The sequence below is a fragment of the Erinaceus europaeus genome, chromosome 8 (assembly GCF_950295315.1).
Source record: "Erinaceus europaeus chromosome 8, mEriEur2.1, whole genome shotgun sequence".
NCBI lineage: Eukaryota > Metazoa > Chordata > Mammalia > Eulipotyphla > Erinaceidae > Erinaceus > Erinaceus europaeus.
In genome coordinates this window covers 116,206,072-116,278,160 of record NC_080169.1, presented here as the reverse complement: position 1 = coordinate 116,278,160, position 72,089 = coordinate 116,206,072, and the positions used below count along the sequence as shown (strand labels likewise).

Below are 72,089 nucleotides of genomic sequence, written 5' to 3'. Positions count from 1 at the left end.
TTGGTGAGTCTGGCTAGGGGTTTGTCAATTTTGTTTAATCTTTCAAGAACCAACATTTGGCTTCATTGATCTTTTGTATGGTTCTTTTATTTTCTATGTTGTTTATTTCTGCTCTAACTTTAATGATTTCTGTCCTTCTGGTTGCTTTAGGGTTCCTTTGTTCCTCTTCCTCTAAGTCCTTGAGGTGTGCAGTAAGGTCATTCATTGAGCATCTTGTTGGTGTTTAATATGTGATTGTATGGCTATAAGTTTCCCTCTCAGCAAACCATAACATAAGGACTTTTCAAAGTTAACCCAATTAACAAATAATGTGATGATAACATTAACTATTGATTGTCTTTTTGAACCCTAAGACAGCAGGAACCTCACATCTCCACTATAGAGCCCCTACTTCCCCCAGTCCTGGAACCATTGGATAGGGCCCACTTTCCTGTATGCCTCTCCCAATCCATATCAAATAATATTGCATCCGCCGACCACAACCTAACCAACGCAACGATGGCCACCTCAACATGTTTCACCTCAGACTGTGTCCAGAGACTACATGTGTGGAATGACAACCCTTCAGCTTCATTACTCGGGTGAGACCTTTCCTTTTATAGTACACTCTAATTCCATCTCAGGTGGTTCACTTTCTAACAAAGTCCCAAAACCTAGATATATACCAGTTTCTGTGAGAGAGAGTTTATGTTCACACGTATCCATAAACTACTGCAAAATATATACCTGAAAGCAGAAGTACACTAGAGTTTGCAGTGAGTACCTCCCTAACACTTCCTCTCCACTATTCCAAGCTTTAGGTCCATGATTGCTCAACAATTTGTTTGGCTTTGTATGTTAACTCTCTTTTCAATCACCAGGTTCCAGATGCCATCAGGATGCTGGCCAGGCTTCCCTGGATTGAAGTCCCCACCAATGTGTCCTGGAGCTCAGCTTCCCCAGAGACACACCCTACTAGGGAAAGAGAGAGGCAGACTGGGAGCATGGACTGACCAGTCAATGCCCATGTTCACCGGGGAAGCAATTACAGAAACCAGACCTTCTACCTTCTGCAACCCTCAATGACCCTGGGTCCATGCTCCCAGAGGGATAGAGAATGGGAAAGCTATCGGGGGAGGGAGTGGGATATGGAGAATGGGTGGTGGGAATTGTGTGGAGCTGTACCCCTCCTACCCTATGCTTTTGTTAATTAATCCTTTCTTAAATAAAAAAAAATTTAAAAAAGAAATAATGGCAAAGTGTTAACAAATTCATAGTAAAACTATCTTGTTTGTAAAAATTGTTTAAAACAACACACCCAAATCAACTGCTTTGTGAATCATAAAATGTTCTGCTCAGTGTCAGAAAATTCTGACAAAATTCAGATATTGGGAAGAAAACAATCTCCTGAACTATTCCTGTTAACTTAGAGGAGAAAGCTTCATGGAGGGAGGCAAAGTATCAAAAGGAGTATTGGAAACCACAACTACACATATTTCTATATTAATCTTACATTAATTAACAATGTATTTGCTGAACACATACTCTGTGCAGGAATATAAAATAATCTACCCATATGTAATAAAATATAAATAAGCACTGTATATATTAATGTCCAATATGATGTAACAAATAGCATAATATAGTGAAATGGAATATAATGTAATATAACCATGATAATATGAAATATAATCCGAGATAAAATAATCTTCACAGCTATCTGAACTTTAGCTTACTATATCTAGTTGACAGATGAAGACAAGAGCTGAAGTGACAGTGAAGTATGTCAGTAGTGAACAGGATTGACTGACATCCTTGGGCATGTCCTCTATGCAGTTTCCATATAGAACAAGACACTGGATATAGAGCATTGATAATCATTCAAATCCTGTGGTTTCATCAAACATCAAAATCCGGAAACATATTGAGAAAACTGACAAGAGTTCTTATGTTTCATCCCTGTCACTCCAGTCTTTCACTTACAAAACCACAAAAACCTTACATCTGTTTTTTCAAAATCATGTCCACATAAGCTTCATTTCTGTTCTTCAACCAGTTACAATAATCTGTTACTTAAAGAGGAACAAATGCACTGTCAACCCCAACTGGAAATGAACGTAAACCTGTATCTCTTTACATTGATCTCTAAGAATAGTTTTGAGAAGACACAGGAATGAACAAAGACTATAAAGCTAAGTGAAATGCATCAAAACCAGAAAGGAAAAAGGGGGCTATGACACATATTGGAGTTGGGACATAAATTAGAACTCTAGCTCTCTCTGATGAACCTGACTCTCCCAAACCTCAGCTCAGTATCTAGGTCCTCACTATTGTCATATCATTTTCTCTTCTTTCACTGAAATAGATAATGAGCATAAGACCAGACCCAAATACAATGGGAAGCCTAAACCAGTGTTTAATATGTGTAAAATCCTGAAGTTATTATTAGGAATACAAATCTTCTGGTGAATGAGAGAGAGATTTGGAGAAAGTCCTACCTAGATAACTAAGACATTTCATTTCCATTCTGAAAATTTTTCTCATTGAATGAATGCTTTATGAAAAAATGCATATTATCTTAAAGTCTTAGAAAATGGTGATGATTACATAAATTATCCCTCTCTCCTAGATGAATACACATAGCTATCAATCACATAATAACAATAAGGGAAATGATTTTTGTGAAGATACAAATGAAACTAAATTTTAAAAATAGAAAGAGTATTTTTAAATGACACAAACTCCTCATTACTTATTATAATTATTTATTAAAAAAAAAAAAAAGACATGGCCTCCAGGAACAGTGGATTCATGGTGCAGGCATTGAGCCCCAGCAATAATCCTGGAGGCAAAATAAATAAATAAATAAATAAATAAATAGACAGATAGATAGTGTGCCAGTGGTATTGGGAAATTGTGAAGATGCAGTCACATCCACCATGTTGTCCCCTCAGGGTATTGTCAATTCCTGTGAGAGTTGAAATTCTATTCCTGGAGTACCTTGTTCCACCAAGTTGTCCCCTCAGGGTATATTGTCAGTTCTCTCAAGAAACCCTTTTCCTGGAGTGCCTTGTTTCCTAGCCAATCCTGTCCTGACTTGTCACTTCTGTAATTTCTCCCATAAAATCCCTTCTGCTTCTGCCCCTCTCTCTTTTTGCCCGCTTTTCACCTTGGTGACCTGATGCAGGGAAGGGTTGTTGCGCATAGCAGGAGGCAGCCATTTTGCTAGCTCCACATGGCCCACACCGCTGCGCTCTCACCCAACTCTGAGGTGCCCGCATGAATAAAGATTTGTGTCCCTCTCTGCTCTGGATCTCCTCTCTCTCCTCCGCTTCGCAGCCCGACACAGTGGCTTGGTGAGAGTTGAAAACAATCAAGGTTTATTATATAGCGGTACAGCAGTATTGAATTGTGTATTTTAGGTACAGCAGAATAAGGGGTAAGAACAAGTCAGGACAATGAGGTAACTAATAAAATCATGGGCCCTTTAGAATATACCTAAAATAGACCTACTAGCTATTTCCAAAACGGAGACCCCAAATATTCTTCTGCAATATTCCAGCCTTTAGGTTTTGCTTTTTACTGGCTCTTGAAGTGAGGGTCAGGTGCCAGGTTTATGCTGATGTTGGTAGAAAAAAAAAATGACTCCCTCGAAGATCACCTCTTTGCTCCCCATGCATAATGTCTTTTGAAGCAACAATCTTTATTTTATTTATATATTTTTGGATAGAGACAAAAAGAAATTAAGAGGAGAGAGAGATGGAGACATAGAGAGAAAGAGACACCTGCAATACTGCTTCACTGCTCTTGAGGCTCCCCTCCCCACTGCAGGTGGGGACCATGGTATTGAATCCAAGTCCTTGTACATTGTACTATCATTTAGATTCATGATTAGTCAGCAATTTATATGGTTTTATATGTTAACTCTTTTTTCAACCACCAGGTTCCAGATGCTACTATGATGCCAACCGACTCCTCTGGGCAGACAACCACAGCAGTGTGTCCTGGAGCCCTGCTTCCCCAGAGCTCTGCCCCACTAGGGAAAGAGAGAGACAGGCTGGGAGTATGGATCAACCTGCCAACACCCATGGGGAAGCAATTACAGAAGCCAGACCTTCCACCTTCTGCCCCCATACTGACCCTGGGTCCATACTCCCAGAGTGATAAGGAATAGGATAGCTATCAGGGGAGGGAATGGGATATAGAGTTTTGGTGGTGGGAATTGTACCCCTCATATCCTATGGTCTTGTCAGTGTTTCCATTTTATAAATCAATCAATCAATTAATTCATTAAAAAAGAGATAAACTAAATTACCAAAGTTGGACTTCACTTTTACAAATCCTGGGAGGTCCGGCCATGGCAGGAAGACAAGGATGTAGGAAAGCAGGGAGCACGGAGAGTGGAGTGCAGGAACAAAGGCCAACTTCCACCTGGAGCATGCTAAAGTCCAGTCCTGGCAACAGCCTGACATCAGCCATATGCTAATTATGGACATCAGTTGTATACTGATAATGTTCTCACGTTCATTCGTATGCTAATCAACCCCCAGAGTCTTATTCATGGGCTGAGTCACAACAATAATCTAAGTATGAATAATAGGGTCTCAAAAAAAAGTACCTTGTATTTTGGGCCAATCTTAAATGGACAGATGTGGAACCTTACACTGGTCCCTGCGCTTTGCGCCACCTGTGCTTTACCCACTGCTACTGCCCAACTCCTGACTCTAGATTATAAGCCCTGGTCTCATAATCGTGTTTATTCTGAAAAATGTCCAACTCATCACTGGAAAATTGGAATATTGGCGGCATAAGGACCCCAGTTCGAGCCCCAGGCTCCCCACCTGCGGGGGAGTCTCTTCACAGGCGGTGAAGCAGGTCTGCAGGTGTCTATCTTTCTCTCCCCCTCTCTGTCTTCCCCTCCTCTCTCCAATTCTCTCTGTCCTATCCAACAACGATGAGAACAATAAAAAAAACAAGGACAACAAAAGGGAATTAATATTAAATATTTTTTAAAAGAAAGTTGGAATGTTGGAAGACAGCAAGGTTGGAAAAGCTGTGGAATTTAAAACAAATGGAAAAGGAGCAAGTAAAGTTCTCAAACTTTCTTGGTGAGATCTCAAGGGGCCAATTATACTTTATTTGTATTAACATGTGTCCCCTCCCCATATCTGGTCACTTCTTCATCCAACACCCTTAGCCTACATTCCAGCTTTGCAAATGAAAGTTCTTGTTTCTTGGTCCCATGAGCATGGGAAGAAACTTGCTAAACTTTAATTTCTCAAGGAAGTACATATGCATCTTCAGTAATAACACCTTCAAGGGAGTCGGGCAGTAACACAGCGAGTTAAGTGCAGGTGGGGCAAAGTGCAAGGACCAGCCTTAGGATCCTGGCTCAAGCCCCTGGCTCCCCAGCTGTACGGGAGTCGTTTCATCAGCGGTGGAGCAGGTCTGCAGGTGTCTGTCTTTCTCTCCTCCTGTCTTTCCCTCCTCTTTTCATTTCTGTCTGCCCTCCCCAACAAGGACGACATCAATAACAACAACAATAATAACTACAACAATAAAACAAGTGCAACAAAAGGGAATAAATAGCGGTGTTGGGCGGTAGCGCAGAGGGTTAAGCTCACGTCACACCAAGCACAAGAACCAGCTTAGGGATCCCTGTTTGAGTCCCCCTCCCCACCTGCAGGAGAGTCGCTTCATAGGCAGTGAAGCAGGTCTGCAGGTGTCTGTCTTTCTCTCCCCCTCTCTGTCTTCCCCTCCTCTCTCCATTTCTCTCTGTCCTATCTAACGACGACATCAATAACAACAACAATAATAACTCCAACAATAAAAAGGGCAACAAAAGGAAAATAAATAAATAAATAGAGAATAAGTAAATAAATATTTTAAAAAATAATAAAATAACACCTTGGATGGTGGGATTTGTCCATTATTTCTACTTTGTAAGCACGAAGATTTGACTAAATCTCAACATTCCCATTCCAGTTCACCTATTTCTAATAGATTCTTTTGCACAATCTGTTTCATACTCAGCACCTCAAAAGATATTTGGGAAAATTTTTGTTCCATAGTTGTATCTAATCTCAAGAAGAACAACATTTTCATACCAATACTTAGACATCTTCAGCTTATTGTTGGACAACAATAAGCAAAGCACTTCAATGTGGTGATACCCTAGCTTGAATTGAGGTTGCACACATGATAAATCAGGATAGTATAGAGCAAGCTATTTTTTGCTGCCACCCTTCCTTGCATTACCATGAAATATTTTACTATTTTCCCCTATTTGAATGTATCAATCTTTCTTTATGCCTGTAGAATGACTCAAATGAGCTATCTACTCAATACTTTTTTATCTTCTTCACCTAGAAATAGCCTGATTTGATAATCCACCATCTTCTACTAATTCCACAAGCCTGTTTGCCAGCTGAAGCTATGGATCATTGATCTAATAACAAAACTGAAAAAGTGAAAATCTTTATACCACATCTATAAGAAAATGGTCTAAGGATAGAGTCATTTACACCACTAACATAAATAATTGGGTATTGGCCAATATAAGGACACTTATAGGATGCATTGAATCGACCTTCTCGTGGTGCATCCCATGAACACCCATTTATTGGGGAAACTGACCATCCTTCCTAGCCGACTGAATCCACATGGATCCCAGTCACTTTCAAAGCCAGCAACAAGCAGACATCAGGCTCAACCTAATGCTGTTGACTGGCTACGGAAGAAGGGCAAACGCTAGAAGAAGAAGAAGGACACTTATTAATTATGTGAAAAAATTCTTTATTCCATGATGAGGATCTGAACATAATTGGCTTCTGAAATCTAAGTGTGGCAGACCCATCTAGTGTCATTATATCTCTTTTATGATTTTAATGATACATAGTAAAAACTACTTACAATCTTTTTTTTTTTTTGTCACAGCAAGCGTAAAATAAGGAGTCGGAGCAATTTTGGGTCCTGTGAAAATTAAGAAAGAATTGAAGATTTCCATGCAGAAATCTGGAGGAAAGAGACTGGAGTGATATTACATGAACAGAGAGAGATAGCAATAAGTCCTTCTACCAAGATGCAGTGTGTCCCTTAGTATAGGAGTCTTAGTATTTTACACCTGAATTGTGGAGGGAGGGAGGATCTGCTTAACTGTATGAGATGTAGATCACATGGTTGGTTAGCAAGAAAGTTTATATAAAGAAGAACAGCACTGTATGTACTCGCCCTTAATGCATACAGAAAACTTGGGTCAGGGAAGTACAATATTCAATGTTTATTCATACTGACTACAGTAGAAAGAATAGAAATAAAAAGCTGAGAATTTAACTAAAATATGCCTATTAGCTATCTACAAAATTGAGGGCCCCCCAACTCTTCATCTGCACTATCCCAGCCCTTAGGTCCATGATTGGTCAACAATTTGTTTGGCTTTGTATGTTAACTCTCTTTTCAACCACCAGGTTCCAGATACTAGCATGATGCCAACCAGACTTCCCTGGACAGACAACCCCACCAATGTGTCCTGGAGCTCTGCTTCCCTGGAGCCTTTCCCCACTAGGGAAAGAGAGAGACAGGCTGGGAGTATGGATCAACCTGCCAATGCCCATGTTCAGTGTGGAAGCAATTACAGAAGCCAGACCTTCCACATTCTGCATCCCACAATGACCTTGGGTCTAAACTCCCAGAAGGTTAGAGAACAGGAAAGCTATCAGGGGAGGGGATGAGATACAGAGTTCTGGTGGTGGGAATTGTGCTAAGTTGTGTCCCTTTTATCCTATGGTTTTGTCAGTGTTTCCTTTTTATAAATAAAAATAAAGAAGTAAGAAGCTGAGTTTTCACAGGCAGGAGTATTACTTGCCTAGTCAAAATGTTACCATCCATAGTCAAACTGTCTTTATGTGGTGTCTCTCTTTGTGGTTGGTGAATAGACTTCATCTATTCCATTCAATCATGTTTATCTGTACCTACCCTAAGATTTACCCTTTCTCTCTGATTTTCTCTAAAACTTTATGGAGGGCAGCGATAACTTCCTTATTCCTCAAGCTGTAAATCAAGGGGTTCAGCATGGGTGCTACCAGGGCATAAAACAAAGCAACCATTTTCTCCTGTTCTGATGAGGATGCTGACCTAGGTCCCAGGTAGGTGAAGATGGAAGCCCCAAAGCACATGCTAACCACAGTGAGGTGGGAGGCGCAGGTTCCAAAGGCTTTGCTACGGCCCTGAGTAGAACGAATGCTGAGGATGGCAACAACTATCTTTCCATAGGAGAACAGAACCAGTGAGCAGGGAAGCATGATGACTACAAACCCAGAGAAAGCCACCATGGCCTTATTGAAAGAGATGTCCACGCAGGCCAACCTCAGTACGGCAAGGGTCTCACAGGTAAAGTGGTTAATCACATGATGACACAGGGGAAGTCTGAAAGTGATGATTGTTTCCATCAGGGAATTGGTGAAGCCAGTTACCAAACAGCAGGCTGTCAAGCTTAGGCACAGCCCTGTGTGCATGATGACCATGTAATGCAGTGGGTGACACACAGCCACATAGCGGTCATAAGCCATGGCTCCCAGCAGAAAGAACTCAGACCCACCCATTGCCAGCGAGATGTAGAGCTGGAACACACAGCTGTAGAATGAGATGGACTTCCTGGTGGAGAGCAGATGGACCAGCATCTGTGGAGCAATACTGGTTGAGTAGCAAAGGTCTACAAAGGATAAGACACTGAGGAAAAAGTACATGGGAGTATGAAGTCTGCTGTCTAGTCTGATTAGGAGGATAATGAGGACATTTCCTACAACAGTCACCAAGTACATGGACAAAATCAGGACAAAGAGGAAGATCTGAGTTCCCCAGACACTGGACAATCCCAGAAGAATGAAGTCACTCATCCAAGTCTGTGTTTTATTTCCCTGATTCATGAGTTTTTCAGGATCAAGCTAATGCTTCAAGTTCAAAAGAGTGATTTAAACCTTATTGAGAGTCGATTGCCATCTGAATTTAAAGTTCTATAATATCTCAGACAAGTCATTGTCCAGGCTGCTTTTAAATATTTCTAGATGAAAACTCAGTGAGATTTCACAGTTCAGCTGAAAAATCAAGGAGAAAAAAAGTTACATTCTGAGAATTCAATTCACTCAGAGAATTCAATTCAATCATTATTCTTACAAACATCTTCTCTTAATCATGAGATGAACAAGAAGTAGTTGGACAAAATGACAATTTAGTAGTTGTTATGGGAATTAATTCCAATCTTTCTAGTGAGCAAGTTTTTGGTTCACATGTAAATATTTTTCTAAATTATGAGTGAATGTAGTATCATTAATTAAAGTCCGTTTGTTCGGTGATATAGTCAAGTGAGTGCATTTTCAAGGGGTCAATTGCTTGTGTAAGATATGCCAATTATTTTTAAATACAATGTATTGCATATTAAAATGGTTTTTTCAACCACATGATAGAAATGAAGGGGAATATGCTGAGTGAAATAAGCTAGAAGGAGAAAGACAAATACCTGATAAGCTTACTAGTAGGTGAGATTTAAGAAACAAAGCAGGGGAAACAACAAGGTAAAACATTAATAAACCTTTGATCAGTTTCACTGGATCTGAGGATAATAAAGGGTGAAGAAGGGGAAGACTAAACAGAGTTAGGAAATCTTGTGTCCTCTGCTGGAGAGATATGGCCCTTAATGTTGGGCCATGTATGCTGACCCCTATTTTGGGGAGGTGTGAAAACCCCTGAGACAATGATCTTGTGAAGCAACATTTCCTCAATAAAAATTAATATTAAATAAAGTGATGTGTTAAATTCAAAGTAAAACTAGTTTTAATTGTATGATTGTTTCATGTAACTTACCCAAGTCAATTGTCTTGGGAATCACTGAGTGGTCAACATGAGCATTAGAAAAACCTTCTCAGTCTTGACTAGTATTTTGGTGGTGAATCAACTCTTGTTGCTTACTTAGAGGACAAAGATTCACCAAGGTGGGAAAAGGTTTGGCTAAGAGAAGAATTAGAATACATAACTGCACAAGCCTCTATACCAGCTTGCTACAAGCTACCAATTTATTTGCTGAACACATATACTATGCAAACAATAAACAATGTAATGTATGTATTTATCAATATGAACTATAATGGAACAAACTAACATGTTACAATGTCATAGAAAATATGATATAGCAAAATATAACATGTAGTAAAATTCAATTTAATGTAGCATAACGTCATGTAACATCAGAAAATCTTCAAAACAGAGTGTACTTTGGCTGATTATCCCAGTTCTGTAGATGGACAGCACAGTCAGTCTAGGGGTCAGTAGGCACAGGAGGATTGCTTGACATCACAATGCAACTCTTATGTAGAACAGCACAACAGTTATAGTCTTCAAAATCCCTGGATTCATCTGAGATTGAAATCAGGAAGCAGAGCAAAAGAACTTCCAAAGGTCTTAGATTTGATCTCATTTACTTCCATCTGAAAAACATGAAACCTCCAGGGATATCATAGGGGCTTGGTGCCAGCATAGAATCCACTGCTTCTAGAGGGCATTTTAGCCGTTTTGTTGGATAGGACAGAGAGAAATTGAGAGAGGAGGGGAGATAGAGAGAGGGAGAAAGACTTGTAGATCTGCTTTGCAGCTTGTGAAGCATTCCTGCTGTACCTGGGGAGCCACGGGCTCAACTGGGTGTGCCACAGCCCGGAACCCAAACCGACATGCTCAGTGTGTGAGATACTTCACCATTTCATGGTTCATATTCTGTTGGGTTACTTTCATCTGATTTTTAAAAAAAATCTTTGCTAATTGGTGATATAGATTGATTCATGATCTTCTGAAAATAAAGTTTGTCAAAGTTTGACTAAGTATGAAAAGTTAGAGTCATGGAAAAATAGGTAAATGAAAAGTGTTTTGAGTTACAAATAAAAATATGTTTAAAAGACCCCCTATGTGAGCAAATGTGTGTGTGTGTGTGTGTGTGTGTGTGTGTGTGTGTGTGTGTGTGTGTGTGAAAGAACTAAAAAATCAGAAAATAATAAAAAACTTAGGCTAATGCAAAGAATACCAGTCAGGTCTAATAAGAAAGATGGAAAAATGACAATTGCTTTAGAAGTATTTAAAACATATTTACAGATATAATTTTCTTGATATTAAACAATTAAAATTGGGGTGGAAATGTTGTGGTATAGGTACACAGTGGAATACTACTCAGGTATTAAAAATGGTGAATTCACTTTCTTCACCTCATCTTGGATGGAGCTTGAAGGAATCAAGTTAAATAAAATAAGTCAGAAAGAGAAGGTTGAATATGGGATGATTTCACTCATAAAAGAAGTTGAAAAATAGTACCATGACACCAACCTGACTTCCCTGGAAAGACAACATCACCACTGTGTCCTGGAAAACACCTCCCCACAGCCCCACCCCACTGGGGGAAGTTAGAGACAGACTGAGGGTATCGATCTACCTGTTGGCGCCCATGTCCAGTGGAGAAGCAATTGCAGAGACTGTTGACTATAAGCCACGAATTCCCCCAATAAAGAACATTTTAAAAAAATGGAAAAAATACCTAATATTTTTCCATCAAAACTTCTAATAGTTTAGTTTAGTATTATGCTCTAAAGATTTATGGTAGAGTCTTTGAAGTGAAATGTTCTAAAATTGTGCTCTATGATGTTGAAAACAGGGTTTACCAGAAAAAGGGAAGAACTCAAAATTTCTGACAATGAAAACTTCCAGTAAAATGCCCTACACTCCCTCTCTCTAGGACACATTTTTCTTCAGTCTCATAACTTTTTAAAATTAATTTATTTATTCCCTTTTGTTGCCCTTGTTGCCTTATTGTTGTAATTATTATTGTTGTTGTCATTATTGGATAGGACAGAGAGGATTGGAGAGAGGAAGGGGAGACAGACAGGGAGAGAGAAAGATAGATACCTGCAGATTTGCTTCACGGCTTGTAAAGCGAAGCCCCAGCAGGTGGGGAACCGGGATCCTTATGCCAATCCTTGCGCTTTGTGCCACGTGTGCTTAACCTGCTGTGCTACCGCCTGACTCCCCATAACTTTTTTTTTAAGAGCCAATATTTTAAATATAAATATGAAATTTCTAAATTATGTCTACCCAAGTATCCTTTCTTTTCCTCAGCCACTTATCATAATCTGCTACTTAAAGAAGATTCAAGACTCAAGCAGAATCATCTCTGCACTGCCAAAGCTCAGCAGAGATAATTATGAGGCCTTATCCCTCTATTTTTATTTTTAAGAAAGAAGAGAGACTAAGTAAAGTGCATGGAGACTGACCTGACCGGAAATGGGGTCAGAGGCAAGGATTAGAGCGGAAGTATAAATTAGGACTCCAGAGTCAGTCTACCTCCTATAGAACTGTGTTTCCCCAAATTCTGCTCATCAACTTAATTTTTTAAATTTGTTTATAAGAATTTTTTTATTATTTTATTTCTCCCCTTTTGTTGCCATTGTTGTTTATCATTGTTATTATTGTTGTCGTCATTGTTACATAGGACAGAGAGAAATGGAGAGAGGAGGGGAAGACAGAGAGAGGGAGAGAAAGACCTGCAGACCTGCTTCACCTCTTGTGAAGCCACCCCCCCAGCAGGTGGGGAGCCAGGGCTCCAACCGGGATCCTTATGTCGGTGGTCTTTGCACTTCACACCATGTGTGCTTAACCTGCTGCACTACCGCCTGGCCCCCCTTATCAACTTTCTAGACCCATGTTATCATTGGGTATTTTTTTCTGTACCCATAACAGCAAAATAAATAAATAAATAAATAAATAAATAAATAAATGTGTAAAGCTAGAACCAAATGCATTGGATAGCCCAGGCAAATGACATTATATGTAGAAAAACTTCATTTTAATTACCAATATTGATCTGTATATTCAGATCATTTACATGTTAGTATGCCATTTTTTTCTTTAAATATCTATTTAGTTGAGAGAGAGAGAGAAAAAGAGAGAGAGAGAGAAACACTGCTCTAGTTGCATATGTGGTATATTCCAGTCCTGCACTCTAATGCTACACCACCTCACACAAACATTTTATTTTCATTTTGAAAATCTTTCCCACAGTTGACCTGTCAGTGCCCATGCTCAGCAGAGAAGCAGCTATAGAAGCCAGAACTCCTACCTTCTGCTCCCCATAAACAACCTTGATCCAGACTCCTAGCAGGGGAGAAGTGATAGGATGAAGATAAGAGGACTCTGCACTCCAGCTCCATCAGCACTCAGAGAGGGAGAAGGGAAAGGAGAGGGACATATGGAAGTAGTTATGATGTCATGAACGGCTTGGAGGGAAAGAGAAGGATTGAGTCAGGAAAAGAAGGGGCAACTATGTATAAATGTGGACAGATGGTTGTAGAGAAGATGGTTGGTCCATGTCTAAAACTTTAAGGAAACACTGGTGGATTGCAGTGGGGAGAGTGAAGATTTAGAATTCTGGTGGGAATAGTGTGGATTCAAACCCCCGTCGACATGAAAAATTTTTCCCACAGTACCACTCCTTATGGAAGAAAAATCTGTTATCCAAAAATCTCAAAATGTCATTTTTCACATCTATAAAATATAGATAATGACAACTTATCCCTCTTCCAGAGGAATATACACAGTGATATATATATATATATATATATATATATATATATGAAAAGCACTTTATTAATGATAATAAAAGTAAACTTGAAAATGTAGACCAGGTAGAGATCTTAATGAATTAAATGTTGAATTCTCAAGCATGAGGTCCTGAGTTCAGTCCTTAGCATTTCATGCTTCAGAGGCATAATCTGGTTCTTAGCCTCTCTCCCCTTCTCTTTATCATCAATAAATGTGTAAATACAGCCTTTTTAAAGATAAAATAAAAATGTACATAAAATAATTTTCAACTGGCACAATAGCTCATTTGGATAGTAGCCTGGTCTGCCAGTAAGAAACTCAGGTTCAAGTCCAGTCTCCACTGTACTGAAGGAAGCTTCAGTGCTGTGGTAACTTTACTTTTCTGTGTGTCTCTGCCTTGTTCTCTGTATCTAAAATGTTGATCTGGAGCAGTTAAGCTCTGTTGCATGAAGGTAAAAAAGAAAGAAAGAAAGAAAGGAAGAAAGAAAGAAAGAAAGAAAGAAAAGAAGGAAGAAAGAAAGAAAGAAAGAAAGAAGGAAGGAAGGAAAGGAAGGAAGAAAAGGAGGGAGAGAGGAAGGAAGGAAGAAAAAGAAGAAAAAAGAAAGAAGGAGACACACACACACACACAGAGGTAAATGTAAAGTCTTCTTAAAACACATGTTCTTCACATCTGTGTAAACAGAGGGATTTGGAGAATCTGCTTTGTATTTTTGAGCAGCCCTCATTGAAAAGATGCAAGAAGTGTTTGTTAAACATATGTTCATTTTTTAAACTTGTCTCTCCAAATGCTTCTGCATAAAGAGAAAAGAGCTGGTCTCTTGAGAGAGTCCATTTTCTACCAGTATCAGCACAAGCTTGGCACCTACCTGGCCACTCATTTCAGGAATCAATAAAAGCTGGAGTCTAGATTGAAAAGCAGGTGCAGATTCATGTCTTCAGATGAATAGATGAGTCATCTGCAAAATGCTGGTTTCCTAACTTGAATAGCCAGAACATACTCTGGTAGGAAAAGTTCCTGTTAGAAGACAATTCCATCAAGAAAAAAGCAATGGACTGCAGAATCTTGGTCTCATTAACATTATTCAGTATGAAAATACTTACCCCACCTTTGAAGAGTGTATTTGTGTATTGGAAGACAGTCGGTCTGGAAAATATGTGGAATTTGAAACAAGTGCAGTAGGATCAGACAACTTTCTCTAACTTTTCTGATGAAACCACAAGGGGCCAATTATACTTTGTTTATTCAGACTCTTTGACTTTCTCCCTCTCTGGTCAGTTCTGAAGCTAATACCACATCCTACATTTCAACTTTGCAAATGAAAAGTTTTTCTTTTCTTTTTTTTTTTCTTTGTTCTTTGTCACAGGAGCATGGAAAGAAGTTCCCGCAACTGTAATTTCTCAAGGGACTATGTGTGCATCTTCAGTGACACTGCCTTTTTGAATGATTGGATAATTTTATTATTTCCACTTTATAAGCATCAAGATATGACTATATCTCAGCTTACCCATTCCAATACACCTATATCTAGTACATTCCTTTGGGTAATATGCCCCAAACTTGATACCTCAGGGGACCATTGGGAAAAGTTATGGTTTATCTTTTATTCGAGTTCAAACATGGAGCATCAGTTAAAAAACAATATATTTAATTTTTTCTTAAATATGTTATCTTGGGAACTGTGTTTTATTTGCTGTGATTTACTGATTGTAAACAAAAAATAGAATTGTGGGCCAAGTATGTAATTAGCATATGGTTGATGTCATCAATATACAACAGACACATAGCATAGAACATCAACTTGTAAAGAATTGAGGGAACAAAATTTACTTAAGGGTGCATCTGGCAAATCTACAGCCTTATTCACTTTTCACCTCTTCTTTGCCCTTCTTCACCTTTTGACCTTTTGTTCTTGTCACTCTATTTGTACCAAGACCCACAAGTGAGGAAACTGCTTGCTGGTGAACAATGTTAAGGGACTATTGCCCATGCCACATGACTAACTGGTCTTTCCCTCTTTGCTTATTCTGTTACTAATATTGTTAAGTAATTAATAAATCTTCCACTTTTAGAAACCAATACAAAAGTACCTCTTCATTTTGCAATAATATTAAACATTGAATGACAACTATATTTTTTCACCTTCAGTATCACTTACTGAGGGAATGTTGATTTGTAATATTCTTGCTCTCACTGTATGTTTTCATTGTCTCTAAAGATAGATGTCAGTTTATTTCTCCCTCCTCTAAACCATCATAGGCAGGGAATTTTCTATGCTAGTCTCTAGACAGCTTTTGTTTATTATTAGAAATCTTTCTGTACTTAACATTCTACTACCATATCCGTAACTTCTTAGAATTTACACTTCTCCTTTTACTTTAAGAAAGACAACCTTCTAGGTACTGTTTTCAGCTTAGGAATTGCATACATTCAGATGCTTTAGTAAAAATAACCAATAAGTTTGAACACAAAAGCTCCTGTGAGAATGCTGAGCATGGTGTAATGAAACCTGTTAAAGCTAATGGTGCTTCTCTCCTGTATTCCAAAAGAGAGGGAATAGAGAGTTTCACCTATGTTTCCTGTTAAGAACAAGTGACCAGGTTGTTTTCATTCTCTGCATAGCTACCTGGCATGCCGAAGAAAGTAATTTATAATCTCTTCTCCTTTGACTATTCTGGGAGCTGAAAATAAGAGCTATATGTAATTTTCAATCTACTTTCTTGGTACTTTACACAATCTACCTGCAGAGAGGTAGATACATGAATGCTGGAAGTGGAAGTTGAAATATAATAGAGCAGAATTAACTCTGTGTCTTAGAAGATATATAGGAAATGAGGGGTACTTGATTCTAACTTTCAAACTATCTTGTCTATTTCTTAGGAATACCTATATATTACTGTTATACTTGGTTAGTTATTTCATTTAATCACTTTTACCATTCTTTAGCAATGGTAAGTCCAGAGTGAACAAAACTCAGTGATAAAATGCCTTTCCTTACCTTAGATATTAGGATTTAGTTTTCATTGTATGTACAGATGTCATATATTTTTTTCTTGATAGTATTTTGTTCCAGCACTGTTGAGTAGTATACCTTTGTCTAAACTGATTTTAAACCACACATTTACGATATAGTAACTGCTATGGACATTCATAATTTTTTTCTTGCCTCCAGGGCTGTTTCTGGGGCTTAACGTCTGCAGTAGGAACCCACTGCTCCTGGTGGCCATCTTTTTTCCATTATTGTTGTTGTTATTGTTGTTGCTGTTGTTGTTGGATAGGACAGAGAAATTGAGAGAGAAGAGGAAGACAAAGATAGGGATAGAAAGATAGAAACCTGCAGCTCTGCTTCATCGCATGGTTCTTGTGCTTTGCATTATGTAAGCTTAACCTGGGTCCTACCCCTGGGCCTCCAACATCCTTAATTTTAAGTTGTATTTTTATTTAGATGCATGATGTCTTTTTCTATACTAATATGAAAGAATTAGCTGTAAGTACTTTATAATATGCCTTGCTATATACTAGAGCAGTAAATTTCATTTTGTTATACTTCTTTTGCAGAGATGTGATAAAAGTTAAATGCCTTAATTAAAATTCCCATTTAAGAACTGAAGGACTTTGCTCATCCTCTTTGTAGTAATGTGGTAACACACAATCTGAATGTAAACTAATATGGAAAATAGGTCTCTGAAAATCTGTTCTATATTGTCAGTCAATCTCGAGAGGAGGACATAACTATCATTTCCTTTTGGCTCAGAATGGTTTACTTTGCACACTAGTGGGAAAGGAAAAGTTCATTCAATATTTAATTTTCTTCACTAAACTTTCCCAAAACTCTTCTTAGAGCACTCATCACCTCTTTGTTTCTCAAACTATAGATTAAGGGATTTAGCATGGGGGTCACCACAGCATAGAACAAGGCTACCATTTTTTCCTGTTCAGTTGAAGAGCCAGCATCAGGTCTCAGGTAGGTGAAGATGGCAGCCCCAAAGCACATGGAAACCACTGTGAGGTGGGAGGCACAGGTCCCAAATGCTTTGTGGCGTCCCTGGGCTGAACTGATACGTAAAATGGCAGCAACAATCTGGCCATATGAAAAGAGGACCATGAAACAGGGAAGCATGAGTACCAGAAATCCTGAGATGGCCACCATGGCCATGTTGAAGGAGATGTCTACACAAGCCAGCCTTAACACAGCCAGCATTTCACAGGCGAAATGATCAATAACATTCCTACACAGAGGCAGCTGGAAGATGAGGATTGTTTGCATCAGGGAATTTGTGAAACCAGCCACCAAGCAGCCAACAGCCAGCCCCAGGCACAGCCCTCCGTGCATGATGACCATGTAGTGCAGTGGGTAGCACACGGCCACATAGCGGTCATAAGCCATGGCTCCCAACAGGAAGAACTCTGTGCTGCCCATTGCCAAGGAGATGAACATCTGGAACACACAGCTATGGAATGGGATGGACTTCCATGCAGACAGGAAGTGAATGAGCATCTGTGGGACAGTGCTGTTGGTATAACAGATGTCCACAAAGGACAGGACACTAAGGAAAAAGTACATGGGGGTATGCAACCTATTGTCCAGTCTGATGAGGAGGATAATGAGGCAGTTCCCCACCACAGTCACCAGATACATGACCAGGAAAAGGATGAAGAGAGACACCTGAGTGTCCCAGTCACTGGACAGTCCCAGCAGAATGAATTCATTCATCCATGTCTGGTTATCCCAGACCATCATCTTCTGAGGACCCGACCCACATTGTAAGTCAATACATATCAGGTATCTAAGGTGGCTGATGACCTAATAAGATCATCTAGACCATACATCTAAGATAAAGTGATCCGTTTTTCCAGAGTCTGTCTACTAAATGTTTTAAGGTTACAGCAGAAGTCAACGATGTGATACAGATACAAAGAAAAAATTAGTCTTCTTTACTCCTATGTAAGTAGGCTAAGTTTGACTAAGATTCTTGGACTTTAGTGCTGTAACTGTTAACTGGCTAATATGATTCCCTTCTTTGGAGCGAATTCCAAACTGTGATGCTTGCTTCTTTTGTTTGTTTGGTTTTTTTTTTAGAATTTATTTATTTATTCGTGAGAAAGATAGAAGAAGAGGATGAACCAGACATCACTCTAGTACACGTGCTGCTGGGAATCTCAGGACCTCATGGTTGAGAATCCAATGCTTTATCCACTGTGTCACCTCTCGGACCACGATGCTTGCTTCTTATAGAATATTTCCCCGCTGTACAATTGCAGAATTCCTAGTGAATAGAAACTTATAGTTATAAGCAGGTCATTAAAATTAAATGTTACTCCTAACTTCTCTATGAAAATGTCATGCTCAAATTTCATCCTTCTGAAAACAGAAAATTTGGATTATATGTAGTCAAAGACATAAAGACAGAAAGGATTTTTAAGTAGCAAAAAAAAAAGGTAAGAAATTTGCATTTCCAAGAAAATGTAGTAAAAACAAGTAAATAGACAATTGAGTTTATTTTAGAGCCTTAGGCATAGAAATCTTGTTGCCTAACCATTATGCTGTCTCCTGAACTGTGGGAGCCAGTTCTCTTCTGTACATCAGCTGGCAACCGTCCCTTGGAGGGGGGTGTGGGAAACGGGCCACCCCGGGGGTCCTGTGGACACTTCTGATGAGGGAGAGTGTGCAGAAAGGAATCATGACCTCCTCCAGGAAAGGCTTCAGAGAGGCAAATTGTTTATTTCTCCAAATATACAAGCAGGCAGATATACTCAAGGGTTAGAAAAAAGGCCAAGGTAATCATTAATCCATACACAATGCAGGGTTAAATCTTGACCTATCAGGTGTTTGTTCATTACTGGGAAGTTACCCAGTAATGGGGTCTGGTCATGAGCTCACCATAGGCAGGCTTCTCTCTAAAGGTGAATCACGAGCACCTTAGGGCAGGGGGAAGGGGGCAGTTAGGCAAAACCAGGGTATTTGTGGTGGGTTTCAGTTGGCTATATACAGTAATTCATGACCTTTGTTCAGAAGGGAATGAGGAAGCATGTGCAAGAAAGTCCCTGGCCTAGAAAAGTCCATCATTTTAAGGTCATGAGGTCGAGTGAGGACCTACCTACCACCTCTCCTGTGAGGAGGGGGCTTAGGGTCAACCCTCTCAGACTCTCATAGAGATTATTGCCTGGATTTCCCAGACAATGTGCCTTTCTCCACACCCAACCGTCTCCTACCTTCTTGTTCTATTCTACTACCTACTTTTCTTCCTCAAATGAACCAGAACAAAATTGAATGTACACTCCCTTTAGAACAGACTGATGGAAGTAATGAGACATCAAAACAAGTTTATTGGCAAAACAATAAACAATTCTTTCACTCCTGTGGGACTATGTGAAAGCTTGTTAGAGCTTAGGGGAGCTCTCCCATCCTTGGATGGAGGTCTGGAAAGACACCGTACTTGTTAGCCTCTCTCCTTATAGAGATGAGCCAAGAGGGAAAAGTATCCCAGACTCAGTTTCTCCTTGTTAGTCTCTCAAGCTCACAGAAAGCCTACAAGCCTCTCACACTTAGTTCTCCCCTGTTAGCAGCAGGCCAAATGGCTGCCTGCTTGAGGGTTCACTCAAAGTTCACACATCCATTTCACCTTTTGATCATAAAAGAGAACACACTCTATCATACACCCCCAACACCAGACAGTGAAAAGCCCCAAATCCTATATCCTCGTGCCCTTCAATATCTGTGATTTATATCAAGCTTTGTTTTCCTTCTTCTCTACCTCACCTTACTGGTTTAACCCTTATGCTTCTCTCAAATGCCTTTGGATAATTAACTTGCCTGCATCATGGAGCCTAATTGTCTTGACCTTCATGTATCTCATCAATTCTTGTCATACCAGCCCCCTACTATAGGGGCAAGCTGACCTTTAAGAAACCTGTAATTTCTGACATATGTGAAAAATGTTCTTTGTTTATAAGCCCATACCTATCTCCAAATAAATGAAAGTTTGTACCAGAATACTCCCCTATACTTCCTTTCTGTATCACGAAGTCACTAGAACTGGTGAGGGAGGATCGTGGAGACTTACTCCCTGGCTGGAGCCACTGCACTGTGGTGCCAGCACATTTCTATGGAGAGAAATGAAGATATTTTTAAAAATGGACTCAATGTCCCAGTTCCCAGGTCACATGTTCAATACCCCACAGATCACCCTGAGTCAGAACTGAGTAGAACACTGGTAGAAAAAAAGTGAAGCTGGAGCCAGGTGGGGCACACCTGGGTAAGCACACACATTACAGTGTATAAGGACCCAGGCTCAAGCCCCTATGGGGGAAAGCATCATGAGTGGTGAAGCAGGTCTGCAGATATCTCTCTGTTTCTTTCTCTCCCTGTCTCCCCTTCCCATTTCAATTTTTCTCTTTGTCTCAATTCAATAATAAATAAAGAAATAAAAGATTAAAAAAGATAAAGCAAAATGACAATAAAAGAATATAGTGGCAGAAATATTGTATCTTAATCAATGAAAGAGTTAACAAGAAAAATAAAAAATTTTGAGTATTTTTACAATTGCTTCATGTAAGTAAAAGTCAAAAGCAGATTTTGCAAGTAAGTGCAGGCTCAGAAGATGGCACAGTGGATAGAGCATTGGACTCTCAAACAGGAAGTCCTGAGTTCAGTCCCCAGCATCATATGTGCCGTAGTAATGCTCCGGTTCACTCTCTAATAAATAATTTAAAGTAAGTGGATGAATTACAATTGACATTAATAGTAGAGATAACAATAGCGAAACCTCCTACACCTTTTTTTCTTTCTTTCTGGAATTCTGATTAAGTGTCCTAAGAATACAAACTGCTTCTAAAACTTGTGTTAACTACTATGGTTACCTCTGGGAAGTGGGAGGTTAGGACAGAAAACTTTGGTGATGGTTGCAGTGTGGAACTGTATGATAGTCTTACAGTCTTGTAATCCACTATGAATGATAAATTTAAAAATGGGGGAAAATTATTAAGTGGCTAAAAGTGAAGCATCATATCCTAGTTCACAGCACAGTATCTATATATTATCAAGTTATATTAAAGGGTCCCACACTGATTTTTCTCATTAGGGTTCATTTGCTTTTCTCTTTTCTACCTTAGGTCTTTCACAGTGATGATTCCACATATATTCCAAAATTGTTTATTTATTTCTTTAAACCAGAAATAGAAAGAAGTTCCTAAATGAAACATCCTCTTTTTAAAGGTAACTACTTGAAAAAGTTTGGAAAATCCCATTAGTTAAGCTCTTCTCCCCCACTGCCTTCTCTTCCCTTAAACCAACCTAAATTACTGGATCCACAACAAATTTAAAATCATTTATTCAGATGGAATTACCTCTGAAGGGTGGAGATAAATAGCATCATGGTTATGCAAAGAGACTCTCAGGCCTGAAGCTCCAAAGTCCCAAGTTCAATCCCTACTATTATCATAAACCAGACCTGAGCAGTGATATAGTAAAAAGTAAAAAAGACAACATCTTTAGCCAACCTGCGTGTTAGCTGTTAGGCTCTGGCAAAAATTAGTAAAGTCATGGGCCCCTTGGAATATACCTAAAATAGACCTGCTAGCTTTTTCCAAAATGAAGACCCCAAATCTCATCTGCTATAGTCTTACCTTTAGATTCCTGATTATTAATTTGTTCTGCTTTATATCTTAATTCTTTTTTAGACAACAAGTCGTACATGCTACCGTGACTCCAACCTGACTTCTCTGGACAGACAACCTCACCAATGTATCCTGGAACCCCACCTCTCCAGAGCCCTGCCCCACTATGGAAAGATAGAAACAGGCTGGGAGTATGGATTGACCTGCCAATACCCATGTACAGTGGAGAAGCAATTACAGAAGCCAGACCTTCCATCTTCTGCACCCCATAATGACCCTGGGTCCATGCTCCCAGAGGGATAAAAAATAGGAAAGCTTCCAATGGAGGGCACCCCTCTCATCTTATGGTCTTGTTGATCATGATTAAACCAATTTTTTAAAAAGTAAAAAAGAAATTACCTCTGAATATCACCATTTAAAAATGAATCCCTCAGCACAAACTTGTCCTCTGGTCCAGATTTCCGGGGATGGGTGGGGGTGGAGACTGAAATTGTTGCAATATGGAACCTGAAGTGATTTCTCAGAATGTGTTCAAACACTAATAAAATTGACTTCATTTCTCAGAAGAATCTACTGGAACTATCTCCTCAGTTTCATGACCCAATAGGTGTATTGTTGTTTTAATCAACTGCCAAAATGGGATGTTGATCTCTCCCAAAAGCAAATTCAATCCAAGTGCCACAAGAACTGGGGCCAAACCTGTGTTTAGAACACCTTCACTTCTGAGTCATAAACCTACGAACCCACTGGAGAGCTCTGAGCATGACTTACCCTCCCCCAGCTGAGGAGACCAGCATTGTCCCAGGAATAACAGGCTGGGCAAGAAGTAGGACATAGGAAAAGTAACTTTCTTTTCCCTTAGAGAAAAAATCCCTACAGACTAATTATGTTGTGTTTCTTAAGCTTTGGTTACTTCTGCTTCTTTTTGGTGATTTGCTCACATGAAACTCTGGCCTGCATCTGGAAAAATTTTACAAATGAGAATTTAGATTTTCCTGGCCCAGAAATATGAGAAGAAAGCCCCAGATCCCTGTTTCCCTAGAGGTAGTCTCCTGGGTCTTTGTTAAAGTTTCACTTCAAGAAGTTATAACTGCCCCTGAGTCAAAGTCCATGTACCCATTACCAACCCTATTTGACCCCAGTTTCCCAGTTATTCCGGGAACAATCATGGGGTTTTAAATGATACTGTTGAAGGGATTTTGGGAGGAAAGAGGCCCCTCTGGGTTTGACATATCTTCTCTTGAAACGAATTTCAAAGGACATGAGTGTCAGGTGTGCAGTTTCTAAATCTGTTCTTTATTTAGTTGTGCAAAAGGAAAGTTAGAATAAAAAGGCTCAGGGGTACATTCCTCAAGGGTTTCTGGACCTCATCTAATATGCCATAAGCCCAAAAAGATGGAGGCCGAAAGACCCCTCTTTGTATAAGCCCCTCCCCTTTATAATCCTTACTTCACACCAGGCCCAGTTTTCATTGGTCTGATGGACTAAGCTCCTCCCCCTTCATATAGTACACTAAGACCTTCACCAATGTGCATTTCAGTGAAAACAAAAATGTGCTAATATGCATCCCAGTTCCATGTCTGCAAACCCAGGACCCCTTGTGTCCTGTATTTGTCCCTCAACAGTATGTCCTATGACACAATTATCACATTGTGCATAAACTATGATCAAACACTGTTTCCATAACAGATTTAATTAATCTGTGGGACTTTACCCTGTTTTGTCTTACTTTTGAAAGTTCCCCTTTAGCTGAGCATTCACACATTATTTCACTATTTTTGTAGCTAGTTACCTACCCTCATGTAGTTGAAGTACTACCTCAAATTATATGTTCTTTCTATAGATACATATTTAAGTTGTTGACAGAATGTGGATACTGAAAACAGTTCTACAGTAAACACACACTCATACACGCTATTCTTTGAAATATATATATATATTCATTTCTATCTATTAGTTGGGTCATTGCATCACAATTAACTATATGTCCAATTTTGGCTAATACAGTCAATTTTGTCAAAACTATTTAATCAATTATATTTCCAGCAATTATGTAGATAGACATTTCTCCTTTTGAATAACCCAAAGTTAAGATTACTACTTGGTGTGATTTGCTTCGTAGGACTATTTTAGAAGAGGAGAATGTAATCACCACCCATTTGAGGAATAACATTTAAGAGAGTGGGAGATAGCTCACCCAATAGAACATGCATATTACATGAGAAAGACCTTCAGTTCAAGCCCAGGCAACTAATAAGAACACTAGGGATGGGGCCGGGTGGTGGCGCAGCTGGTTGAGCTTCACATGTAACAGTGTGCAAGGACCCAGGTTCAGGTCCCCCCGGTCCCCACCTGCAGGGGGGAAGCTTCATGAATTATGAAGCAATATTGCAGGTGTCTCTCCGTCTCTCTCCCTCTCTATCACCCCCTTCCCCCTCAATTTCTGGCTGTCTCTATCCAATAAATAAAGAGAACAAAAAAAACTTTAAATTTTTTTTTAAGGAACACTAGGGACAACACCAGGGGTATAGCCGTACTGTCATAGTCTCTCTCATATATCTTATATCTAGCCATAACATATATACCTATTTGACATCTATCTGTCATCTATTTATTTCCTCTCTCTCTCTCCCTTTCTCTCTCTCTCTCTCTCTCTCTCTCTCTGTGTGTGTGTGTGTGTGTGTGTGTGTGAACCCCTCTTTCTTTCTAAATTAAAATCCTCTGTGTTCTCCTCTTCATCCTTTAATTCTCACCTTCTGGGGAGTCGGGTGGTAACTCAGCGGATTAAGCACAAGTGGCGCAAAGTGCAAGGACCAGCATAAGGATCCTGGTTTGAGCCCCCGGCTCCCCACCTGTAGGGGAGTCATTTCACAGGTGGTGAAGCAGGTATGCAGGTGTCTCTGTGTCTCTCTTCATTTCTATCTCCCCCTTCTCTGTCAATTTCTCTCTGTCTCTATCCAATAACAAATAAAATAAATAAATAAGTAATTCTCACCTTCTGTCCATAAATGAGATCATCCCATGTTCTTCCTTCTCTTTCTTGTTTATCTTACTTAACATGATTCCTTCAAACTCTATCCAAGATGAGGTGAATAAGGTGAATTCAACATTCATTTTTATTATTGTTTTTCACTGGGGAGATTAATGGTTTACAGTAAATACAGTAGTTGGTTTTTCATCATTTTCATTAGCTGAGTAGTAGTCTGTTGTGTATATTAAAACCACAACTTTATTAATCACTCATTTGGTGTTGGGCACCTGAGTTGCTTCTATTTGGCAGCTATTACAAATTATGCTGTTATGAGCAAGGCCCAGAATACGGGAGAGGGAGATGGAGATGACATTAGGGCCCCCAGGCACAGTGGTGGAGGGAGACTTAGTTGGTGGTGGGATTTGTATGCAGATACCTACAAAGGAAAGGTGAGAAATTTTCAGTCAATATTTCCCTAATAAAGCATTTAGAAATTTTATGCATTAATGCATCCCTCAAGTCACTTACCAAATCATGCCAAATAGGAATAATCTGCTTTCAAGTAGCATAGAAAGCCTGTGTGAGCCTACAATATAATTAATGCAGAGTAGAAGGTTACATTATATGAAGGGAACCATGCCCCCTCCCCCAAGAATCACCATTGCAATTAAATTCCGCAAAGAATAAAGAGTAACAAAATTTGCATCTAACCAATACCAAAGATGACGCTAACTATAGGATTCTTTCTTTTTTTCCCACAAAAGTTATTGCTGGGATTGGGTCCCAGCACTATGAAACCAAAGCTCCTGGTGGCCATTTTTACCCCTTTTATTTTCACCTTTATATTTTTATTAGACAAGACAGAAAGAAATCAAGAGAGGAGGGGGTGATGAAGAGGGAGAGAGAAAAAGGCACCTGCAGACATGCTTCACACCTTATGAAGTATCCCTTCTGCATGTGGGGAGCAGCAGGGGCTGGATCCCGGGTCCTTGATTGTGATAATATGTAGGCTCAGGTGTGTGTGCAATTGCCCCACCCCTGATTCATCATTTTTAGTCACCCACTAATGTGGACTCCCTAGGTTTTAGGTAAATGAACCCTAAGTGTTATTAGTAAGTGCTTTCTAGTGTGTAAGCTGATACGACATTTTACTTTTTCAGACATACCATCTTCATCCTCGATCAAAAAAAAAAAAATTCTTCTTTTTGCATCCCTGAAGTTCTTTCTGTTTACTCCTTATCTCACAACTCTAACTAGTGTCCTATTTCTCATCTAATATTATTGTGAAGTAGGATTCACAGGTCAGATTTGACCAGGTGGGGAGTCCATAGATAAAGGCACAACTTCCTGTTTCCCATGAGGGTTTTATGAGCTACAAAAGCATAACTTAATAATATATAGTATTATAATTCAACATAGGTTAGAATCATGGATTTTTAAATTATGTAAGCAAATACCCCATTTACCTTCCCTCCCTGCAAAGACACCGATTCCTCATTGGTAATCATCCATTTTTTTAAAGTTGTATTTAATTTGTTTAGTTGGATTTTTTTTTGAAGGAAAGTTGTTTCAACCTATGAGGACTTCTAACATTTGTCATTCTCAAACATAACTCAAGTCTTTTTAAAAAAACATTTTTAATTTATTTATAAAATGTAAATATTGAAAAGACCATCCTACTAGGGAAAGAGAGAGGCAGACTGGGAGTATGGACCGACCAGTCAACGCCCATGTTCAGCAGGGAAACAATTACAGAAGCCAGACCTTCTACCTTCTGCAACCCTCAACGACCCTGGGTCCATGCTCCCAGAGGGATAGAGAATGGGAAAGCTATCAGGGGAGGGGGTGGGATATGGAGATTGAATGGTGGGAACTGTGTGGAGTTGTACCCCTCCTACCCTATGGTTTTGTTAATTAATCCTTTCTTAAATAAAAAAGAAAAAAACATTTTTAATTTATTTATAAAAGTAAATATTGAAAAGACCATAGGATAAGGGGGGTACAATTCCACATAATTCCCATCATCAGAACTCCATATCCCATCCCTTCCCTTGAAAGTTTTCCTATTCTTTATCTCTCTAGAGTATGGAGCCGGGATTGTTATGGGGTGCAGATGGTGGATAACTCAAGTCTTAATTCTTACTCCAAAACCTCCACTCTGCACTCTCAACAGTTGGGAACACTATTTTCACAGAGAATTGGGTCCCGTTGGAAACCCTTCAACTTCCATCACTAGCATCCACACGCACATCAACCACATGTAGTCCGTTGACTTAAAGGAAAAATAGTAAAGGAAAGAAAGTCTCCCAGTCCTCCCTCTTTTGGTGGATACTAGACCCTGCACATGCTGGATTACTCTGCTCCTGGGATGCTTTCTGATTAAGATATAGAAAGAGGGGGGACTGGTTGGCAACACACTGGTTAAGTTCACCTGTTACCAAGCACAAGGTGTTCAAGATCCCTGTCCCCACCTTCGGAGGGAAAGCTTCAAAGGAGTAAATCAGTGCTGCAGGTGTCTCTCTTTTTCTCTCTTTTCCTCTTGAGTGATCTGTCATTATCCAAAATAAATAAAATGGTAAAAAAAATAATAAATCGTAAAATGGGATAATCTACCTTCAGGTAGCACAGAAAGTCAGTGTGAGGCTACAAAATAATTAATGCAGAGTAAAAGGAAATTTGAAAGGAAATATACCCCCCCAAAGAACCGCCACTACAATTAAATTCTGCAAAGAATAAGGAGTAACAAAATTTGTATCCAACCAATACCAAAGAAAGAAAGAGTAAGGGAATGCCACTACAATGCTAGAGCTTCCCTCTGTTCCAATGTGTTTGAGAGCTCTTATCTGGATGATGACTATGGCAAAGCATGTACCATATAGAGATACTACCTCTCTAGATCAAGAGCTTCACTTCTGAGACTCTTCCAAGGAAATGACAAGACCCACAATAACCATACTCTTTCCCCCTGTCCTAAACTACCCTTTGGTGAACCCTTCCCTTTCCCATTTTTTACGTAAGTTGGCTTATCTTCTGAGTCAAGGTGCATTTGCAGGCACTGCCAGTTCACCTGATTGATGCAGAACAACTAGTGCCTTGTGTGAGAGGTAGAAGATTCTTAATGAACAGACTTGCACAGAAGATTGAGCTCTTCCAATAATTTCAAATTCATATTAAACCAACATTACTGTCATTGACTTGCTTTAGGTTAATCATGTTAGTGGTAATCCATACATCTCTTTTACTTACTATTTTGAAAAACTGGCAAAATCTCAGAGAAAACATATGTTGTAGTAGATTCAAGAGTTTCAGCCTTTTGAATGGAATTCCTTGTGTGCTTAATGGTTTTCTCATTAAAATATTCACATGGGGTGTTAAATAACTGAATTTCTTCAGTCCTCCTCCACCATAAACCAGAGCTGAGTCGTGCTCTGGTAAAATAAATAAATAAATAAAACTGAATCTTGATTTTTGGTTGCCAAAATATCTGTTTACAATTTGAAAATACACCTTCTATATAGTCATATCAGCCAGGAATTTACTCAGGAAAATCACTCTATTTGCTAACTCAGATAAAATCTATGTGATCCCAGTATGAGATACTAGAAAACAAGAAGGTAGGAGATACACTTCCATCATCTTGGTAGAAACTTAAAACTGTGGCTCACAGGAGTCGAGCGGTAGTGCAGTGGGTTAAGTGCAGGTGGCGCAAAGCACAAGGACCAGCGGAAGGATCCCGGTTCGAGCCCCGGCTCCCCACCTGCAGGGGAGTCGCTTCGCAGGCGGTGAAGCAGGTCTGCAGGTGTCTGTCTGTCTTCCTTTCCCCCTGTCTTCCCCTCCTCTCTCCATTTCTCTCTGTCCTATCCAGCAACGATGACATCAATAACAGCAACAGTAATAGCTACAACAATTAAAAAAAAACAAGGGCAACAAAAGAGAATAAATAAATAAATATAAAAAACCAGTGGCTCACACAACTCCTGATGTGATTAAATACACCACACATTATTTATTTATTTCCTTAAAATTATTTTATTCAAAGTTACATGAAAAGGGTTTTTTAACAAGCAAGTGGAGACTTATGACACAATTGTCATTGACCATTCTTTTTTTTAAAAATTTATTCTTTACTTATTGGATAGAGACAGCTGGAAATGGAGAAAGAACAAGGAGATAGAGAGGAAGAGAGACAAGAGACACCTGCAGCCCTTTTACATCACTCAGGAAGCTTTCCCTCTATAGGTGGGGACTGGGGCTTGAACTCAGGTCCTTACACTTTGTAACTTGTGGTCTCAACCAGGTATGCAATCACCTGGCCCTTTACTGTTCATTCTTTGCACATTCTAAAGATCATTTATGAATCGGTTGATAAAACAAACCTAACTGGTTCCACACATTATTTTAAACAAATCATTAAAGATGTGCTTCCTGTTTTGAAAGATGTATTTTTATGAGTGACAGAGAATTTATGAGTAAGAGAAAGGTACTAGAGCTCCAGGTAACTGTAGCATCAAGTGTATCGGGAATTAAACTGGGGGTCTCTGAAACCTCAGAATTGACAGTCCTGTGCTCTAATAGTGAGGTAGCTCACAGATTCCCTTAAGTGAACCTTTAAATGTTAAAATTCTTGCCATTCCTAATAGATAATATATCCCTTTACAAAATGGATGGGAGTAAGAATCAACACCACGAGGGAAGATTCATGAATGGATTCTAGATGATGTGGTGTATCAAAATGGTAGGTGATCTTTGCTTCTACTACCCCAAGGAAGGCCATATAATGGGAACTGAGGAAGGGGAGTTTTATTGCTGTGGTGCCTCACTCCATTAACCGTGATGTGATAACAGACCCACAGCCTGAACTCCAATCCAACCCCTTATACTTTCCCCATCATCACATCCTGTCACCTTCTTTCTTACTGTCAGAGCGGTGTAGCTGATGCCTGGCACATCTGAGTCAGATGGGACAACACAAGAGCAGTGTTCTTTTCTGGAGATGATGCCCACAATCCCTCAAGTTGCCAGTTTAGTCCTTAGTCCAGAGAATTGTCCCAATAGTTTCTGCCAGGCTCCTTGCACCTCCTTATTCCTCAGGCTGTAAATCATGGGGTTCAGCATAGGAGTCAAAATGGCATAGAAAAGTGAGATCAACTTCTCCTGAAGCACAGATGGGCTGGAATTGGGCTGGATATAAGTAACAATGGCCATGCCATAGCACAGGACAACTACAGTGAGGTGAGAGGCACAGGTCTGGAAGGCTTTCTTCCTTCCCGCTGTGGACCGGATTTTTAGGATGGCAGAGATGATCTTGATATAGGACAAGAGGACCAAGCAGAATGGTGTCATCAAGAGGATGATGCTAGAAACCATAATTATGACCTGATTGGAGGAGGTGTCCACACAGGCCAGTCTGACCACAGCGAGAATTTCACAGGATATATGATCAATAAACTTGTTTGTGCATGTGGGCAGCTGAAATGTGATGGAAGTGTGTATTAGAGAGTTGAGAGAGCCACTGATCCAAGATGTGACAGCCAGCTTGGTACATAGCCTCCCGTGCATGATGACGGAGTACCGCAAAGGGTTGCACACAGCCACATAGCGGTCGTAGGCCATCACCGTCAGCAGAACAAACTCAATCCCACCCAAAGATAGAGAGAAAAATAACTGGGCTGCACAGCTTACAAACGGTATGCTTTTATGTTTCACAAGAAAATGTGCCAACATCTGAGGGACGATGCTTGTGGCATAAGAGACGTCAACCAAGGAGAGATTCGAGAGGAAGAAATACATGGGAGTGTGGAGTCGGCTGTCCAGTCTGATCAGAAGGAGAATGAGGACGTTCCCCAGCACTGTCAACAGGTACATTATCAGGAACAAAACAAAGAGAGAGACCTGAGTGGTCCAGTCACTGGACAGGCCGAGGAGAATAAACTCCTTCACCCATGTCTGGTTTTTTATCCCCATTGAAAGATGTAAGATCATTCATCTGCAGAGAGAATCAGAAGAGTATGTTTAGTGGCAAACAAAAAATCTAACTTCTTAGTTATACTTACTGTATATGTTTGGTAATACTTAGAGGTTATATTTCATGACAATTACAGAACATGTTGGCAAGCTTAATCCCCATACATTTTTCCTTTTATTGGTTGTCGTTTTTTCATTTGACAGGACAGACAGAAACTGAGAGGGGTTGAGGAGATACAGACAGACAGACAGCAGAGGGCCACCAGCAGATCTACTTCACCTCTCCTCAAGCTCAACCCCTCTCTCAACAGTCCTCCTCTACTTCTCTGCCATGATATTTGTGTTTCCATCCTACACTTTGCTTTTCTTCAAGCGTAGTCAGCAGCAGGGGAAAACAAATAAAAGCAAAACAACAGCAACAACCTATTAGCTTGGAAGACAGTTTTCCCCACTGACCTCACTCAAAAGTCAGTCCTTTTTCAGTTCTTTCTTTTGTGTGAGTTAGTGTCTATATCAGTAGCATTACAACTACGATAAATCCATCTTCTTTCTAGCATTTTTAATGTTCTTTCTTTATTTGTTTGTCCCCAGGTTTATTACCAGGGCTCAGAGCTTGTAGGCAACTCCACCAATCCCAGAGGTCAACGGTGTTTTTTATTTTCCTTGTCACTAGAGTTGTCACTGGGGCTCCTTGCCTGCAAGATGAATCCACTTTTCCTGGAAGCCATTTTTTTTATATTTATAAAAAGGAAACACTTAAAAAAAACCATAGGATAAGAGGGTTCCCATCACCAAAATTCCATATCCCATCCCTACCCCTGATAGATTTCTTATTCTTTATTCTTCTGGAAGTATGGACCCATGGTCATTGGACGGTCTGGCTCCTATAATTGCTTCGCTAATGAACATGGGCATTGGAAGGTCAATCCATACACCCAGCCTGTCTCTCTCTTTCCCTAGTGGGGCAGGGTTCTGGGGAAGTGGGGCTCCAGGACACATTGGTTGGGTCGTCTGCCCAGGGAAGTCTGGTTGGCATCATGGAAGCATCTGGAACCTGGTGGCTAAAAGAAGAGTTAACATATATAAAGGAGGCCATTTTTATCAAACTTTTTCTTTCAACTTTTTCGTTTTCTGGACAGGACATAGAAATTGAGTCAGAGAGAAAGATAGAGACAGAGAAGGAGAGAAACCTCTAGACCTGCTTCACAGCTCATGAAGTGTACACCCTACAGATGGTAGGCAGCGACTCGAACCTGGGTCCTTGTGCATGGTGCTATGTGTGCTTAACTGGGTGTGCCACTGCCCAAGGGGAAAGAGAAAGAGATATCACCAGTACTGTTCCGCCATCATGAAGTTCCCTCCCTGCCCCCCTGCTGCTGGTGAGGATCAGTGGTTTGAACTCACTTCATAACATCTTTTAACAGACATTGGCATCTGACCAACAATTATGAAAACTGGTGCTACAGAAAAGTGACATTTTCTTCGATTCACAGATGCACTGATTAAATATTTGCACACAGATCTATCTGAGAGGGATAAAGTAAAGAAATGAGATTATTTCCCCAAACTGGATTATCAAGAAATTAACTGTACTAACACATGTGAAATAATCTGATACATATGTGTGCTTTAATGTCTTATAGATAGGGGAGATACCACAACCTGAAGCTTCTCCTTGTAAGCTGGTAGAAGTGAATCACCACACATTCAGCACCTCAGCTTTCTGACTACCACCCGAGGGAGTGGCTTCCGAATTATCAAGCTCTGAGAAACAAGTAGACAAGACCTAGCAGGCTTGAAGGTTTTTCTTGGTCCACCCAAAATAAGAAAGTGACTTTAAATGGAGTAACAGAAACAAATTTCTGTAGCTACTCCTCTGGACTCCATATAGAAAGAGAGCTATCAAGAAAGCATCATTTGGATCAGCAAAACTTTGCCTGGATAATATACCTGCTTTGCCATGCACATGATGCAAGTTTGAGCACACCCACACCGTATTAGAGAAAACTTCAATGATCTCTCTCTCTCTCTCTCTCTCTCTCTCTGTGTGTGTGTGTGTGTGTGTCTTCCTCTTCCCCCCCTCCCCTCCCCCTATCCATCTGAAAAAGACATCCCAAGGTGATGAAATACATGAGGCTCAGGCTTCTATTCCCTGCCTATGGGCAGTACTGATTAATCATACAAACCTATAGAAGTCATCCATCAATCAGCTAGTGAGCACTTTCTTTTATAAAAAATTTATTTATTTATTATTAGAGACAGAAATAGAGAGGGGAAGAGAAAGAGAGAAGGAGAGATACAGAGAGACACCTGCAGCCCTGCTTCACCACTCGCAAAGCTTTCCCCCTACAGGTGGGGACCAGAAGCTCGAACCCCAGTCCTTGCGCACTGTGATGTGAGCCCTTAACCAGGTGTGCCACCTCCTGGCCCCAGTGAGTGCTTTCTTCACCTGCTCTCCTCAAAAACACTTTAAATTTCAGATATATGACTACCTTTAGCCTGATACCAAAGTCAAATGAAAACAACACAAAATACAACATGTCAGTCTTTGGTTACCAAAGATTAAAAACTGTCTACAGAATATTAAAGGCAAATGTAACTGAACATCAAAAAGATTACAGAACTTTACCAAAAGTGATTTATCTAAGGAGTACAAGGGTGGTTCAATATAACCAAATGCAATCATTGTGTATAATGAAAGATCACACACACACACACACACACACACACACACACACACACACTCAGAGCTGCACATATTATTACATGCAGAGACCAGGTTTCAAGCCCCAGTCTCCCTCTATAGTAGGTAAGCTTCAGGAAAGGCGAAGCAGAGCTACAGGTATCTCACTTTCTCTATCCCTCTCTACATTCCCCTACTCATCTCAGTCTCTCTTTGTCTTTATTAGAAAAAAAAAAAAGTAGGGGGAGGGGGCAATGGCTTCTGTGAGCAGTCCCAAACTCCAAAGATATATCTCTGTTTATATCAGTACAGTTTTTTAAAAATCATCTCAGTACACATAAAATCATTTAACATTCATTCCTGAGTAAGATTTTCAACAAAATAGAAATGAAAGAAAACTTTCTACACATAATAAAGGCCATTATGGAAAAATCTGTATTTAAAGTAATAATCAATGGGCAAAGTCTGAATGTTGATCCTCTATGATATTGAACAAGTCAAGGGTGCCTATTCTTACCACTTCATTATAGTATTGGGATAATTAGAAAAAGCAATTGGGCAGAAAAGTAAATAAAAGATATTCTAACCAGATAAATAAAATTATCTGTTTTCAGATGACATGATTCTGTATGTAAAGTTGTAGAAGCTAATGAAAAAATGAATAAATTAAATCAATAAAGTTGGATGGTAAAAATCAATAAACAGGGATTTGGTGGTAGTGTATCTGACTGAGTACACATGTTATCATGTGCCAGGACCTGGGTTCAAATCCCCATGAAAGCTCCATGAGCCCTGGAGCTGTAGGTATCTATTTCTCTCTCCCTATCTCTCCATTTTCCCTCAAATTCTCTCTGTCCAGTCAAGAGAAAGAAATAGATAAGGGAAGAAAGAGAGAGAGAGAGAAAGAGTGAGAGAGAAAGAAAAGAAGGAAGAGAGGAAGAAAGGGGTCAGTGGGCGGGACACAGCCTTTTGGTGGTGGGAATGATGTTTATGTACACTCCTACTAAATTGTAGTCATATAAATCACTATTTAATTAATATGAGAGGGGAAAAATTGATTGTATGTCTCAAACTTTTTAAAACACAGACTGAGTCTTTTTTAATACATAGGCTGAGTTTTTGATATGTTGACTCTCTTAGAAGCCTAGACCAGGGAGAACAGAAGCAACCAGTGGCACAGCTATATACAAGATGCTGGGTATTGTACAGCAAGTCCTAACAAAGGGACTTTTCAAAGTTAATCCAATTACCAAATAATGTGATGATAACAACTATCCATTGTCTTCCTGAACCCTAAGACAGCAAGAACCTCACATTTCCACTATATAGCCTATATTTCCCCCAGTCCTGGAACCTTAGGGTGGGGCCCACTTTCCTGCATGCTTCTCTCAATTCATACCAAATAATATTGCATCCACCGATCACAACCTAATCAACACAACGAGTGCCACTCCAGCATGCTTCACTTCAGACTGTGTCCAGAGGCTTCAGGTGTGGAATGACAACCCTTCAGCTTCATTACTCGGGTGAGACCTTTCCTTTCATAGGAATCCCTAAATCCATTCCTGGAGGTTCACTTCCTAACAAAGTCCCCAAACCTTGATATAGACCAGGTCCCCTGAAATAGAGAATATGTTCACAAGAATCCATAAACTAAGGCAAAATATATACCAGAAAGCAAACGTACACAATAGTATGCAGTGAGTACCCCCCAACACTTCATCTGCACTATTCCAGCCTTTAGGTCCATAATTGCTTAACAATTTGTTTGGCTTTGTATGTTAACTCTCTTTTCAGCAACCAGGTTCCAGATGCCAGCAGGATGCCAACTAGACTTCCCTGGACAGAAGACCCCACCAATGTGTCCTGGAGCTCTGCTTCTCCAGAGACCCACCCTACTAGGGAAAGAGAGAGAGAGGTTGGGAGTATGGATTGACCAGTCAACGCCCATGTTCAGTGAGGAAGCAATTACAGAAGCCAGACCTTCCACCTTTTGCATCCCACAATGACCTTGGGTCCATACTCCCAGAGGGATAAAGAATAGGAAAGCTATCAGGGGAGGTGATGGGATATGGAGATCTGGTGGTGGGAATTGTGTGGAGTTGTACCCCTCCTATCCTACAGTTTTGTTAAGGTCTCCTTTTTAAAGTAAATAAATAAATAAAATAAAAATTAAAAAGAGCTATAAAATAGCAAAGGATGGAAATGAAAAAGGCAAAGATAAATGAAAACATATCTTATGCCCATGTTTTGAAAGAATTAATATGTTAAAACTCTGCATCCAGAGATCCATGACAATCCTTATCAAAATCTGAAAGGCACCCATCTTGGACGGAGCTAGAAGGTATTATGTTAAGTGAGCTAAGTCAGAAAGATAAAGATGAGTATGGGATGATCCCACTCATCAACAGAAGTTGAGGAAGAAGATCTGAAAGGGAAACTAAAAGCAGGACCTGGCCAAATTGTAAGTAGGGCACCAAAGTAAAAACCCTGTGGTGAGGGGTAGACATGCAGCTTCCTGGGCCAGTGGGGGGTGGGAATGGGTGGGAGGGATGGGTCACAGTCTTTTGGTGGTGGGAATGGTGTTTATGTACACTCCTAGCAAAATGTAGTCATATAAATCACTAGTTCATTAATACGAGAGGGGGAAAATTAATTGTATGCCTCGAAGTTTTTCTAAACACAAACTGAATCTTTTTAATATATAGGCTGTGTAATTGATATGCAGACTCTCTCAAAAGCCTAAACCAAGTAGATCAGAAGCAACCAATAGCACAGCTATATACAAGGGTACTGTACAGCAAACCCTAACAAAAGGACTTCTCTAAGTTAACCCAATTACCAAATAATGTGATGATAACATTAACTATCGATTGTCTTTTTGAACCCTAAGACAGCAGGAACCTCACATCTCCACGATAGAGCTTCTACTTCCCCCAGTCCTGGAACCATTGGATAGGGCCCACTTTCCCGTATGCCTCTCCCAATCCATATCAAATAATATTGCTTCTGCAGATCACAACCTAACCAACACAACGATTGCCACCTCAACATGCTTCACTTCAGACTGTGTCCATAGACTACACGTGTGGAATGACCAACCCTTCAGCTTCATTACTCGGGTAAGACCTTTCCTTTCATAGTATACTCTAATTCCATCTCAGGTGGTTCACTTTCTAACAAAGTCCCAAAACCTAGATATACACCAGTTTCTGTGAGAGAGAGCATATGTTCACACGTATCCATAAACTACTGCAAAATACATACCTGAAAGCAGAAGTACACTAGAGTTTGCAGTGAGTATCCCCCTAACACTTCCTCTCCACTATTCCAAGCTTTGGGTCCATGATTGCTCAACAACTTGTTTGGCTTCGTATGTTAACTCTCTTTTCAGTCACCAGGTTCTAGATGTCATCAGGATGCCGGCCAGGCTTCCCTGGACTGAAGACCCCACCAATGTGTCCTGGATCTCTACTTCCCCAGAGACCCACCCTACTAGGGAAAGAGAGAGGCAGACTGGAAGTATGGACCAGTCAACACCCATGTTCAGCGGGGAAGCAATTACAGAAACCAGACCTTCTACCTTCTGCAACCCACAATGACCCTGGGTCCATGCTCCCAGAGGGATAGAGAATGGGAAAGCTATCAGGGGAGGGGGTGGGATATGGAGAATGGGTGGTGGGAATTGTGTGGAATTGTACCTCTCCTACCCTATGGTTTTGTTAATTAATACTTTCTTAAATAAAAAAAAAATCTGAAAGGCATCTTAAAGAAAAAAAATGATACTAAAATGTATATGTAATCACAGAAGACCCCAAGTATCTAAATACATTTTAAGCATGAATTGAGTGGGTTGAAGACACAACTGTCTGTATAGGAAATATACCTAGTCAGGTACATATCCCAAGTCCAAACCCCAGAATCACCTGTGAATAGCTACGGAACCATGATAAACTCTGGTATCGTGTTGTCTTTTTGCCTCTGTATGTAAATAAAAAAATGGCCTGGAGTAAGGAAATTGCATATCTTCTATATCTGGTTCTAGAAATACAAGAAAGAAATATCACAATTATAAGGATAGCAGCCATTGATTTCATATTATTATTAAATGCTTACATTAAAACAAGACACATGAGCTGATAGAACAGATTGAAGTGTCGATGAACAGCCCCACACATGCAATGTCAACTTATTTATAACCAGAAATTAAGATTGGACATTGGATTGAGTTACAGGTGGTGATTCATTTGGTGGATAACACAATTTACCATGTGCAAGGACCCAGGTTCACATTCATGGTCCCCACCTGCTGGGGGACTGTTACATGTATGGTGAAACAGTACTGCAGGTGTTCATCTCTCTCTTTCCTTCCCTTCTCTCTTTTACTCTATCTCTTTCTGTCCCTCATCATTTATTAAAAACTAAGAAATAGCAAAACAGGATCGGGTAATGACTTACCAGGTAGATCACACACTTTACCACACACACACACACACACACACACACACACACACACACACACACACACACACACGGACTCTGATTCAAGCCCCTGCCACCTCCTGCGGGGAGGGGGGGGAATCTTCACTGACTGTGTAATAGTGCCAGTATCTTTCCTCTCTAATCTCTCTCCCTCTGACTCTCATTCTCTCAACATCTGTCAAAAATAAACAAAAAAAATGGCTGCCAGGAAGTGGAGTTGTGCAGACACTAAGACCCAGTAATACTGGGGAAAGGACAATGATTTCAATAATTTGTGTGAGAAAAAATGGGTATCAACATGCAAAAGAATGAAACTGAACACTTATAATACTATATATAAAAATAAATAAAAATTAAAGCATTAAATGTAGAAATAAACACTAGAAAATTCTCCTGAACATTAACCTTGACAATGATTTGGGCACAGATAGTTCAAACTAAAAATGGAAAACTAATAAATTATATAGTTTCCACACAGCAATGGAAACAACAAACAAAATAAAAAGTGAATGTAAAGATTGGGAAGAAATAATTGCAAAGTTTATATTTGATAAAGGATTAGTATCCAAAAGACATGAAGAATTCATACAACTTATGAGCAAAGTAGTTAACTTTATGACTATGACATAAAAAATAAACTAATAAATTTTAGTAACAAGAAATAAAATGTGGAAAAAATCTGAACAGACTCTTCACAACAAAAGATACTCAAATGGCCATCAGGAATATGAAAAAATTGCTCAAATTTACTGATTACCAGAGAAACGCACATCACAACAATGAAATGTCACTTTATGCCCATGAGGATGTCATGTATCCAGAATAAAAGAAATTTGTGGGAAGTGGGGAGTCGGGAGGTAGTGCAGCAGGTTAAGCACACATGATGCGAGGTACAAGAACTGGCATAAGGATCCTGGTTCCAGCCCCTGGCTCCCCACCTGCAGGGGGGTGGCTTCACAACCTCTGAAGCAGGTCTGCAGGTGTCTTTCTCTCCCCCTTCCTGTCTTCCCCTCCTCTCTCCATTTCTCTCTGTCCTATCCAACAACAATGACAAGAATAACTGCAGCAATAAAAAATCTTTTATAAGAAGTTTGTGTTGGTTAAAATGTGGTGAAAAGAGGAACTCTCTCAAGTCGTTAATGGGAATACAAATTAGTCTAGCTCCTATGGAAAGTAGCCTGGATATTACTCAAAATATTATAAATAACCCTATCATATGATTCCAGTAGTTCATCTCCATATAATAATAATTACCATTTCTAGTTACTGACGACTACATTGTCCAGGTCCTGATGAGGACCCTGCTTCTTAGTCCAGCCCAGTCAGCTGACCCACTCTGTTGCACGCACCAGAGGGGGCTGAAGGGGCCAGATCAAAGGCAGCAGGGGTGAGTATGCTGGGCGTCTTTCCCTGCAGATCTCGGCAAGAGATGAAGCCAAGGATCACCCCAGGACACTATTTGCCTATGAATAGTGCCTTTGTGGTATGGCAAGCAAGAGTCTTTATAGGGTGGGCTAGGGAGAAGAACCAACAGGGCAGCTATGGCCTAGCCTTATATGGTCAGGAATGATAAGGGATACCTTATATGGTCAAGACAGCAGGGAATAGAGAAATGGTGAGGGTCTTCCCGGTAACTTTGGGTAAGTGGTCAAGCTAGTTTGGAGAATGAGGAAGCGAAACCGCCAGTTAGCACAGAGGGGATGTGGGCCTATCACGAAGGAGACTCATAGGGGGGATGGGACCCGTTCAGTAGGTTCCCTCTTACTCGACCCATAGAGGCAAAAAGCCATGGGGAGACTGACTGACAGAGGCCTTTACATCCAGACCCCAGGCATCCAGGGGTCCCCACGTGGATGGCCCGCGCCACACTCAACCTCCGCTTATGCAAGGCCCCATACTACATAATTTTTCTTTTTTCCCCAACTTTAGGGGAAAAAAATAGATTTTTTTTATTTGTTTGTGTATCTTTCCTAAGGCTCCAGTAGTCTTCATTATACTGACCTCATAATCAGAGTCACTACAATCTTACCTGACAAGAATAAATTGTAAGTACATATGCAGAGCACATGAAAGTAGACCTTATAGCCTATAGCTATGTCTTTCTTCATGCTGTTTTAAGACACACCAGACTCATACCTTTATGTAGTTTTATTGTCAATACTAGTGGCTCTTTCTGCTTAGGAAATAATTCCTCTGATCTGTGACTGAATTCTTGGAAGTCACACATACTGGATAGGTCCACCTTGAGCAGGAAGATGTCCACCATTGCAGTGTCTGTGAACAGAAGATCCAGGATCATATGGCTGGGTGATATGTTAAAGATGGTTTTAAGGACCGGCATAAGGATCCCGGTTCGAACCCCGGCTCCCCACCTGCAGGGGAGTTGCTTCACAGGCGGTGAGGCAGGTCTGCAGGTGTCTGTCTTTCTCTCCTCCTCTCTGTCTTCCCCTCCTCTCTCCATTTCTCTCTGTCCTATCCAACAACGACAACAACAATAATAACTACAACAATAAAACAAGGGCAACAAAAGGAAATAAATAAATAAAATAAATATTAAAAAAAAAGATGGTTTTAGACACTGAAGGGGTAGTTCTTTTTTTCATCTCAGAGGCTTTTTTGTTCACTTACTTACCCAAGGTTGTGTCATGTCATCCTACTTAACATATACCAAGTCCAATTTTTGAGATATGATGGCATCAATGTACAAAAACTTGATGATTGTTTTATATATTCTTTTTTTTTCACTTATATATTCTTACCTTCTTTATGTCTCTAGGTAAGACTAGGGAATTCTTCTGCAGTATAATCACCTCAGTCTGGCAAGTTTGTTTGTTTGTTTGTTTGTTTTGCCTCCAGGGTTATTGTTGGGGCTCAGTGCCAGCACTATAAATCCACTGCTGCTCCTGTGGCCATTATTTAATTAAATTAAGTCTATTTATTTATTTATGTATTTATTTATTTTAGATAGGACAGAGAGAAATTGAGAGGATAGGGGAAGATAGAGAGGGAGAGAGAAAGATAGACACCTGCAGACCTGCTTCACCACTTGTGAAACGACCCCAGGGGCTCAAACTGGGATCCTTGCAAAGATCTTCATATTATGTGCACTTAAACTGATGTGCCACCACCTGGCCCCTGTCTGGCAAGTCTTTATAGTGTAATCCCTATAGCTCATTCTAGAAGAACTAACTCTGTAATGACAACCAGGAAACTTCATTTTCAGTGACCTTTACATCATAAGTGTCTGTGAAACTGAGCAATTCCTCTTACCATTTTACTCAAATGTCTGTCATCAAAAGGAAAACAAAAATGTTTTATAAATAGGCCTTTAGGAGAAGCATTAAGAAAAGATATTGCTTGAATATTTTATCTGGACATGTATTATATATTAATACTACATGTTCAAGAAATATCAATACCCAAATAATATTATTTGAGATATTAGAATTTTTATTAATTACATAACCCAAAACATATAGATACAGGTATAGATATATATTTAATTCATTGCAACTTTAATTTTTAACTATTTATCTAATGCTTTTCTCCTGACAGTATAAATATCTAGCACTGAAACCTACTAGAAAAAAATATATAACTACGTCTTTACCTCTGGGAAATAGAAGCACTTGACTATGTTTGCAATACTATTCAGGATAGGCTTTCAATACTCATGGTTCATATCTCTTATCCAACATTTTCAAACCACATCCATTCTATTTCTGCCTATCTCCAAATTGCTTTTCTACTGCATCATGTCCCATATCACCTTTTGATATCTCTACTATGATATCTCAAAACACTAATTAGTGGATAAGTGATGCTGTCTACTTCATTCTAGAATTAAGTTAATTTTGAAGGTGTGCATCCTTCCAAAAAATGATAGACCAGACCGGAACCCATCCTTTTAGGCTCCTGGGCTGTGAACTCATCTAAACAGCTGGGAGGTAGTTTACAGGTGCCTCAAATTTCCCTCAGGAGTTTCAACATGAGGGTGTTAATTGTTGTCTCCATTCCCAATTCTCAAGGGCTTGGCCTTGATGCTAACATTCTCTCAGTTGAAATCTGTTTTTGTTTGTTTTTTTTTTAATTTCCTTCTACCTACAACAATCTACCGAAATCTTAGATCATTCACAAAACCAGAATTGCCAGCTTTTGAGCCATAATCTCATACAGCCCAACCTAAAATTTAGATTTCCTTGACACTGCTCTAATGAGCGGTTACTAAATTGTGTCCAAACCTGGTGCAAAGAACAAAACCAAATATTCCCTTTGTCTCGAGCTAGGATGCCCACAGCTCTCCTTCTGAGCACAGGGGCACTAAGCTCCATTCCCATAAGATGTGTGCAGAGTCTAATGGGATGCCATGGGTTTTTCAAGTGATGACAGACACCCAAGTCCATTTCTCATGGTGGTCTATCAGTTTGAAAACAATAATGTTGTATAGTAAGATATAAGACTCCAGCCCTCTTATCCTATTGTCTTGTCAATATTTCCATTTGTAAATAAATAAATAAAAATAAAGATTTAAGACTCCACATAAGATTTTCAAATGGGGATGAAAAAAAATAGTACTACCTGGGAGTCGGGAGGTAGCGCAGCTGGTTAAGCGCTGGTGGCGCAAAGCGCAAGATCTGGCATAAGGATCCCAGTTCAAGCCCCAGGCTCCCCACCTGCAGGGGAGTCGCTTCACAAGTGGTGAAGCAGGTCTGCAGGTGTCTATCTTTCTCTCCTCCTCTCTGTCTTCCCCTCCTCTCTGCATTTTTCTCTGTCCTATCCAACAACAACAACATAAATAATAATTACAACAATAAAACAAGAGTAACAAAAGGGAATAAATAAGTATTTTAAAAATCGTATTACTTATGGGGGCAGGGAAAGGTAAATAAAAAGGTTATCTGAAATTCCCTCTGTAGAGAAACTGCTGTACACACTATCTTTAAATCCTTAATTTTTGTGAAAAGTATCAAAGTCATTTTGACAAAATGCAATCATAATGTTACTCTTGAATGTGTTCATTTTGCATCACATAAATACTTAGCGGCCAGTTAATTCAGCACCTTCCAATAGGTAGACTTCATTCTACTGAACCTTCTACTACTCAGTTTCCAGTTACATGTCAGTGACTCCCAGCATCACCATGTGTCTATCCATTTCAACCCACTGTTTGCCACATTGCCAAGACTCATCTTATCTGTTCAGCTGCCCATCTAGGAATTTGATCTGATACACACACACCAGCTAATCTGTACGCCCAAACACCATCCATTACTTACATGCCCTATGTTTACCCAGTGTTTCAACATTCTGCTTAGACACAAATGTATCCCAGTGTGTGACCTCTAATAATATAGCAGTGACCAGTGACTTTGGCCAAGTTTCTGTCATATTGCAGACAATAGAAAGGGAAAGTAGAGATATTTCTCATTCCTTATCTGACCTTTTTTTTTTCTTTTTTGCCTCCAGGGTTACCGCTGGGGCTCAAGCCAGGACTAGGTATCCTCTGCTCTAGGCAGACATGTTGTTTTTTCCATTTTATTGGATAGGACAGAGGGAATTTGATGGAGGAGGGGGAGATAAAAAGGGAGAGAGAAAGACACCTGCAGACCAGCTTCACCTCTTGTGAAGCAACCCCACCCCAGCAGGTGGGGAGCTGGGAGCTCTAACCTCAATTGTAAGGAAAACAGGCAAAAAGAATGAAAGAAAAATCCATGTGTATGAGGACTGTGGAGCCAATAGACATGTGTTCACATCAACACTTTTTCCCATCCATCTCCAGACAACTAGAATTCCCAAATATCAAGTTTTTAGCAAAGGCTCCATAGCACCCTCAATCACTCCTAATCAAACCCATGGAGATACTTCTTCACTCAGCCTCCATCACTCAGTAAGTTATCTTAACACTTTCTTTGAGAAAGTCACATGAATTCCTTCCCTTATCAGTCAGCTGGCCTCAACTAGCATCTGTACCTAAGTACCATTCAATTCAGCAATGTCCAATAGATAGATTTCATTTTACTGAAACTGAGTCAAAGCCCTATGCTCAAATGACCTATCAATATGTTTTAGTGAGATTTTTCCTTTTCTCTTTTTTTTTTTTAAAGTGAGAAACATTGGAAAAAAGGGTCTTCTTTTGGCAAACGCTAGAAGAAGTGAGATTTTTCCAATGTTTCTCACTTTAAAAAAAAGAGAATTAGTGGAGAAATTTATTCAGTCCAGTAAAATTAAAATGCTTTATCCTATCATTAAGAAACGCACAAATGTTTGATATAGAGTTCAATGACATTGGTGCTATATTACAATTAACCTAGAGTTTCAAAACCACCACAATTATACTCTTCACCTGTTTTCTTCCCCAAGTTTATAAACTCCTACTCTTCTGATAGCTTCATCTGTTTTATGAAAATAAATTGGTCCCTCTTTAACCCATAAAGTCTGAATATAATTATCTGCCTAACAATTAAAATAGTTTTTTTCAAGATTCACTTGTGACAAACACACTAGTATTAACTTTGTAGATTAGAGTTTCAAAAAGAATGCTAATTTACTACACTGTTCCAAACAATGCATATAATTTGATCAAACTGCTTCCATATAAGGGACATTTTTTACTAAGAAAATTCTTGACTTTAAGAGCTTAAAAGGCAGAGTACTTGGCTAAAGATTAACATAGTTTCTCTATTTCATTTTGTCTATTGAACAGACCTTACAATGTTCAGAGACCCCAAATCTTCATCCACAATATTCTAGCTCATGATTAGTCAACAATTTGTTCTGCTTTCTGTCTTAACTCTTTTTCAGCCACCAGGTTCCAGATGCTACCATGATGCCAACTGGACTTCCCTGGGCAGAGGACCACATCAATGTGTCCTGGCGTCCCGCTTCCCCAGAACCCCACCCCACTAGGGAAAGAGAGAGAGGCTGGGAGTAGGTATTGACCTGCCAATGCCCATGTTCAGCTGGGAAGCAATTATAAAAGCCAGACCTTCCACCTCCTGCACCCCATACTGACCCTGGGTCCATACTCCCAGAGGGTTATAGAATAAAACTATCAGGTGAGGGAGTGGGAGATGGAGTTTGAGTGGTAGGAATTGTGTGGAATTGTATCCCTTTTATCCTATGGTCTTATCAGTGTCCCCATTTTATAAATAAAAACTTAAACAATTGTATGCTAGCTTCTCTAGATTCCATTTAGATACTAGGAAGTTTAAAGAACAACAGCCTATACTAAAATAAACAAACAAAAACAAAAACTTGGCTTTGTGGTCTAAAATCGTAACACTGGAAATCTTCAGACAGCTGAAGTTGCTGTATAACCAACCGCAACAAAACCTTAGGAAAGATGGGTGTCTCCTGAAAGGTAGGAAGTGAGCGTTGCCTTACCTGTGCCAGATTATGGAGAGTGATATGAGACAGTCACAGGAGGCTGCAAGAATCACCTTATCAGATTGTTAATAGCTAAGTGTGGGAGTACTGTGAGTCTACAGTGACCAGGAGCCACAGCAAGGAGAGTGCTTCACACTGACTCTCACAATTTTCTACATGTTCCTTGAACAGTCCTCAAAGGAATTCTTGGGGAAATGTGGAAGCCAGAAGGAGTCTCCCTCATAGTACAGGTGACAGTAGCAGCCTCTGCAGGTAACAAAGCACATTTCTCCACCACCAAGTCTGTGTCCCTTATGGAACAAAAGCCTTAAGTCACTGAGGGAGGAGCACCAAACCCTATCTCCTCAGAGACATGAAGAATCGCTGCTAAGGGAAGAAATCAACATCTGACTCTAAATTTCTACAGAGCAAAGAGCTACTCTTGGTGTTGATGTGAACACTTTCTATTGGTTACAGAGTTCTCTTAGATATGGTAATTTTTTTTTTTTTGGTCTGTTTTCCTTACAATCCAGCTCACCACCTGGGGGGTGGGGTGGGGTATGCTTTACAAGAGGTGAAACTGGTCTGTAGGTCTTTCTCTCTTCCTTTTTACCTCCCCCTCTTTCATCAAATTCTCTCTGTCTATCCAATAAAATGGAAAACCAGTATGGTTCCGTAGCCCCCATGTCCACTTGGTCGATTCCAAATTATATTCCTCCATGAGGATAATTTCTGGAACCATCCGTTCCACCACGGTTCCATGGCTGCCAGTTCTTAGCAACATCGCCCCACCAGATATTCGTCGGGATGCGGCATCATCTAAGTTCATTTCCCACGTCTACGCTCGACCGGACCTGCCAATATACGCGGATATCTTCGTCCACCCTGTCCAACGCTTGACGTCTCGTCACCCAATCTGGTCCCCTACGCCTACACTGAACTTCTCTGTTCCAGACTCTTGGAAACAGAGTTGGCAGTCAGCTGATGTAAAGAACAAACACCTCATCACAGACCCCTGCAAGCATCAACCCGGCTTTGACCTAGCACGTTATGATTGGGCCCTCCTCAATCGGAATCGAACAGGCCATGGCCGGTGCGCCGCTATGTTCCATCGCTGGGGAGCCAGAGACGACCCGAACTGCCCCTGCGGCTCCAGACAGACTATGACCCACATAGTCAATGACTGCCACCTCTCCAGATTCAAAGGAGGTCTCGAAACTTTATATCAGGCTCAACCTGACGCTGTTGACTGGCTAAGGAAGAAGGGCAAACGCTAGAAGAATGGAAAAATCAACATGTCTGCCTGGAGCAGTGGATTCACAGTACAGGCACTGAGCCCCAGAGATAACCCTGGAGGCAAGAAAGGAAAAATAAAAAAGTCAGATAAGGAATGAGAAATATCTCTACTTTCCCTTTCTATTGTCTGCAGTATGAGAGAAACTTGGCCAAAGTCTCTGGGTGCTATATTACTAGAGGTCACACACTGGGATACATTTGTGTGTAAGCAGAATGTTGAAACACTGGGTGAACATAGAGCATGTAAGTAATTGATAGCGTTTGGGCGTACAGATTAGTTGGTGTGTGTGCATCAGATCAAATTCCTAGATGGGCAGTTGAACAGATGAGCAGCTGGATGAGTCCTGGCAATGTGGCAAACAGTGGGTAGAAATGGATAGACACATGGATGCTGAGAGTCACTGACATGTAACTGGAAACTGAGTAGTAGCACAGCAGTAGACTGTTGTGGTCTCTTCCTCCACCAGATGTTTGGTCTTCACCCCATTTCCCCTCACCCCTGGTTTCCCTCTTTTGAATCCTTTGTTCTGCTGCAAAGACTACAGTTAATTAAAGTTTCCTATTATTCATCTCTGCCCCTATGTCCTTCATGCCTTGCATTCCCTTTGATGCATAGGTCTTTTCATAGACATTTAAATCCTTTCTGAAAATTTCTCCTGCAGTTACATAGCCCACATATCTTTCAACTAGATCCTTTAATTAGAATTATTTTAACCCCTTGTGTGAAATTTCCTATATGTAGACCGTATCTCATTCTCAGTCTGTATATTTTCTTTGTCCAGTGAAGGCAACTCGTTTTGGTTTTCTCTTTGTTTTTCCTTTGAGTTTTAATTTTTGCTGGTGCATAAATAGTGCACGTGTGTGGTAGTAGACAACTAGCATCACGTTTTGCAAAAGACAACTATCTCCCATTAAGGCTACAGTGTAGTGTGTATAGGGTGTGGGAATCAATGCAATCAGTTCAGAGTGGATGCGAGTTTCTTTGATGCTGTAAGTCATTCTTTGAGCAGCAACAAATGTAATCTTTGTTATGTTGACTTGGATTAAGTTGGATGGTTGGAGGTTTGAGGCTTTTCCCAGAGTTGCTCTCTATCCTAGTTTTAAGCCCTTCCTGTGAGGTTAGCTGTCAGAGTGTGACATGCTGCCTCTCTCCTGTGCAAATATACAACTGTCATATGTTCCTTGGCTCTGACTTGCCTTATGGTAGAAGCTGGGGTTCACTCGCATTTTCCTAGTTTTTTTTAATATAATCTAGCATTTTTTTCTTTTTTTAATTTTTATTTATAAAAAAGAAACACTAAAAAAAAAACAGGATAAGAAGGATACAACTCCATAAAATTCCCACTACCAGAACTCTGTATCCCACTTCCCTCCCCTGATAGCTTCCCTATTCTTTATCCCTCTGGGAGTATGGACCCAGCGTCATTATGGGGTGCAGAAGGTGGAAGGTCTGGCTTCTGTGATTGATTCCCCATTGAAAATGGATGTTGGCAGGTCGATCCATATTCCCAGCCTGTCTCTCTCTTTCCCTAGTGGGGCAGAGCTCTGGGGAAGCAGGGCTCCAGGACTCATTGGTGGGGCTGTCTGATCAGAGAAGTCCAGTTGGCATCATGGTAGCATCTAGAACCTGGTGGCTGAAAGAAAAGTTAACATATAAAGCCAAACAAATTGTTGACTGATCATGAACCTAAAGGCTGGAATAGTGCAGATGAAGATTTGGGGGGGGGGGCTCTCAGTTTTGTAGAGAGTTAATAGGCCTATTTTAGTTATATTCCAAAGGGCCCATGAAATTTTGCAGTCCTTTGTTTTCATGTCTGTTCACCCACTAGATGATGAACTCCTTGGTGATAGTGTGTGTGTGTGTGTGTGTGTGTGTGTGTGTGTGTGTGTGTTCTCTGTGCTTCCCATTAATGCTTGAGTTGCCAAATTCAATTACTTTGACAGAATATATCTTTTTAAAAAGAAACTATATCTTTGATTTTCTTTTTTTTTTTTTACAAATTCCTTATGTATGAAGCATCAGAACCAGAATGTGTGAATTTTCCAGATATTAGGCATCTTTAGCACTGACACAGCAACATTGTATATGCAGTGAAATTACTCTCAACTGCTTATATACAAACAAATAGCACCTATAACAAAGCTTCTCTTAGACCAGTAGTAGGCCTGCTATCACAATCTTTAGTTTACTTCCTAAAAGTTAGTTGATGCTTCTCCACTGAGGTACCTCCAAAATTTAGACAAAAACACTATGTCCACAAGTTCAGCACAAAACACTGTAGCTGGAATTAACAGCTGCACTCCCCTCAGAATAGGGACTCACACAGTTGCTGAAGGTCACTGCTCACACGGCACATTATGTTAAGTGAGTCTACAGGGTGAAAGGATTTTTGATCCCCATGGAAACATGACAAGTTAGAATGAAAGTTAGATGAGAATAACCAGTAGTTGAAAGAATACCCATAAATAAGACCCTGGCCACACACAGAATAATGAATTCAAAAGAGGAAGTGGTATTTACTCTCAGGTCAGGGGAGAAGACTGAGTAAATAAGACTGACATCTTATTACAGTTATGCATAATTACTTTCAATAAGTGCTGTGATTAAAAAAACACACACATTACATAAGCCATTCCTATTTCTCAACTTCCTTCCCAGAATCATGAATAGATATATGCTCTGTCATATGTGTCCTGTTTTCAGGCTAACACAGCTGACACATGACACATCTAAGTTGGGTGGACAACAATGCTTTTTCCCATGCGTGATGCTTAGGATTCCTCACGTCACGACTTTAGAACTTAATCCATATAATTGTCCCAATAGTTTCTGCCAGGCTCCCTTCACCTCTTTATTCCTTAGGCTGTAAATCATGGGGTTTAACATTGGTGTCAAAATGGCGTAGAAAAGTGAGATCAACTTCTCTTGAAGTACAGATGGGCTGGAATTGGGCTGGATATAAGTAACAATGGCCATGCCATAGCACAGACCAACCACAGTGAGGTGAGAGGCACAGGTATGGAAGGCTTTCTTCCTTCCTTCTGTGGACCGGATTTTTAAGATAGTGGAGATGATCTGCACATAAGACAAGAGGACCAGGCAGAAAGGTGTCATCAGTAGGATGATGCTGGAAACCATGATGGCAACCTCATTTGAGGAGGTATCCACACAAGCCAGTCTGACCACCACTAGAAGTTCACAGGATATATGATCAATAAACTTGTTTGAACACATGGGCAGCTGAAAAGTGATGACAGTTTGCATCAGAGAGTTGACAGAGCCACTGACCCAGGAAGTGATGGCCAACCTAGAGCAGAGCCCTGCGTGCATGATGACTGAGTACCTCAGGGGGTTGCACACAGCCACGTAGCGGTCATAGGCCATCACTGCCAGAAGAACAAACTCAATCCCACCCAAGCCCAAGGAGAAAAATAACTGTGCTGCACAGCTCACGACTGGGATTCCTTTATGTTCTGCAAGAAAATGTGCCAACATCTGAGGAACGATGGTTGTGGCATAAAATACATCAACTAGGGAGAGATTTGTGAGGAAGAAATACATGGGAGTGTGGAGTCGACTGTCCTGTCTGATCAGAAGAACAATAAGAAAGTTTCCCAGCACTGTTATCAAGTATGTGGTGAAGAACAAGATGAAAAGAGACACCTGGATGGTCCAGTCACTGGACAGACCAAGGAGAATAAATTCTCTCACCCAAGTCTGGTTATCTGTTCCCATTTAAAAATGTAAGATACAAGCTGCAGAGAGAGTCAGAAATAACAGAGGTTGTTGAATCAAAGAACTACAAAATAGTTGCGATGTCCTGTATGCAACTGGCAATTAGTCTACTATTTCAGATTTTAACACCTCATCAGGATATACCATGGTCTTGTGGAGACTCAGTTAAATCGAGAAGATAATACACTACAGTTCAGATGTATTAGGTTTTACTCAACATATCCTGGCATCCAGGAAAAGGAGAAAATGGAAGATAATGATGATAAGGACACTTCATGTTCAAAGCAGAAAGCAAGGTGTGAATTTGTATAGATGCTTGTTATATTAATCTTCCCTTGTATTATCTGTTATCATAAAAAGTTTCGTTAGCATGACTAAATGCTAGCTAATATTATACAGTTACTATTTCATTTACAGTAAGACTCATTTTTAAGACTCATTTTTTGTAAGACTCATTCCTATTAATTCAAACCTGCATAATTTTGTAAGACTCATTCCTATTAATTCAAACCTGCATATTCACAAACTTACCTTTTTAAAATCTTTATTTAGTTATTGTTGGATAGATAGAGATAGCAAGAAATTGAGAGGGGAGGGGTGCATTAGAGAGGGAAAGAGAGAGACACCTGCAGCCCTGCTTCACCGTTCATGTAGCTTTTCCCCTGCAGGTGGGTACCAGAGGCTTGAACCTGCATCCTTAAGCATTAGGTAATGCTTAAAGATAACACGGATCCTAGAGCTCTCCCAAGGCATAATCAGACAGCAACAGTATTTCCTGTACTGTTCCCTTGGTGCCCACAGTCCACTAGATTTTGTTTCCTGCTATATCTGGGGAAGGGAAGGGAGGGAGTGAGGGAAAAAGAGAGAGAGAGAGAGAGAGAGTTGTTAATGTCTGGGACTATAGAACCAGCCTACTTTTAGATTTTTTTATATTCTCTCTGTCTCTATCCAATAAATGAATAAATGAGATATTAAAAAACATATCTAGATTTATCTGGGGTCACTGGGTTTTAAATAAAATTTAAGTCTCCTACCATGTTAGGGAAAGATGGAGACAGACTGGGGGTATGGATCGACCTGCCAATGTCCATGTCCAGTGGAGAAGCAATTATAGAAGCCAGACCTCCCACCTTCTGCACCCCATAAAGAATTTTGGTTCATACTTCCAGAGGAATAAAGAAAAGGGAAGCTTCCAGTGAAGGGGATGGGATAAGGAATTCTGCTGGTGGAAACTGTATGGAATCATACCCATGTTATCTTACAATCTTGTTAATCACTATTAAATAACTAATACAAATTTAATGTTTTTTAAAGTGTAAGGCTCATCAGGTAGAAAAAACATGTTACTGTGTGTGAGGACATGGATTCAAGCCCCTGGCTGTCACCTGTAGGGAAGAAACTTGAGGAGCAGTGGAGCAGTGCTTTGGGCATCTCTCCTCTTTGTCACTCTCTTCCTTTATCTCCTTCTGTCAAAACAATGACTACCAGGAATGGTGGAGTCATGCAAACACCAAGCCTCAATAATAACCCTGGTGGCAGAAATAAAATAAAATAAATACATAAGGGGGTCGGGTGGTGGCGCAGTGGGTTAAGCGCATGTGGCGCAAAGCGCAGGGACCGGCGTAGGGATCCCGGTTCGAGCCCCCGGCTCCCCACCTGCAGGGGAGTTGCTTCACAGGCGGTGAAGCAGGTCTGCAGGTGTCTATCTTTCTCTCCCCTTCTCTGTCTTCCCCTCCTCTCTCCATTTCTCTCTGTCCTATCCAACAACGAATTGTGTCAACAAGGGCAATAATAATAACCACAATGAAGCTACAACAAGGGCAACAAAAGGGGGGGGGAAATGGCCTCCAGGAGTGGTGGATTCATGGTGCAGGCACCGAGCCCAGCAATAACCCTGGAGGAGGAAAAAGAAAAAAAAATAAATAAATACATAAATACATAAGTCAAATTTGGTTGTATCATTTTTCTATCTCAGTTTTTAGAGTTAGTCTTCTAAGACTTCATCTACAACCAATTTGTTCCATGTCATTATATGACTCTCTACACCTCAATCTGTCTTACAGAAGAATCAGCCAATGGTTCAAACATGTATTTTTCTTTCTCACTTTTTTTTTTTTGAGATACTGAATTTTTTTACACTATGAATACCTTTTAAAATTTGTAATTTAAGACACATTTACTCAGAAGGTAGGAAAAAGAAAAATGATAATCTGTTATCACAGTTAGCCAGTAAAAATAGACAACGATATGAGATGTTTATGAATGCATACAGTCAAAGGCACAGAATACTACAGTATGGCCGTCAGTCTTGAAAACAGACACTCAAACATGAAGTACTGACTGCCTCTGTACTTGCAAAGTTTAATGAACCATTTTGCGTGTTAGTTCATAGAGTAGCAATGTAAACTAAGCACAATTAGAAACTAATGATAATTTTTTAAAATAATTTTTATTCTTTAAAAATAAAATTATCTTTATTTATTTATTTGGATAGAAACATCCAGAAGTTGAGAGGGAACAGGGTGATAGAGAGGGAGAGAGACAGTCCTACTTCACCACTTGCAAAGTTATCCCACTGCGGGTGAGAACCAGGGGCTCAAAAGCAGGTCCCAACTAATGACAATTTTGTGAACCTGAAAAACTTTGCAGAGAACCATAGCCATGATCATGTCTCTGTAGTCTCAACATAAGAAGAAGTGCCAGTGTTTATTTGTTTTCATCAATGGACCAGAATGCACCCGAGTAATGAAGCTGAAGGGTTGTCATTCCACACGTGAAGTCTCTGGATACATTCTGAGGTGAAGCATGTTGAGGTAGTAATCGTTGCTTTGGTTAGGTTGTGATCGGCAGATGCAATGTTATTTGGTTTGGATTGGGAGATGCATACGGGAAAGTGGGCCCTATCCAAGGGTTCCAGGACTGGGGGAAGTAGGGGCTCTATAGTGAAGATGTGAGGTTCCTGCTGTCTTAGGGTTCAAAAAGACACTCAATAGTTAATATTATCATCACATTATTTGTTAATTGGGTTAACTTTGAAAAGTCCCTTTGTTATGGTTTGCTGGACAGTACCCAGTATCTTGTATATAGCTGTGCTATTGGAAGCTTCTAATCTACTTGGTCTAGGCTTTTGAGAGAGTCCGCATATCAAATACATAGCCTATATATTAAAAAGATTCAGTTTGTCTTTTGAGAAACTTTGAGACATACAATTGATTTCCCCCTCTCATATTAATTAGCTCCTGATTTATATGTCTACATTTTGCTAGGAGTGTACATAAACACCATTCCCGCCACCAAAGGACTGTGACCCATCCCACCCGCCCACTCCCACCCCCCACTGGCCCAGGAAGCTACATGCCTACCCCTCACCACTGGGTTTTTACTTTGGTGCCCTACTTACAATTTGATCAGGTCCTGCTTTTAGTTTCCCTTTCAGATCTTCTTAGTCAGCTTCTGTTGATGAGTGGGATCATCCCATACTCATCTTTATCTTTCTGACTTAGTTCACTTAACATAATTCCTTCTAGCTCTGTCCAAGATGGGTCAGAGAAGGTGGGTTCATTGTTCTTGATAGCTGCATAGTATTCCATTGTGTATATATACCACAGCTTTCTCAGCCACTCATCTGTTGTTGGGCACCTGAATAATCTCTTGTAACATTTCACTAGTCTGAATTACATTTATTTGTTTCTAGGAATCCTCTACAATTTTTGCTGACAAACTAGAGTCTTGAACACGGAGGCTAGACAATTAAATTTCTGAAAATAAATCCAGAACTTACAAATATGCTTTCTTTCCTACTGGTCAAAGTAGACATGAAACATGCATGTACACATGTTGGTTGTCAATAGAAACTGTTACTTCATTTATAGAAGGAATATTGTGAAAAGTGTCTAAATGCATCCATCAGTGTATCCATCCTAAATTCTAAACATTCTAACATTTAGAACAGAGAATCCAAGAGTCATCTGGGTGGTGGTTGTCTCAAATATAGGTTTTATTCAAAAGGCAAGTGTCTACCTTCTTTCTGGGTGTGGTTTTCTAACTTTTCACATGCTTGCAATCATATAAACCCAGCTTCTCTCAATTATTTAATTGGTAAGTCACATTCAGTAATATTTTATGATTTTAGTTTCATTAATCTGAGCTAGTGTTTTTTCACATACAAAGACAAAGATACTTATGGAGATAGACAGAGATGATAGACATAGAGAAGTTTCCATGTGTGCTACCCCTCTGGCCTTATCATTTAATTTTGTAAGTGCTCACTTTTGCATCTTTTCTCCTTTACAGGTAAGTCTAGGACATTCTTCTGCAGTATGTCTACTATGCCTTCACAGTGAAATCCCTACAGCTCATTGTAGAGGAACAAAACAAAAAATGAGAGTCAAGACACCTCAGTCCTAATACCAGCCACATTCAGTCTCATGGAATCTGAGCAGTGTATTTAATTATCTTACACTTACATTTCTATCACTGAAAAGAAAATTAAAATACTCTGTAAATATATGGCACTGATAAAATCAGGAAACTAAAATATAAGATTGAATAGCGATTGACCACTTATCTTTTGGAAATGTAACTTGCATATAGTTATGCTATCGGTTGCTTCTGTTCTCCCTGGTCTAGGCTTTTGGGAGATAACATATCAAAGACTCAGCCTATGTATTAAAAAGACTCAGTCTGTGTTTTAAGAAGTTCTAGCCATAACTTGCTTCTATACATAGTCATAGGTACTTACTATAGGTCAGTTTACAGATCTGGCCCTTCCTCTAATATCTTTTCCTCAAATAAGTGTAGAGTTTATTCATACTGTCTCTATTTTCTATTCATTAGCCATTTCATTTCACTCCTTATCCTTTCTTATGCTATGTTCCTTCTTTTTAAATTTGTTTTCATTCTTTATTTTTTTTTAATTTTCTTTATAAAAAGGAAACACTGACAAAAAGAGGGGTACAACTCCACACAATTACTATCACCAGAAATTCATATACCATCCCCTCCCCTGATAGCTTTCCTATTCTTTAACCCTCTGGAAGTATGGACCCAGGGTCATTGTGGGTTGCAGAAGGTGGAAGGTCTGGCTTCTGTAATTGCTACCCAGCTGAACATGGGCGTTGACAGGTCAATCCATACTCCCAGCCTGCCTCTCTCTTTCCCTAGTGGGGCGGGGTTCTGGGGAATAGGAGCTCCATGGTTATGTTCCTTCTATGTCAGTAGCAAGCTTTGGAACTGAGAAACCCATAGTATAAAGCTAACTGAAGCTCCCAGTTTCAGGAATAAAGAATCACTTTACTCTAGGTTCTGGGGAATAGGAGCTCCATGGTTATGTTCCTTCTATGTCAGTAGCAAGCTTTGGAACTGAGAAACCCATAGTATAAAGCTAACTGAAGCTCCCAGTTTCAGGAATAAAGAATCACTTTACTCTATCAATCATAGTTTTTAAGGTGAAATCATTACACTTGAGGTTCATATCTATAATATAATCACATAAAAACATCAGTTCTATTCCTGTCATGTTTTTTTTTCAGACTCACTCTTCTGTTGCTGACTCTATTACAAATTCAAATGCTCTCTATTGTCTAATGAAGATGATATGTCTATTCTAGTCTAGATTTCAACTTATTTCTAGAGGGTTCCTTCCTTAGTGAGTGATAAGTGATAGAAATAAAACATCCCATATACCTTGGACTCCTGAACTAAGGACTTTCCTTCATCATGTTTAGATTATGAGGGAAACTGCTGGAGTGACATCACTAAAGTTGCATTCTAGCTTACACAAATTTAGTGAAGTGTGATACAGGTAGTGGTGAGGGAGGAATGTGTGGCTGACAAATTTGTCTCTGAGACTTCATGCATCAGAATGTTAATTGTTGCCACTTTTACAAAATTTATTCTACTGCCCTTTTTTGCTTTTGTCTTGGCTATTATTTCTATCTATTCCAACAAATAGAAATCCACTCAGGTCATTAGTAGTGACTTTTGAAGGGTTTAGAATTATTTTTCTATAGTCCAAACTTGACTTTTAACTATCATGACTTAGTCTAGTGAGCAGAAACCCTGGTTAAAAATAACCATCTATTCTCTTCTGCTTCAAGAGTCCCTTACCTCTCCTTCTGGAGATGAGAGAGTTGTTTTCATTCTCCAGAGATACATGTAAAGAGCCTAATGGGTTTCTGTGAATATTAACATAATGGATGGACACCAGAGTATATTTTTCAAGTGCCCAGAATAATAAGCATATATAGAACAGTTTAAGTCTCCAAATAAGATATATAAAAGTAGAGTTTTCAAATCTCCAGGGGGAGGGTAATAAAGGAAAAAGACCATCTAAAATCCTGACACAGATAAATAATTTATATCTATATCTATTCAAGTTTGATTTACTTTTGACAGAATACACTTATTACTCTCTGATGAATACTTTTTGCATCATGCACCCTTTAATTACATAATTCAGTCCATACTTTCATTCATCTAACATGTCAAACACACTGTATCCAGTCCAAAAAGGATGACAGAGGACCTAGTGGGAGTTGTATTGTTTTATGGAAAACTGGGAAATGTTATGCATGTATAAACTATTGTATTTACTGTCGAATGTAAGACATTAATTCCCCAATGAAGAAATTTTTTTAAAAAGCAATAAACATAGAAATCCTCCAGGGAAAAATAAATAAATAAAATTTTAAAACATACACTGTATCCTTATAAACAACACTTGTATATTAATTAATTTCACCCAAATATATAAAATATCTCACTAACCGCTCTTTCATCTGCTCATGAATTCAAACAAACTGCTTCCCCCTAAGTGGGTTATTGGATTTTCAATTTATTATCCTAAAATTATTTTCCATGATTGTATTTTACTTAATCTGTAAATTATTACCAACATACCGAAGTGTGTTTTATTTTCTGAAACAGACATATTAGATAGACAAACAAAAACTGAAAAGTAACACTTAATGCAAGAGGTTTGTAGTGAGAAGGCAGGAGAGACAGTGTGCAGTGAGTCTATGGGAACTCTTTGTACTTCCCTAGACCCTTTTTCTGTGAAATTGAAATTTTGTGAATACTGTTCTTAAGCATTCATCCAAGGGACATACAAACATTAATTTGAAGGGACATGTGTGCTCCTATGTTTATAACTGTTTTATTCACAGTAGTAGAAGCCACCTAAGTGTCCACCAACTGATGCCTAGATAAAGAAAAATTTATGGGATATATTCTCCAAGAAATACTGCTCTGCTATAAAAAAAAAATGAGATTGCATCATTTGGATCAAATGGATAGAAGTAGAGGTGATTGTCCTAAGTGAAATAAGTCAAGAGGTATAGGACCACTACTGGACAGTTCAATTTATGTGCGCAATCTGGAGAAATAAAAAACATGAACTTGTAAAAAAAAAAAAAGCCAGACACAAGAAAAATTATCGCTAAGACTTTGTGAGAACTCTGGTGGTTATTGTCAAGAGAGTGGGAAAGAGAACTTTGGTGTTGGTTGCTCTGTGATCTGTACCCTGTAACCTTACAATCTTGTAAACCACTATTAATCATAAATAAATAAGTCCTTGTTGTGAAAATCTGTGCTAAAGTAGTCTACCAAGGAGCAATGATAATAATAAATTCTTGAGCTCATCTTAGACTCCACCTATATTGAAGAGAAATAAAAAGAATAATTTTTTCATTAAAATAAAAAATGGGGAATCTACAAAATCATATGATGAAATTATCATTTGATAACGGAGATTGCATTTTAAAAATGAAATATGAATACATTAAAGATTCTAGAATGAGAGCATCACTTACCAAGGTCAGAATATGGCGGGGGAGGAAATAGGGTCACAGAAGCTAGCAAGAACTGCTCTAACAAATAGTTGAAATTTAAGTGTGAGGTACTGTAAATACAGAATTAGAGTTACAGCAAAAAGAGGAGCTTAAACAAACACTCAGGATTCTCTCTACAGACTTTGAAGTGTCCTCAAAAAATACTTGGGAAATGTTGGCAAACCAGAGGAAGTCTCCTTCATGGTGCAAGTGCAGGAGACAGCAGTAGCCTCTGTAGAAGCAGAAAGCACATCACACCTCCAAGCTTCTTTCCCTTATGGAACAAAAGACTCATACCACTGGGGGAGGAGCATCAGACTCTGATTTCCTCAGAGACAGGTGAAGATCCACTGTTTGAGACACAGAACAAAACCTCTGGGTCTGCACTTTCATGATGCACGAAATTACTCTGAATCATCTCTTAAAAATGGGGGAGTGGGTTGACCAATAAGAAAACTGTAAGCCCCTAAGTAAAAAAGGAGTGGAAACAAGAAGAAAGAGACAGGGAGGGAAGGAAAGGAGGGATAGAGGGAGAGAGAAGAGAGAGAGAGAGAGAGAGAAAAGCACAAACCTAACACAAAGTTGAAGAAGATGAGTGAACTGAGATAGAGTCAGGACAATAAATACTAAATTTACTTCCTCCATCATTATTGAGCAAGAACTGAGAGCAAATAGCAACAGCCTACATGGAAGAGGTGCAGTGTGTGTAAAAACACACTGACAGACTATCCTACAGGGAGAGCTCAAAACAAGAGTAGAACAGCAGCACTGAGGAGAAATAGTCTTCCAAATGAGAATCCTACCTTGACTGCATGTAAAACTAAAGAAAATTAAACGTGTTGGTGTATGGAGGATAATCACAGCATCAATGTTCAAACCCAGTTCCATCAATACCTACACTATTCCCACATCTTCACAATGCTACAGGATAAAAAGCAAACAATAGAAGAAATAAATAGTAGCATACTGTCTGAAAGATTCTATGGCATCCTTTAAGAGATATTATACTTTCTAATATTGATTTCCCAGTAAATACTATAATTTTACATTTATATCTATAATATTATTAAACCTATATGTATATTCCATATAATGATTTAGTTTAAAATGAATATTGACTTTACAGAAGCTTCTAAATGATATATAAATTAGTTAATACTGATGGTAAAGTACAATAAAAAACATACACACTTAACCAAAAATTATGAAAACAGAAAAATCTATACAAAGAACAGTTAGAATAAATATAAAAAGTGGTTATTTTGACCTACATATACAAATAACTATACTAAACACATTAGTTGAGAATATATATTAATATAGATTGCTAACTTTTAAATTATCACTATATTTAACTGCAACTTACCCTTAAAAAGCCTACATAGAATATAAAAAAAGTAGTTTTGGTAAAAATGCTAACAATAAAAGCATGAAGAACTAAATACCATGAAAATATTTACTGGTAAATATTTTTGGGGGGATAGCCCAATGATTATACAAAGAGACTTCAGTGCCTGAGGCTCCAAAGTTCCCAGGTTCAGTTCCCCACACCACCATAAACCAGAGCTGAGCAGTGCTCTGGGGAAAAAAAATGTATATATATTTTCATTTTTTAATTCAAAATAAAATAATAAAGTTGATAATGATATACTAACAGCAAGCACAATAGACAAGAACAGACTATACACATAAATAGAGGAAATCTGTAATTATTGTCAATTTACCTAGAAGAAATAATAGCCAAAAATGTATATGCACTAAACTATAGGGTTTCGGATATGATTAAACAAGGAATGAAAGAACTAAACAAAGAAATATACAAATTCACAATTATAGTTGAAGATGTCAATAATTTACCCTAGTAATAAAAATAATGAGTAAGCAAACATTTGTAGCAATATAGAAGTCTTATAAACATTTTTATCTAAATTGACACAGCACATTTCACTCCAAAGAAAATAATATTGATTCTTTCCAGAGTATGTAAATTTTTCATAAAGTAGTCTATATTCCTGGAGTAATGACAATACTAAAATGCTTAATGAGAGAAATAAAGTGATGAAAGACAACTACCAGATGGTTTCACTCATGTGTTGTAGGACTATGTGAAAGCTTGGTAAAGCTGCCTGCTTGAAGGCTCACTCAGAGTTCACAGTCACTCAAAGTTCACACATCCACTTCACCTTTTGATCACTAAGGAGAACACACTCTATCATACACCTCCTCAACACCAGACAGTGAAACCCCAAAAATCTTATTTCCTTATGTACTTTTATATCTATGATTTACATCAATCCCTGTTTTTCTTTTTTCTATCTCACCTTACTGGTTTAACCCCTATGCTTCTCTCAAATGCCTTTGGATAATTAACTCGCCTGCATCATGGAGAATAATTGTCTTGACCTTTATGTATTACATCAATTCTTGTCATACCAGCCCCCTACCATAGGGGCAAGCTGACCTTTAAGAACCCTGTAATTTCTGACATATTTGAAATTTTTCTTTGTTTAAATATCTATATATACCCAAGCCCACCTCCAAATAAAATGAGTGTTTGTACCAGAATGCTCCCCAAGTCCTCTTTCTTTATCAAGAAGTCACCAGAACTGGTGAGAGAGGATCAGTAAGCTTACCTCCTGGCTGGAGCCACTCCAAGTGAGCCCCAGCAATGTGTGGAATCTGGAGAACTGACACACAAAAACTTCGAGAAAAAAAAAAACAGAAGCAAGCCAATGGTTTCTAAGACATTTGAGAGAACTGTAATGGTTATTTCTGAGAGGTGGCAGGGTGAGGATACAGAACTCTGGTTGTGGTGTGATGTGGAACTATAACACTGTCATCTTACAATCTTGTAATCTATTATTACTCACAAGTAAGAAAAATTAAATTAAAATGCATACCAGAAACAAACAAACAAACACAAGTCTAGGAAGTAGACTCAACCAGGCAGTGGTGAGAATAGCTACACTGGAGGACAAAATGGCCACACTCTTTGAAATGAAAGAAGATGGAGAAAAAAAAAAGTTTAAGAAAAGTGAAGCTACATTATAAGAAATAGTAGACTCCATGTGAAAGGTACATGACAAAGTTATTAGAATTTCACAAAAAGGAGAGAAAGAATGGAGCAGAGGCCATACTAAAGAAAATAACAGTAGGAAATGTCCCACACCTGGGGGACTTTCACAGTACAGAAAACCATGAAGCAGAGAGAACACCCTGAAACCTGAATTCAAATAAACTACATAAATGCATATCCTGGTATCACTGTCAAGTCAAGTACAAATAAAAAAAATTGTAAGCTGACAAATAACAGAAGACTGGTAGATACATGTATGACTATCAGACTTTTATGAAATTTTTTCAGTAGAAACTCAAGAGGCAGGGAGAGAGTGGAATTACATATTCAAAGTACTAAAAGATAAGAATTTACAGTCATGAATTTTCTGAGAAAAACTCATTAAAATATGATGGAGAAATAAAAACCTTCTCAGATGCACAAAATCTAAATGAATTTGTCACTAGCAAATATCTCTTTCAATAACCAGTGGAAGGAGGGGCCTGGTGGTGGCACACCTTGTTGAGCACACATGTTATAGTGAGTAAGAACACAGGTTCGAGCCTCCAGTCCACATCTGCAGGAGGAAAGCTTTCTGAGTGGTGAAACAGGACTGTCGGTGTCTGTCTGTCTCTCCTCTATCTCCCCAATCTCTCTCTATTTTGGCTTTCTCTATTCAATAAATAAATAAATAAATACAATAACATATTGAAAAAGAATTAATGAAAGGAGTCATGCACATTCACTCACATGAAGAAACAAAGGATTGTAGTTAATCTTTTAACTACAACCAGAATTTTTGTTTTGGAGGAAACTTTTTATTACTGTTTCAGTGTCTTTGATTGCAATCTGTCTGTCCAAGTTTTCTATTTCTTCCTGATTTGGTCTATAAAGGTTATTTGGCCCCAGTTATTGCTTAATTATTATGCATGGGAATCTCTGATATAAGGAAGAGGTTGTAATTCTCTGAGGCTTGTTATAGAGAATTCCCTTAAATACATGGAGTCTGGCATCAGGTCAATATCCTCAATATTATGCCTCAAGGCATTATGTCTTTTATGTAGTAAACTATGTCACCAAGAGCTAATTTCTGGAGACTCAACCTTAAAGTCCCTATTGTGATCTCCTCCCCTTCATGTGCACTTGTTTTTCTTTTTTTAAAATTTATTTATTATTGGCTAGAAACAGAAACTGACATGGTGGGAAGACAGAGAGGGAGAGAGAGAGAGACACCTGCACCTCTACTTCACCACTTGTGAAGCGTTACCCTGCAGGTGGAGAGGGAGGCACCTGTTTCCCTCCATTCCTTCCTTTTTTCTTCTCTTTGGTATTTGATAAGACAGAGAAATTTAGAGGGTTTGGAGAATTAAAGACGAAGAGTACAAAGGAAGATAGCTATAGTACTGCTCCACTGCTGATAAAGTTTCCTCGCTGCAAGTGGGGACTGGGGCAGGGGGTTGAACCTGGCCCTTACACATAAATACATGTGAGCTCAACTCAGTGAACAACCTCCCATCTCCATGTTTCCTTCTCAAAGCAAGATTGATGCACATCTCCAGGTTTATAGGGACCTACTCCTATACCAGGCATTCCATCACTATAGGGCATAATGACAGTCAAGGTCTATTTCTTGAAAGAAAGTTTCCTTCCTAAACAAATGTTGTTTTCTACTTAAGATTCTATACCTCAGCACTTCAGTTTCCTAGTAAAAGCTTCCCACAGGCTCAGGTCAACATTTCAATACGCCTTGGACTCTTTAAGTGCCAATATGCAGAAAAGGGAGATAAAGACCACATGGTAGAACACTCCATGTTGCTGGTGGACCAACCAGACAGTCTTCTCTTCTTCTGTGTCCTGGAATTAGGCATCTGTTCCTTTAACCTGGCCATCCTCCTCATAGTAACAAAAAGAAAAATAAAGACAAAAGAAAATAAAGCATCACTGGGAAAAGTGGATTTATTGTGCAGCTATTGAGCAGTGGCAAGGGAAGAAATAAGAGGAGGAGGAAGAGGAATAGGAGAGGAAAGAGAGGGAGGGAGGAGGAGAGGAAGAAGAAGCAGAAAAAGAGGAGGAGGATGGGAAAGAAGAAAGAGCAGCAGGAGAAAGAGAAGATCAAGAAGGGAGAAAGAGAAATATATAGAGAGAGAGGAAGAGAGAAGACACAAATCATAATATATTATGTGTGGTACTAGTTCTGAGATGATCACAAAGTAACAGATATCTAATATAAATAAGTGGTACATGCTTTTACTTATTGATAATATCTTACAATGTACAAGATAGTCTCACAGTATAAGATAATGGCCCAAAAGATGACAAAAGTTAACCACTAGTGAAAACCCTGAACTTAGCAACCTAATACTGCAATAGAGAAAAAACAACTTTCATATAATACCTCTATTGTAATTTCGCCTTCATGTGCACTTTACCTCTTAGTGAAAATGCACATCACTGCCTATGAGTTACGTGCAGAAAACAAAGAGAGCATAAACCTGACCAACTCAGGAGCCAATAGAAATACAAGGTCAGTGGGCACACTATTTCTTCTTTTTTTTTATTATTTATAAAGTGGATATATTGACAAGACCATAGTATAAGAGGAGTATAATTCCACACAATTCCCACCACCAGAACTCTGTATTCCATCCCATCCCATCCCCTCCCCTGATAGCTTTCATATTTTTTTAATCCCTCTGAAAGTATGGGCCCAGAATCATTATGGAGTGCAGAAGATGAATGGTCTGACTTCTGTAATTTCTTCTTGCTGAACTTGGGCATTGGTAGGTAGATCCATACTCCCAGCCTATCTCTCTCTTTCTGTAGCGGGGCAGGGGTCTGGGGAGTTGGGACTCCAGGACACATTGGTGGTGTAATCTGGACAGGGAAGTCAGTTTGGCATCATGGTAGCATCTGGAACCTAGTGCCTGAAAAAGAGTTAAGATATAAAGCAGAAAAAAATGTTGATTAATCGTGAACCTAAAGGTAAGAATATTGCAGATGAAGACTTGGGGCTTCCATTTTGGAAAAAGCTAGTAGGTCAATTTTAGGTCTTAATTCAAGTGTAATCATTTATTCCCATTCTTTTAGTTTGCCTAGTTTATTTTCCTATAATAAGGTTCACTTATTAATTATTTCATCTTAAAATATTAATGAAGATGTCAAGATTATTTGATCCCCTGAGTCTATATTCTACTTATATTAAGACTTAGATTTATAGTATATGAGATGTGTATTGTTTTATCATTTTATCTTATAAATTATCTGTTTGTAAAATATTAAAAACATTTTACAGGTTTTTCAGAAACTAGGTAGCTAATTTTTAGCTTTATTTATTTATTTTATAGGACAAAGAGAGAATTAGAGGGTGGGAGGTGTAGAGAGGGAGAGAGGCAGCATTGCTTAACTACTCATGAAGCTTTCCCCCTACAGGTGAGAACTGGGAGCTTGCAACTGTATCTTTGTGCACTGCAATGTGTGCGCTTAACCAGGTGCACCACCACCACCCAGCCCTGACTATACAACGTTAACATTAACACAGAAACATGCCAATCTGACTTCCCTGGGCAGGCAACCTCATCAATGTGTCCTGGAACCCCATCTCCTCAGAGCCCTTCTCCACTAGGGAAAAATAGAAACTGCCTGGGGGTATGGATCAACCTGTCAACATCCATGTCCAGTGGAGAAGCAATTATCAGACCTCCCACTTTCTGCATGCCATAAAGATCTTTGGTCCATACCCAAGAGAGATAAAGAATAGGAAAGCTTCCAATGGGAGGGGCTGAGATACAGAACTCTGGTGGTGGTAATTGTATGGAATTGTACCCCTCTTATCCCGTTTTCCAATATTATTAAATCACTAATAATAAAATAAAAAAGAAACACTCATATGTGTTCCTAAGTCTTTCTAAAGCACTTACATATAAGTGTTTCAAAAGTTTTTTGTTCTCTTCCAAGTACTAACTACAACACCACTTTTTCTAGGCCAGTAGGAGACTTGTAAACAAATAGCAATTATCATTATTATTATTATTATTATAGTTAAGTTAAATCCTTTACCTGGGGTCTTACCTAATAGTTATATCATTCAAGATGCTATGTAAAGAGCCAATAGGTAAATATGTTATATTCAGTCTTATCACTTATCTCAGAAGAGTAACTCTTGAACTTATGGACCTGCTTACATAGAAAAAACATTAGACTGAGTCTTAAATCACAGAAGTGTTTTTGTTCTCATCAGAAACAAAATGACCTTGTAAAACTGTAAATGAATAAGAACTAGAGGTACAAAGAAAGTTCTATGAGTAAGTACAAGAGTTAAAATAATGTGAAAATTGAAAAACAAATATTTGTAAATGTTATTTTTCAAAACTAAATCATATGAATTAAAGTCAGTGACTACTTCAATATGCATGCTGTTTGGATATAAAAAGGACACGTTCCACAACACAAGTCAACCCCAAAGCCTCCACTACAACATCAGTAGTTCACATTCTATCAGCTCATCTCTGGTTGACAAGCAACAAAGGTGATACCTGACACATCTGAATCAGAAGAACACACAGGAGGACCTTCTTCTCCTTCTTCTTCTTCTTCTCCTTCTTCTTCTCCTTCTTCTTCTCCTTCTTCTTCTCCTTCTTCTTCTTCTTCTTCTTCTTCTTCTTCTTCTTCTTCTTCTTCTTCTTCTTCTTCTTCTTCTGCTTCTTCTTCTCCATTTCTTCTTCTTTTTCTCCTCCCCATCCTCCTCTTCCTCCTCCACCCTTCATACTCCTCCCTTTTGCCACCACAAATGTCACTGAGGCTCACTGCCACTACTCAAAGTGACCATTACCCTTATTTTTTCCTTCTATTTTTTATTCAAAATGACAGAGATAAATTGAGGGATGAGGCAGAGAGTGAGAGACAAAGATAAACACTTGCAACACTGCTTTACCACTGGTGAAGCAGCCCTCTTCCTGAAGGTAGGGAGCTGTGGCTCAAACCTTGGTACCTGTACATAGTAACATGTGCCTTTAACCAAGTACACCACTACCCGGTCTGGACAAACAACTTTTTTAAAACAATGTACACAGTCTATCACTTCTTTCCTGGTTGTCAAAGCAACAAAGGAGATGTGTTTGATATATCAACTGGACATCTTAGACCTGAATCTAGATAAGTTTCCTAATAGTTTCTGCCAGGCCCCTTTCACCTCCTTATTTCTTAGACTGTAAATCATGGGATTTAGTACAGGCATCAAAATAGCATAAAAGACAGAGATCAACTTCTCCTGAAGTACAGAAGGACTAGAGCCAGGTTGAATGTAAGTAAAAATGGTTGTGCCGTAGCTCAGGATGACAACAATGAGGTGAGAGGCACAGGTCTGAAAAGCTTTCTTTCTTCCTTCTGCAGATCTGATCTTTAAGATGGTGGAGATGATTTGGATGTAGGACAAGAGCACCATGAAAAAAGGCGTCATCAGTAGAATGATACTGGAAACCATGATGGCAACCTTGTTGGAAGAGATGTCCACACAGGCTAGTCTGACCACAGATAGAAGTTCACAGGATATATGATCAATAAACTTGTTTGAACACATGGGCAGCTGAAAAGTGATGACAGTTTGCATGAGAGAGTTGGCAGAGCCACTGACCCAGGAAGTGATGGCCAACCTAGAGCAGAGCCTTGCATTCATGATGACTGAGTACCTCAGGGGGTTACACACAGCCACATAGCGGTCATAGGCCATCACTGCCAGAAGAACAAACTCAATCCCACCCAAGCCCAAGGAGAAAAATAACTGTGCTGCACAGCTCACAACTGGGATTCCTTTATGTTCTGCAAGAAAATGCACCAACATCTGAGGGACGATGGTTGTGGCATAAAATAAATCAACCAGGGAGAGATTTGAGAGGAAGAAATACATGGGAGTGTGGAGTCGGCTGTCCAGTCTGATCAGAAGAAAAATGAGGACGTTCCCCAGCACTGTCAACAGGTACATTATCAGGAACAGGACAAAGAGAGAGACCTGAGTGGTCCAGTCACTGGACAGGCCGAGGAGAATAAACTCTCTCACCTGTGTCTGGTTATCAGTTCCCATTTAAAATGGAGACTCTACAGAGATGGAAATTGAAATCATTGTTGAAATAAATAACCAAGCAAATACCTTCTTTTAAAAATACATGGTGTTATGACCTGACAGCTTTAGCCAGACCTTTCATATCAGTTATAGACAAAGAGACTAAATTGGTTCTAATACTCATTACATTTTCTCTATTTAAGAGAAACAAGCTATTGTCTTTAAAAAGACATGCTGTGCCTCAAGAATCCTATTTAAACCTATAGATCAAACAGTATATGTTCAGGTGTTCTCTGCCTTTCAAGAGCCAAGGAAAATGGTAGGTGACAATTGACATAAAATTGTCAACCATGAAAATATTCATGGTTCGAAGTTCAAAGACAGTTCTGCATTTTATTCATCAAACATGATGAGATGGGTACATAACTTATTCTAAGCACTCAGCCACACTCATCCAAAAAGATATGTGTACACCTATGTTCATAGCAGCACAATTCATAATAGTCAAAACCTGGAAGTAACCCAGCTGCCCAACAACAGAAGAGTGACTAAGAAAGTTGTCGTATATATACTCAATAGAATAGTATTCCGCTCATAATAATAATGAACCCACTTTACCCAACCTATCATGGATGGAAGTAGAAGGAATTATGTTAAATAAGGTAAATCAGAAAGAGAGACAAGTATGAGATGATCCCACTCATAAAAAGAAATTGAGAAAGAACAGAACGGGAAATGCAAAGTAGAAATGGACTGAATTTGGAGTATTGCACAAAAGTAATAAACTCTGGGTGGAGAGGAGATTTTCAGCTTTACTGTGGGGCGGGTTGGGTAGGGACACAGACCTTTGGTGGCTGGAATGGTGTTCATATTAACACATAGTCTTATAAATCACTATTTAATTAATATGAGAGGGGAAAAATAGATTGAATGTCTCAAAATTGTTGATGCATAGACCCCAGCTCAGAGTATATACTTCTTCAATTTAAGCACTTAAGGTTTCAAATTGGTAACATGAATGAATTTTAACAGTGGGAGTAAATTGTTAGTACTTTTCTAACAATGACTATATCTTTGAAATAGTAAATCAACTATAATCATAGACCAGGCAGACCACAAGTAACTGGTTGTATCATTATATAAAATACAGCTATATGAATATAGTATTGAATGGCATAAATCATGGTAAGGTCTTGTATGATATAGCAAATCCTAACCATGGGATTTTCAAAGTCAACCAAGTTCCCAAATAACTTGGCTACAATGATAATTCTCTATTGCCTTCTTAAAGTCAAAAAGACAGCAGGAACTTTCCCCATTCTCTATTTCTAAAACCCATATTTCTGCCAGTCCTGGAAACCCTGAGGCATGGCTCATCTTCATACATGCTTCACTTAATCTATACCATTTGATACTGCATATTCTGAGAGCAACCAACTCAATGCAACCAGTACCACCACAACATGATTCACTTTGGATTGTGTCCAGAGACTCCAAGCATGCAATGTCAACTCTTCAGCTCCAATATTCTGGTGAGACCCTTCCTAGCCCATAGGATTCCTCAGTATCATATTGGGAGGTGAACTTCCTAACAAAGCCACAGAACCTAGATATAGGCCAGGGCCCATTAGGCATAACACATGTGCACATGTATCCATAAATTAGGGAAAATATATACGTAATGTAAAAGTGCACAATAATTTGAAGTGACTCAATAAGTGCAGCAAGCAAGTAGAAAGAAATAAAAAGGGCACTTTTTTATTAGGTATCATAAAGTACTTAATCAAATAATTTCTACTTAGACCAAGATACCCTCCTCACTTGCTTCCTATTTCACTTCCCTCAATCACTCCCAGGCAAAACTTGTCAGACAAAGTAAGGACTACAGACGCTGAATAAGGGCAAGAGACCAGCATACTTTAATGATGCCTCTTTTGGTCACTACCAGGCCACCCCATCACCTGGGACCCTAGTCATGGAATCCTGGGATTTCACAGAGACATGATGGACCTAGACCTCTAACAAACCCCTCTCTCCACTGTCACTGGTCATCTCCATCAGAAACAACATAGTAGACTATTTTGTGGGCTTCTACAGGACCTTGCCCTTGATGTGGGTCAACATAAGTAGGGACTTATCCAAAAGGATAAGGAAGTTGGGTCAGCAAACTCTGCCCCTCAAGGAAGATGGGTGAATGAATGAAGCCTAGAATGTTTCTAACTATGACTACAGAATGCAAGCTCTGACCTACAGGAATGCAGAGATTACACAGGCTACTATGCCCCAGATCAACTTGATGGGGCTTATAGATAAGAATATTTATACAACAAGGGCAACAAAAGGGAATAAATAAATAAAATAAACTTTAAAAAAGAAAAGAAAGAATATTTATATACTTTCCCTAAATTTGGGAGTTACTCTCGGCACTGACCCACCTGAAGTGACTGAGAATTCTCTGGGAGAAAGTTGCAGATTGTATTTGCCTTATATCATCTCCATTCAATACTCTTATCCCTTAGAAAGTTTGCCGAAACACAAATTTAATCACAATATTCTCAAGCTCAAAGGGAAATTTTTGTGTCAGATAAACAAGATAACTCACCTGTGGTGGTGTCTGATCTTCCATACATGACATATACATTTACAGTTCATACACACTGCACTGAGGGACAGCTCAGGGCCAAGATGTCTCTTTCTCTAATCTATCCATTCATATCTCTCTCTCTCTGAAAAATTTGACACAGAAAAGTGAAGTTCAGCAATAATAAGTTTCATATAATTTGTGATATCATTTTCTTAGAGAATTGAAACTGGTCTATCATTGATGTAATTGCATTTAGAATTTATTAACATTTTGTGCATTTTTTAAAACAGATAATCTTACTAAAATAGCTGGCAAATATTTAAATAGCCTCCACAGTTGTGTCAATAATTAGTTTTGGTCCTACACAGATAAAGTCTGTGTAAATAAATAAAAAATAAAATAATAAAAAATAAATTTGTTTCTGAAGTCTGTTGTCTTGATCTGAAGTAATTTAAACTGAAAAGAATTTATATTCAAGCATTCCTGTTTTCTAGAGTAACTTCTTTGACTCTGGTGAATTAAAAATAGATTCTGCATTTGGAAAGACAAGTGAAGAAGAGGATATAGTTAGTCAGATTTAAGCAAAATGCATCAAACATCATTTCTACATTACTTAAGAGCAGCTTTCATCAAAACAGAGCTGCCTTTCTAGTTGTACTCTGAGTGTAGAATGAAGATGAGTAACAGACCATGTGAAGTGTCTAAATACCTGGAGTCAGAAAGCTAAATATTAGTCTTCTAAAACCAACCCTGATAGGGCAAAGATACAAATGCTGCTCAAAAGCATGACTTGAACAACATACACAGTTGAGTGCTAGTCCCATAAGACCAGAGTTTACCAATAAATAGAGTGCCCACCTTACCAGGTGAGAGACCCTAGGTTCAATTCCTACAACTACCTCAAGTGCCATGGACAAGCATGAAGGGAACTTCATGGGCAATGGAGTGGTGACTTGCTCTCTCTCCATCGTGCATCTCAATGTTATCTATCTGTAAGTATATGAAATTGAATATCTTTACAAATGAAAGATGAAATCTAATCTTTTGCTACAACATAGATGAACTGGGAGCAATCATGCTAAGATGAAAGAATCTGAGAGATTTATAACTTGATATAAATGCTAAATTTATGAAAGTAGCTATGAGGCGTAGGAAGCTAAGACAAGGTTCTCATTGCAAAATCACAACCTTTGATGATTAAACTATAGGCTAGAACAAATTCTCCTTAATGATCCTTATTAGAAAAGCCTCAATGCACTTTCTCTAAGACCTAGTAGATATTAATACAGGAAACAGAAGCAAAATAAGCTCTCTAAAACACAGATGGAGGGATTCGGTGGTGGAGCTCCTGAATGAGCTCCCACATCACAGTGCATGAGGATCACAGTACAACTCCCTGATCCACAACAACTGGGGGGGATTTTATAAGCAGTAGATTAGAGCTGCAGCTATCCATCTCTCTCCCTATCTCACCCCTCCTCAATTCTTCTCTGTGGCTATTCAGAATAAATTATTTAGTAAAAAATGCAGATGGTAACAACTAAGTTTGCATATTTTCATTACAACACATATGTGTATCATGGTATGACTATTTAGTAAATCCAATGTTAGTTATAACTTTTTTGCATAATCATAGCGTTTTCTTTAAATCTATTTGACCTGAGAGGTTGTGTGATGGTGCATACAGTAGAGTATATTGCCATGTGTGAAGATTCACATTCAAATGTTTGGTCCCCACTGACAGGAGAGAAGTTCCACCAGTGTTGGAACAGTGCAGCAAACATCTCTTTTGGCCTTCTCTTACTCTCCTTCTTGCTCTCTTTCTTGCTGTCTCTCTTTTCTCTGTC

At 39.3% G+C, this 72,089-nt stretch overlaps 5 protein-coding genes across 5 annotated transcripts; all 5 read right to left on the bottom strand.

The window, feature by feature from the left end:
* Positions 1-7,961: 7,961 nt before the first annotated feature.
* On the bottom strand, positions 7,962-8,903 carry LOC103112896 (olfactory receptor-like protein OLF3). Its single transcript, XM_007522365.1, has one exon. It carries the CDS (start codon positions 8,901-8,903, stop codon positions 7,962-7,964), a length of 942 nt encoding a protein of 313 aa, XP_007522427.1.
* An 8,505-nt stretch (positions 8,904-17,408) lies between these two features.
* LOC103112895 (olfactory receptor 2F1-like) lies at positions 17,409-18,344 on the bottom strand. Its single transcript, XM_007522364.1, has one exon. The coding sequence runs from the start codon at positions 18,342-18,344 to the stop codon at positions 17,409-17,411; it is 936 nt and encodes a 311-aa protein (XP_007522426.1).
* An 11,859-nt stretch (positions 18,345-30,203) lies between these two features.
* LOC103112838 (olfactory receptor-like protein OLF3) lies at positions 30,204-31,157 on the bottom strand. Its single transcript, XM_007522324.2, has one exon. It carries the CDS (start codon positions 31,155-31,157, stop codon positions 30,204-30,206), a length of 954 nt encoding a protein of 317 aa, XP_007522386.2.
* Positions 31,158-49,765: 18,608 nt separating this feature from the next.
* On the bottom strand, positions 49,766-50,719 carry LOC103112894 (olfactory receptor-like protein OLF3). The gene has a single exon (XM_007522363.2). The coding sequence runs from the start codon at positions 50,717-50,719 to the stop codon at positions 49,766-49,768; it is 954 nt and encodes a 317-aa protein (XP_007522425.1).
* A 16,006-nt stretch (positions 50,720-66,725) lies between these two features.
* LOC132539809 (olfactory receptor-like protein OLF3) lies at positions 66,726-67,679 on the bottom strand. Its single transcript, XM_060195735.1, has one exon. It carries the CDS (start codon positions 67,677-67,679, stop codon positions 66,726-66,728), a length of 954 nt encoding a protein of 317 aa, XP_060051718.1.
* Positions 67,680-72,089: the final 4,410 nt, after the last annotated feature.

Coding starts and splice junctions, on each gene's coding strand:
- LOC103112838 (XM_007522324.2), bottom strand. CDS start 31,157: ATGGGGATAAAAAACCAGACATGGGTGAAGGAGTTTATTCTCCTCGGC.
- LOC103112895 (XM_007522364.1), bottom strand. CDS start 18,344: ATGGTCTGGGATAACCAGACATGGATGAATGAATTCATTCTGCTGGGA.
- LOC103112896 (XM_007522365.1), bottom strand. CDS start 8,903: ATGAATCAGGGAAATAAAACACAGACTTGGATGAGTGACTTCATTCTT.
- LOC103112894 (XM_007522363.2), bottom strand. CDS start 50,719: ATGGGAACAGATAACCAGACTTGGGTGAGAGAATTTATTCTCCTTGGT.
- LOC132539809 (XM_060195735.1), bottom strand. CDS start 67,679: ATGGGAACTGATAACCAGACACAGGTGAGAGAGTTTATTCTCCTCGGC.